Source organism: Euprymna scolopes, chromosome 33 (genome assembly GCF_053919585.1).
Source record: "Euprymna scolopes isolate OS-2025 chromosome 33, ASM5391958v1, whole genome shotgun sequence".
NCBI lineage: Eukaryota > Metazoa > Mollusca > Cephalopoda > Sepiida > Sepiolidae > Euprymna > Euprymna scolopes.
The window spans coordinates 48,623,045-48,683,992 of record NC_136514.1 but is presented as its reverse complement, the minus strand read 5'-3'; the positions used below and the strand labels follow the sequence as shown (position 1 = coordinate 48,683,992).

The 60,948-nt window shown below is 35.8% G+C and overlaps 1 protein-coding gene across 1 annotated transcript; it reads right to left on the bottom strand.

Moving 5' to 3' along the window:
* Positions 1–6,428: 6,428 nt before the first annotated feature.
* LOC145258211 (transmembrane and ubiquitin-like domain-containing protein 1) lies at positions 6,429–37,309 on the bottom strand. Its single transcript, XM_080116149.1, has 3 exons — positions 37,186–37,309; positions 12,362–12,977; positions 6,429–6,987 (listed from the first exon to the last, which is right to left on the bottom strand). The coding sequence occupies exons 2-3, from the start codon at positions 12,958–12,960 to the stop codon at positions 6,576–6,578; spliced, it is 1,011 nt and encodes a 336-aa protein (XP_079972275.1). The 5' UTR covers positions 12,961–12,977; positions 37,186–37,309; the 3' UTR covers positions 6,429–6,575.
* Positions 37,310–60,948: the final 23,639 nt, after the last annotated feature.

Below are 60,948 nucleotides of genomic sequence, written 5' to 3'. Positions count from 1 at the left end.
CTGGCGAGCCGAACATGTGATGCAGCGCATAAAGGTTAAACCTTTTTTCCGTTCCAACTCTCGGACCAACTTCTCCCCTGTGATGCAACAAAACTCATCTGGGCCTTTTTTGGCCCCGGGGGGGGGGGGGACTAAGACGAGAAGACAAAGTGGCTACTATCAAACGATAACTTCAACTACACATACATGAACTCTCCTTCTCCCATGGGACTCTCTAATCTTTTGTCCTTGTCCACACATGGATGCATGCTACTACTATTAATTCCAATATGCATCCATGAACTCTTTCTTTCAACAGGTCTGTCTAATCTTTCATTTACGTCTCTACACAGTAAATCTTCTCAATACTAACAAAGATAATCAAGAAAGTTGTTAAATGTTAAAATGAGACTCGTTTTCATTTCTATGAACACCTGCCGGCTGAGAAGAGAATGCAATGCTTTGCATGTCGGGACTGTCTCTTCGCCAGAGTGAGAGAGCACTTCTCCCTCATAGATGTAAACTTTTATAGTTGCAATTAATCTATAATATAAATCTCACCTGTCTGTTTAAATGTATGTATGTTTGTCTAAAACTTTCAACAGAGCTGACAGATTTTCACAAGATCGGTATCGTTTTGAAGCTCAGCCCTTTGGACGACAAATATCGAAAAATTGGCTAAAACCATTAATTCCTTCACCGTCGACTAGGCACTTTTCTACAAGGACAGGGTCGCTTTTTTTGCCGATATTTTCAAAAGTCATCCCCTCTTTTCGATTGACTAGCCTTAATTTAAACCTTCACCACTTCCAGTTTGGCGATGGACACAACAGCAAAGATGTCGTGTTTTTTTTTGTTTACGTTCTTTTTTTCCTCCTTCATGGGACGGGTTCGAGCCTGCCTGCTACCACTCCCCCCCCCCAAACACACACCTTAAACATTCGGGCAACGCCAGGCATCCATCAAGGCTAGTCTAATATATAAAAGACTATAGGTTTGTCTGTCTGTCTCCATATTTTCAAACTCTCTCTTTCGAAACTAAAAGTTGCAGAGCAGCGCTAGAACTCCCCTTCTCCCATGGACTTGGAATGGAAAAAAAGTTTAACCTTTATGCGCTGCATCACATGTTCGGCTCGCCAGAGAGATGTCGTCTGATTGGGCAAGCTGGAAGAGAAGTTGACTGCTAGCACCAATCAGCATGGAGTTTACAAACCAAAGATATTCAAAATCTTATATATTGAGTATTCACTTTTGTTCAACTTTATTATCACAAGATGAAAAACAACGTATAATGATACTAGACCTTTCATTTGGAATCCTTGTCTCAAACGATTGGATTTTTTTATGGGCCGTTCTTTTATGGGTCTTTAGCCGGTTAAAATAGTTTTTAAGAGATCAAAAGTGGGTCAAAATTGAAAAAAAATCGTCATACGTTCTGTATGTACATATCAGTTTATTTTTTATCAGTTGATATGCGTGTCACATTGGTAGAGTGGTAACGTCACCAGCTTTGAATGTCACAGTTTTGCTTTCGGTTTCGATTCTAGCTGATGGCACCTAAATACTTTTTTTTTTTTTTTTAAATTTTTTTATTATTTTTATTTTTATTTATTTTTTAATTATTTTTTAAAATTATTTTTTTATTACATTTTCACCCCAAACAAGCCAAATTGCCACTTTGGTGTAGGGGGCTACTATCAGGGGCAACAACTACTGGGGTACTACGTAGGGATTTGGGCAGCAAGATGTCGGTTCACGTTACACTTGAACTTCTGCACGTCAGTACTGTTGGGGAAGCAGGAATGGAATTCCAAAGTCTAGCGGTTCTGGGGAAGAAACTATTGGAGTAGAAAGATCTTTTACATCTAGGGATCTCTACAGTGTGGGGTGGGATTTAGCAGCCTGTCGGGTTTGTCAAGGGTGCTCACGTCGTGGGGGCACAAGTGATTGCAGTTCGTCAGAGCATTCACCACTAAAATACTTGTAGAACAGGCAGAGGGATACTTTTGATATCACGACTGTATAATATGTACAAAATCCGGACAAATTAAAATCTCGTATTTAAGCATCTTTAGCATATATGAGGATCAGCTGATGTAAATGAAAAGACTAAAAACAGAAAGCACTAATTGAACTCCGGACGGCTTAGAGAGAACACTAGAGTTGAGAGCTGTTGGTTCTCATTGCGGTGTTGTTGTGAAGAGGAGTTCCTTTAATTTCATTATAGGATTACAAGAGTAAGTTGACATAAATATAGTTCAAAACTGTTCTGTTTGGGAAATTAATTTTACCCGTCCTGGGACGAGTATTCTGCTAGTAGTACTATAAAATACGAGACCATTCCACGACTCGTTAGGTTACAAGCCCGACCATTATTTTGTTCCACTATAATTACATTGTAGAAAAACTCTGAAGACACAAAATTCGTAAAACCAGAAGCACTTACGTTGCACAGATTTCTTGATTCAATTCAACATTTCTAATTTCCTTTTTGTTCTTCAGTCAGAGTTGGACAATTTTTGCTGACACCAACTCCACAGCTCTTAATCTCTCTCTCTCACTCACTCACTCACTCACTCTCTCACACACACACACACACACACACACACACACACACACACACACACACACACAATAATTGGATAATCTATATATCTATAAAAGTGAAAGTGTGTGTGTGTGTGTTTCTCTCTCTCTCTCTCTCTGTCTGTGTGTGTATATTTCCCTATAAATATACACAATATCTGTCAATTTTCAGTCTACAGACTCGAAATTTGATATACAGGGTACTGAGATTCGGGAAAATCTTTGTAATCGGTTTTTGGCCAGAAATTTGGCTGTTAAGGGGTCAAAGTTCAATGATTTGACCTTTGAAAACTCTACCAAACTCCTCTGCCAATTTTGGGTTTAAACACTTGAAATTTTAGATATAGGTTCCTTGGACATGCATCTAACTTAATAACTTGATTTGAGCCCAAAACAAATGTTAAGGGGTCATAATATGGGTCAAAGTTAAAAAAATTGATTCCTTCTCCCCCCCCCCCCCCCCAACATACACCTCCAAACACCCGGGCAACGCCGGGCTGAAATGCTATTAAAATAAAAATCACCAAGTCTTTTTAATGTTTAATCAGACTTTATTAGTCAACAAGAAAAAAAAAGGTATTTAAAACAAAGAATTAAAACAACTTAATATAATGTACAAGGTGAGGAACAAAATTTAACTTGGATATTGTATTTTTTTTTGTTTTCTTTATTTTCAATATTTTTTTTTAATTTTAATGTTCATTTCTTTTTACTGCAAAGTGCTCCATATTTTTATTTAAAAAAAAAGAAGTTTTTAAATAGAATAGAATGATGATAATTATAATAAAAAAAATATAATCATAGATGATATTTATCGTTTCATTCCCCAAAGTGGAAACAAGTGGGTTTGATAGCCTCTGTTATTTATATAATTAAAAAAAAAAAAAATCAATTTTGGACAATTGAAGGGGCATAATGAGATCAAAACGGACACTATATCTTAGATTCTTAGCCTGTAGCATCATTTGATACTGTATTTAGAATACAAACACTCATTTTTTTTTTAAATTTATTTATATATTGGTGGAAATATTGTGCTACTTTGATGATAAAGCGATTTTAATGTTTATTCATTTAAACAATTCATTTAGGGGTAGACATTTTTGTTAGCCAGCCTTGTAATTGGGATCCATTGCAAGGTTGGAGTACTTCAGAAGATTGCCTTGTTGAACTTGGTGAAACGTTTTCGATGTCATATGTCTAACCCTTATCCTCGAGTAGCCCTGGACTTTGATAAGTGATGACTTCTATGTAAAAAAAGAAAAAAAGTCAGACGGATTGATATTTGGTCTGACTGAAAACCTAGCAAAATAATTTTATGGTTTAGAAAAAGTTTGATAACATTTAATGTTTCAAATATTCATGCTTATAAAATATTAGATGATAAATAATCAGTACATATTAAAAGTTTTATTTGCAAAAAACATTCTCTACAAATCTATATCTGTGCCTAAATCAAAACGCGGATTTCATACTGTTCTGTCTGCCTGCTTCCCTCCAGACTACAACTTGGATGTCTTCAAGTCTAATGTTAACAAATTCCTAATGAACCGCCCCCTTAAGTAAACACTTCATCAAATCTCCTCACTAACGTAATGTACTTGCAATAACCCTTATCCCTGAGTGGCTTCCAGGCCTTGATAAGTGGTGATCACTGTGTAAAAAAAAAAAATAAATAAATAAAAAAATAAAACTTTATATATAGCTATAGTTTATATTGAGCACTATTATATAAGCAGTAAATATTTTTCGGATTTTAACCTACATATACAAACCTTACCTGGATTTCTCTCTCTCATATATATTTATTGTGTATATTTTAGGCAGCATCTTCTCATTCAGACAAATTTTATTGAAAAAAAAAACAAAAAGAAAATTATTCGGAGATTGGAAAAGATAATAAAACAGAATGATTCCGTGTTCTTCACTTGTCTGAATATCTCCTTCGTTTATAGTGGTTATTTACCTTCTTTTATGTTGCTGTTATTTTAGTATTTTTTGTTTCTTCTTAATTTATGTCATTTATTTATTTACATCATTCTCTTACCTCTAATGATGCCCTTACTACTAATTCCTCTATTCCTATCCTCCCACCACTTGGCAAACCAAAATTTTCAAACTCATTTCTTCAAATGATAGAAAAAGTTCAAGCATAAAATATTTGGTTTGTGTCTTCCCTATATCTTATGTTGACAATTGGGATTTGCCCTAGCAAGCGGTTCGAAAAATCAATCTAATCTAATGATCATATATGGCATATATGGTTATATATTATAACCCTCTTTTTAAATTCCTTAAACTCTGATAATATGGAAATATATTTGACTATAATTATATATATCCTTTATGCTGCTGCAGCATCTGGGCTGGTACATCTACCATTAATCTCTCAGTCTTAGAAAATGTAAAAAGAAAATCTCAAATCTAATAGGCCTTGCACTATCAGCCAAGCTCCAACCTCTGTCCCATCATCACAATGGTGCCTGTTTTACAAGTACTTTAATGGAGTGTGCCATGATGAATTCATAGCACTTGTGCCCCCCTCGACATACATACTCCTGACTTGATAAACAGCAAAATTCTACTCTTACACTGAGATCACGATTTAATTCCCTCCCTGTTTCCTGACTTGTACTAAGCTGCCGAAGTTTGAATATAATGTGAACAAACATTTCACAGCTCAACTTCCTATAGTCCCCTTTTAGACAATCTCAAATAGTAGTGCCTTATGTTCCAAGTGGCAATATGCCTTGCTTGCGATCAAAAAGTAATATATATATATCATATATATATAAAAAAAAAAAAACCCTCAAAATATACAAGATGATCTTTAACGACATTTCTGAATTTGCATTGATAATTATAGTTACTGAATTCAAGGAGAATTAATATATTTATCAGTTCTGCATAAAAATATTTTGATATTTATATGGGACTATTGGACACATCCATCAGTGTTAAATTAAAATATTTCATATCAAAACGAGATAAAATTTACTTACTTTAGAGACATTTTTATTTTATGAGTTTAACTGTTTTTATTACCAATGTTCGAAAATGCACAAATATTTTATCATTCACACCTAATAAATGTACACATACAAATAAAATATATAAAACTAATTGCTAAGTTTTAGATTAGTATTAATCGTAGCAAAATTCTGTTTAACCATAGCTTAGTTTAATTTCTCCATTGCCCTTAAAAAAAAAAAAATTGTTTTCTGTAGAAACACTTTAAAAAAATTTTTATTTCTGAGATTGAGGGAGTCACTTGTAATCATGTGATGATCCACTATTGGCACACGTGCCATAGGTTGGCCACCCTCTGTAAATAGCATGTTTACATTACATCTAATTAATGATAAAAAAATATATTCTTATTTTTATGTCCACAATGGGAAGTGACGGTGTTGAGGCGAAAGTTAACAACCATCATGTGGTTCATCCTGTGAGATTGATTCCAAAACCGAATCAAGTTTAAATTATGTAAAAGGTCAATAAGTACAAAATGTTCTGCATCAGCGTTAAGTTTAAAAGTAAATTTTTTAAAATTATTAATCAGACATACTGATTCTATATATGTTCGTTAACCGAATTGTATGAACACTTAAAAAGCTATTTGTAATTTTTGCCAGAATATTGTGTAGGTTTGCTTACCCGTCTACCATCGTGGCAAAGTTTGACACAAGGTCAATAATCACGCAAAATCAGGAGCCACTTTGGATGGGTGCAAAATTTGCCATGATCAACCTTGTCAACACTTGGCAATAATCCCCACTGTCAAAGTAGGAGATAATACTTAAAAGCATGACATTTTGAAACTAATTAGAACAGATACTACCTTTTGATCAGGTCAAAAAACATAAAATTCACCTAAGCACAAGTTAATACAGTAAATAACACCTATGATAAGAGTTTCCTTTATATGTTATATAATTCATCATTATAAATAAATATATTTTTTATTATTTGAGCTTTTCTTGCAGAATAAAGATAAAGTTGTGGTACAATTATGCCGTACGACGAGCTGCTCGTATACGCATCGTACGATAAATTGGCAGACACGTTGCAAACAAAAAGAAGCTTACTCCTAGAATAGACATGATACACGGATAGAGGAATGTCTGTTCAAACGCGACTTGCAAATACCAAAGAACAGCAAAAATTATTATAATGGAAGGATAAAGGATCAATTCAAATGAGATATCCAACCGGTTCCGTGCGTCTGCCGAGCGGACAGTTGCGTTTGAGACCATTTCTTCAGTGCGTCTGGCTGCTAGCGATGGTGTCACTAGGCAATGGATAACAGAATTTCGCTTCACGTTACACGATTCAAGGGTGCACCGGTCGTTGCTCAATGACTTGCCGTGGAAAATAAAACGGACCGATTTGTTTTCGGAAAGTTCCTTTTCAAAATGCAACCTGGAAAAGGAAAAAAAATTATATGTTTTTATATATATATATATATATACACACACACACACACACACTAGAAGATGTACCTGGCGTTGCCCGGTATTAAACAATTAATAAATAAATAAATAAATAAAAAAACAACAAAAAAATAAACAAAGACAAGTGCATGCAAGTATTGTTTTTTTTCTAAACAGGTAATTTCTTGAATGTAAAAATAAAAATACTGAAGCTGAGATCAAAACCAAAACCTAAAGACGGAGTCAAGTACGATAACCATTACGCCAACTTGACACAATATTAAAAAGGTGTTTTCAAACCTACTTATTCTTAATGTGATTGATTCCTGTATACGCAGCGAAGAAACAGTTGACAAACAGATAAAAAGCCGATGACCTGCATGTGGCAATTTTTCAATTTTTACCCCTTTGCAGCCTTTTTTTTTTTCCGAATGAAAACTGATTAAAAAGTTTTCTACATGTCTAAATATCCTATATACCAAATTTCAAATCTGTAAATCAAAACTTTGTTGAGGATATAGGTTTAGAAGTGTCCTCACACACATTCTCACTTTTATAGCTTTATAGATTAGTGATGGGACGATTCCAATACCCCCCTCCCCCATTCCGATATGATTACTAATTCTGATTCTTTATAAATTTAAATATTTAACAATAGAGTTGTTATTTATTCCCGATTATCGTAAGCAGCACATATTAAATGTGCGGATATTTTCTAAAACATAAAAATGCACTTGTGGAGAGAGATTTATAGGTTCTACTTTTAGCATTAATTTAAAATCAATAAATATTCTTTTATCATTACTACCAATAGTGGAAGCTTTTGATTCAAACAAAAACAAAGAAAAATAAAAATACTATTAAAAAAGGATCATTTCGGGCATTGGAAAATAGGCACAAATTTTTCTGATTCAATACCTTAAAAAGTTCTGATTTTTTAAAATTCACGATTCCAATTAATTGTCCCAATACTAATATATATATATATAATTATAATATTTTTTCAATAAATAAGTTTTTTATAACCAAAGATACTAGTATTTTATGCTCATACAATTATCAGTGCAGGAAGTGATAATTATTTGCGGGACTCAAACCTAGTAAACAAAGCCAGCCTTGGCTTTGCGGCTTAGTGTTCTTTCCCTAGGCCATCATGAATTAACCTTAAAATGAAATTGAATTAAAATACTTATGGAGCCATGTAAACCAGCTTGTCATAATCAAACGGCCATAAGAGTATTCGACAAACTGAAAGTTTTGAATGATGTATATCTGCTAATTGGCTGCTTTATTCTCAATTCATTAAATATGGAAACTTCAATTTTCTTAAAGAGGCTTATATTTTTTTGGTGCTTCTATATTATTTGAATGAAAAAAATATTGAACTTCAAGTAAAACAAATGGTACCTATGTTATTGTCATGTTGAAAATAGTAACATATCCAAAAATTACAACAAACGGTAAGGTAGAAAAATAATTATTAATGAAGAACTGTTTTTGATAAAGTTTATATGGGAATAAATTTTGTCAGATATTTTGAATTACGTGACGTAAGCAACAGGACTTTATTATCTCCCCTGCCAACCTATTTCGTTTTAGTATGCATAGAGTTATTTCGCTTCCTTTTTTCTACGTTATTGTTTTTTGTAATTTTTGGATATGTTACTACTTGCGACCAGTGGTGGAATTACAATATTTTAAGAACAGGTTCTAAGAAAATGTTAATAAGAATAAAGAATCTACTATAATGTAGTTATGAATAGGGGTTTACATAATTTTAACAACTGGTTTGCCGAACTCATAATATTTTAAGCACCGGTTCGCATGAACCGGCTGAATCCCATCACTGTTTGCGACATGACAATTACGTAGGTACCATTTGTTTCACTTAAAATTCAATATATCTTTTTTTCATTTGTGTAATATAGAAGCATTATTTTTTTCTATAAATAATAATTTTTTTTATACCTACAGACACGAGTGTCTCATTGCAAAAGATTATGCCAGTTTATATAAAGGGGCACTTTAAATCATTGTAATTTACTGTTATTACTTAAAACGCATCATCATGATTAATTTATAACTTCTTTTTTTAGATTATTAAAGCACCATTCATATTTTTCTGTAATATTCTCACTCATGTTGACCTAAAAACGACCTTCTTTAGTCAACAGAAAGGAAGTCATCTTCCATCATGATAATGCTCATCCTCAAACAGCACTACTGACCAAAAATCTAGGAGAATTTGGTTAGGAAAATTTGGCCCCATCCTGCATATTCTCCTGATCTAGCTCCCTCAGATTATCACGTGTTTTGACGATTACAAAACCATTTAGATGACCTTAGGTTAACAACATGAGGAGATTGATCAGAAGTTAGATTCATATTTCACATCAAAACCTAAAGAATTTTACAAACATGGCATTTATAAGCTTGTTGACGGATGGAATCAAGTTAGAGACGGCAAAGGTCTTTATTCATAGCCCTTGGAGCCCTAGAGGGGCATAGGCCATCTACGACTTTGTAGATGCTTTTGTAGCGAGGAGTTCTTTTTACAGGGTGAGAGTGCTGGCCTGACGCCCAACCTTCCCAGAAAGTACATACAGCGCCTCGCCTTCTCAAATTGTAACCCATCTGGTACTGGCCAGGCTCAATGTTGCTTAACTTCGGTGATCTGGTGTGTCAACGTGATTGTGCCGTACACAAAGGTCATTATAATTATGAATACAGATTAAAAGAAAGAAAAAAAAAAAAGTTTTTTATTTTCAAGAAATTTGAAATTGGCAAGAACATCCCTAACCCTAACCCTAACATTTGCACCGACCTAATATACACAACTTTTCACCCCAAACAAGGCATATTGCCGCAGAGAAGTAAAGGGCTACTGCTAGACTTATGACGGGCATCTTAAATAGTGAGTTACATAGCAAGATATTTGTTAACATTACATTTAAATTTCTACATGTTGGTACAGTCGGGGAAACGGGGAGCAGGGAGGGAGCAGAGAAGATTTAATTTCTAATTTATTCTCCTACTTTCTTTGTTCCAGCCTGATTACCCAGTCATCATTTCGCTCGTTATAGTACACATCTTCCGATTCCAGTAGCTTCTTTTCAAGAACTGCATGCTTGCTTGCGAAACTTCCTTCCTGCTTACTGTTTTCCTTCCTGCTTATAACCTTAGTCTTTTCAAGTTAAGGCCAATAGGCATCACCTGTCCTTTCATTCATTTTAGTTCCTTACATTAAGTGGTTTCATGTCTAGAGAGAATTAAAAAAAAGATTTATTTTTATTACAGAGATTAACCCTTTATGACTTGAATCATGTTGTAGATGATTAAAAAAAATATTAATTTTAGATGGCGGCATACTGAATGTAAACAATGGGCAGTTGCAATCTGAAGGCATCTACCCAGATACTGAACTAATATGTACAAGGCGTATTTGAATCAATTCCCAATTAATTATGCCATTATATTCATTTATTTACGATCGAACGAATTAGTTTAACCAGGTCATAAGGGGGTAAATATAATTCTATACAATATTGGTAGTGTGATAAAATTTAAAACAAAGCCCTCTACCAAGATCAAACAATTTTCCTTAAAATGTTACGAGCAATGCAATGGTTGTATTCATTTTGTATTAGGATTTTTTTGCAATAATATTGTGGGTAGTGTTGGGACAATTAATCGGAATCGGAAAAAAAATCTGAACTTTTTGGGGTATCGGAATCCGTATTAGAAAAATATGTGTCTATTTTCTGATGCCAAAACCAATTCCTTTATCTTTCTATTTGATTTTGTTTAAAACAAAATCTTCAACTGCTGGTAATAATAATAAAACAAATATTTATTGATTTTAAACTATCAGTTAAGTAAAATCTATATATCACTGCTACATGTGTTTTTTTACATTTAAGAAAATATATACACATTTAACATGTTTTATAGCAATCAGGAAAAAAATAATTTTATAGTTAAATATTTAGAGATTTATAAAGAATCAGAATTGGTAATTGTATCAGAATCTGGAAATATGTTGGAATCGTCTCATCATTGGGTCAGCCTTCCTTGTTACCTGCTTTCCTGTCTATACCAACATGCAGAAGTTTAAATACAATGTAAACCGACATCTCACTCAACTCCCCTAAACATAACCCCAAATAGAAGCCTGTTATGTCCAAGTGGCGATATACCTTTTTTTTTTTTTTTTTTGGATTCACCTTCACCCCGAACAAAGTATATCGCCACTTAGATGTCAGGGGATACTATTTGGAACCATGCCTAGAAAAGATTAACAAGACGTTGGTTTACATTACATTTAAACTTCTGCATATCAGGGAAGCAAGGAGCAAGAAAGGAATTCCAAAGTCTAGCTGTTCAAGGGAAGAAACTGCAGGGTGGTCGCTAGAAAAGCGGGGAATTTTCAAACAACGATTTTTACAAAGAATAATTTTTACAAAGTTTTTCAAAGACAAATGTTATATTATACTCATAGATACTCAAAATATCGTCCGTGCACTTCATTGCAGTGTCTTAACCTAGAAATCCAAGCTCGTGGTGTTTTGAAGGGTAACTTGTGGGACATTATTCCAAGCTCTTGCCAAGTACGTTTTCAAGTCATCAATAGAGTATATGTCACGTCGACAGTTCTACGTCTCTGTTAATAACAAGCGCCAAGAACAGTAATCCATGACATTTAAGTCTGGACTTTTTGAGACACAGAACTGTCGACGTGACATACACTCTATTGATGACTTGAAAACATGCTTGGCAAGAGCTTGGAATGATATCCCACAAGTTACCCTTCAAAACGCCACACGAGCTTGGATTTCTCAATTAAGACGCTGCAGTGAAATGCACAGGTGACATTTTGAGTATCTATGAGTATAATATAACATTTGTCTTTGAAAAACTTTGTAAAAAATTATTCTTTGTAAAAATAAATCGCTGTTTGCCAAATTTCCCACTTTTTTAGTGCCCATCCTGTATTAGAATTGAAAGCCTTCTAGCATTTAGGGACCTCAACAGTGAAGGGATGAGGTTTTGTTGCTAAGCTGGTTTGTCGGGGATATGCATGTCAAGAGGGCACAAGTGTAATGAGTTCATCAGAGCACATTCCACTAAAATATGTTAAACAGGCACAGAGATGTTTGCGGTTAACATGAATAAAAAAAGTGTCGTATAGAGTTGAAACGCAACATACTGACAATGACACGGAAATAAAATACACGTAACGCAAGGTATGTGATCTGACCAACAGAAAAAAAAAAAATCTACCTAAAAGACAACAGAACCAAATTATTTGCGAGATCTTAACTTCACGCTAAAGAAACAAAAGTCACGACTTAACATGTACTTACCGTCGAAAGTCGCCAATAGTGTCCGAAAGCCGGGCTTGAACGATTCTGTGTGTATTGTTCATATATATAAGTTTTATGTTCACTTTTCTTGCCATGTTCTGCGTTTCTTGGTAAGCCACACTCTCTGCTGTTAAATTCAAACGGCTATTTTCTGAAACGGGTTCAACGGAATCTGGAGTTCCAGAAGAATTGGCGTTACCATTTTGCATCTGTGTTTCGGATGGCTCTTCCGAATTTTCCTTGTCACCATCTTCCTGTCCTTCTCCACCTTCTGCTAGCACGTCTTCACTTTCACGTTTTAACGCTTCCGCTTGAGAATTTGCAGTTTCGGTTGCATTATCACTCTCTTCAGGTGTTTGGGGAACATCATCTCGGGGTGGAGTGGCTTCAGCAGGTATCTCTTGTTCAACAGAGACCACAATTTCACGATGAGCAGCGTTTGTGTCGACAAGATCTTGCATAGACTCCAAGATGAAGACATTAACGAATGGAATGAAACGAAGCTGAGTGGAGAGCCAACAGGCGCTAATTACAATGATGGCAAGAAGCACCATCATCGCATAAGTCACCTCATCTCCAAAACCTTCGATCATCGGCATCTTGAAAGATTTTGTAACTGCAAAGAGATTAAAAAAAAATATTGAGAAAAAAAACAAAAACAATAGAAACCTCTATTAAAAGTCACACTGTGTGTGTGTGTGTGGGTGGGGGGGGGGGAAGGGAGTTCCTTTCTAGTAGGTTCCAAAACGGTTGAGCCTATCTTTTGCAAATTTCAAACAAAACTAATTTATACATCTGGCAGTATTCTTAGATAGGTTTTGTACAGAAATTCATTCAATAAGTATTGAAAAAAAATCTTAAAAATAGCTTTTCTCTCATAAATAAAAGGAATAATTTTTTATAGGGGAATATTTTACGTTACACCGGCAAGGGAGATAAAATTTCAGCAAATCATTTCTTAAAAACATTTTTATAATCTGGAGATATAGCTTAGTTGTTAAACATTTGACTACAGATCGAATTATTGAAGGCACTTTGTCCATCTAATATTTAATTTATAACAGCTAGTTAAATCTATCTATAACTTACTACCTACTCACGCATCGATCACTATTGAAGTAAATACTGAAAATTGATTAGTGATGCTGTATGCTGATAATTTAGCATATGCCTGAGAAACAAAGCATGACCTAGTTGTCAAGTCAAAAACCAAGAGGAATACTATGGAAAGTAAATGTGAAAGTAAAGAGTTAATGACCAAAATGATCAGCAGTTGTAGTGTTGAAAAGAGAACCTTGTAACTAAAACTGCCCCTGTTCTGGAATCATTTGGCAGAGGTTTCAGGGTTCATACAGATTTTTAATGCCCATTTTCAAGAACTTTTCCAGACAAAATTCAAGTTTTAAAAACAAAATTTGATATATAAAGAATGATATAATCAACCAAAAAACCAGCAATATTCTCATCTATATATAAAAGGCAAAATGTGTGTGTATGTATGTTTGCTTTTTGTGTATGTCCAAGAAAGGCTTTTTTTGCCACGATTCTTCGTCGGCTCGCTCATTCTTAAAACTTTTTATATCGCGTCTAAATAATGATAACTAAGACTTAACAATGGGGGTTGTGTGTGTATTTAACTTGCCCAATTTTACGAGCTTGCCACGTCTTCAAAAAGCGAATGATCTGGCTTGCAGCACAAAACTAGGTTAGATATCACGCCACTTCCTCGCACCTGTTTATTTTGCTTTATAAACCTTCACATAACGCCCTTATCAGTTCCTCTCCATCGTGGCTGAGATGGTTAGGTGCCTGGCTTTTTTTCCGTTTCGTTTCCACCTTCGCGTCAAGGCTTTGGGGTTCAATCCCACCTTCCTACTAAACCTTTTTTGTTTTTAACACACACACACACCTCCAAACACCCAGGCAACACCGGGTACCCCCCACTAGTCTACAAATATACTGTCTATTACTATTTGCTCAACTTTGAAAAGCTAAATATTCCACAATTTTGGATCGGCGTGTGTTGATTCGGCTTTTTCATATAAAAGCAAAACTAAGCTTAACACATCGGTCCCGGCGCAATCGCTGGGAACGTCCAAAAGCAATCAGCTTTGGTCAATGCGAGTTTTTCCTTATATCAGACAATTGCTATTCAATTTGGGCAATCCCCTTTTTATGGGGAGCTGGTTTCCCCCCACAACATCTTGGGGAAACCAAAAAAAAAAAAAAAAAAAAAAAACTTCCCCGCAGTAAATAAAAATCTGCCCCGCAGTGAAAGTTGACTTCATTAAGTCGTTAAGTACGGGCACCTGCCAATTCTTAATACTTAAATTAATTTAAACATGTTTCCGATACTATTTCTTGGTGACCTATCGGTTAATGTCGCACGTTTTTTTCACACTTTATTTTCCAACTTCGCCTCAAGGCTTCCGGTTCGATCCTTCCTATTTACCTACCAAAACTTTTTTTACCCCACCCCCCTCACCACCAGGGCAACGATTTTTTATTATTCTTTTTTGATTTATCCAAAACCACACACACCTCTAAACACCCGGGCAATGCCGGGTAGTCCTGCTAGTCTATAATATAAATCTCACCTGTCTGTTTAAAACGTATGTATGTATCTTTGTATGTCTGCCTAAAACTTTTGACAGAGGTGACGGATTTTCACGAGATCAGTATGGTTTTGAATCTAGACCCTTCGGACGACAAATATCGAAAAATTAGCTAAAAACATTGATTCCGTCACCCTCAACTGGGCACTTTTCTATAAGGAGGGGGGGGAGGGTTGCTTTTTTCGCTGATATTTTTCAATTTTCGATTGACTTGCCTTAATTTAAACCTTCACCATTTCCGGTTTGGCGATGGACACAACAGCAAAGACGTCACTTTTTTATTTTTTTTTCACATTCTTTTCTTCCTTAGCAGTGCGGTTTAGAGCCTGCCTGCCTACTACCACTTTCTTTTTTTGTTATTTTTTTGCTCAACACACATCTCCAAACACCCGGGTAACACCAGGCACCCAGGCTAGTTAATATATAAAAACCATTTTAATAGAATTAATTCCAATTCTAACTCTCACTTGGGTTACATCCGTAAAGTATATAGATAACATTGGATAGTTTTGTGATAAAGGGGCATAACTCTTATCAACGATACCGGAAGTAATAATATGTAAATAAAAAAAATATATCCATACGACTTGGGTGCATCAGCTTGAACTGAAACTGAAACCAAAACTTATGAAGCATTCTTGATAAAATTATTTATTACAAGAAATGACCGTAATTAAATGACAGTCACTCGGAAGAAAAATGTAAGTATGATATACAAAATAACACACAAGCTATCGTATTAATATATGGATAATAATCTATACACCTATAAAAATTGAATTTTTTCTTGCTCTGACATTGATATTAAAAGCTTACTTTTTCTATTGAAAAATTATTAAAAACAAACTTAATATATTCAGTCATGGATATACAAGTGACTTCATGAAAGTTAACTAATTTGCATATTTCTTTGAAAAAACAAAAAAAAAAAAAACAAAAAAAAACAAAAACAAAAAACGTTCATTAATTATTTGCTTTTTATGGTTTCTTATTAGAGGATTGGTTACATTTAACTATTCTTTTTATGCATTGTACATAATTGTATAGAATTAAGGATGAAAACGTTATAGCACATGGACATGTTTTTATTAATTGTGTGTGTATATATATATATATATTATATATATAATATATATATTATATATATAATATATATATTATATATATATAATATATTATATATATATTATATATATAATATATATATTATATATATATTATATATATAATATATATATTATATATATATATTATATATATATATTATATATATATATAATATATATATATTATATATATATAATATATATATATTATATATATATATTATATATATTATATATATATAATATATATATTATATATATATAATATATATATTATATATATATAATATATATATTATATATATATAATATATATATTATATATATATAATATATATATTATATATATATAATATATATATTATATATATATAATATATATATTATATATAATATATATATTATATATATATAATATATATATTATATATAATATATATATTATATATATATAATATAACATTTTTAAGTAAGGCAGATGTATCTTTTAATGGTTCGCTTTCTAAAAGTCGTATGTATCATCATCAATGCATTCATTGGGATGGTAAATGTAGTTATATATATATATATATATATATATATATATATATATATATACGCAGATCGTCATATGATTAAATCACTCTCTGACTGACGTTAAAAACATTTAATAAGAATAAATGTTTAATTTCAACTGTATCTCTCGCGGTTGACGGTAGTTGAATGGTTCAGGTCCTTGCTAATGAAGCCAGACATCACTTCTGTTACTGGAGTTCGAATCTCGACTGGCGTTAATTGTGTCACCCTGCACTGATTCCTGAAAGGATGAAATACTAATGTCTGTAGGTATTTAATAATTATTATAGTAAATAATAATAATATAAGTGACTGTATGCAAAATCTCTCTACCAAACTCCTCTCTGGATATTTGGTCTAGTCTTGAAACTTGATATATAGGATATTTGGACCTTAAGAGCATTTCAATTTAGTTTTCTGTAAAAATAGTTGCTAAGGGTCAAAATTAGGGGGAAAACCCCCCCAAAAACCCCAAAAAGCCAAAAAGATGATAAAGACGAAGGCTGAAGTGCTAAATAATAACTAAGGCTGGAACGCTGAATGATTTGATGGCCTGCTAGTAATAGATAAAGTTAAGAAATATATAAATAATCTGTAGATAGTGATGTACAGTAATAAGTAGTTATATTTTTACATTTCAAAACAAAAATAAGTTTTTAAAACTTCCAAAATTCATACTAGAATTGCCTGTGGCATAATGAATAGTCCTTGGTAAAATTCAGCTGTAAGTTATATTCTTCTGGAGGTTAAAGGTTTTATCCTCAGTATGTACGGCACTCAAAATGCAATTGCAAATGGTTGACAGAATAAAAATATGTTACCGTCATGGATTAAATCAATGGTTCTATGCGAAATTCCTGAATTTGATAAGATACACCTGAAGAAGGCTGGAGGTTACATACACTAAAATTTTGTCAAGATGGGAACAGTAGTCTGAATAATAATAACAATGATAATAATAATAATAATAATGTAATAATAATAATAATAATGATAATAATAATGATAATATAATAATAATGTAGTAATAATAATAATAATAATAATGTAGTGATAATAATAATAATAATAATAATGTAGTAATAATGATAATAATAATGTAGTAATAATGATAATAATAATGTAGTAATAATGATAATAATAATGTAGTAATAATGATAATAATAATAATGTAGTAATAATGATAATAATAATGTAGTAATAATGATAATACTGTTGTAATAATGATAATAATGTAGTAATAATGATAATAATAATGTAGTAATAATGATAATAATAATGTAGTAATAATAATAATAAAGTGTAGTATCTGTTCTGATGCTACACTTTGCCTTTTCTGTCCTCGGTCAGTGGAGGAGAAATCCGTCATGAATGAGAATTTTTATTTTTGTTCCTATTCAGAGTGCTCCTTTTTGGGGAGCTGGATTTTCCCCCACATTAAAAAATTGACTCTGCCTTCGTGGGGAGGCAAGTAAATATGAATATTATATTAATTGTCAATGTGGTTCTTGTTACATTCCAAAGATGTGATCGTAGTTAATACCTTAGCAAAGTTTTATTTTCCTTTTCTATAAAAACAAATATTAAATATAAATTTTGAAGTTGCAGGCTTTTTTTTTTTTTTTTTTTTTTAATTTTATTTACTGGAGGGTAAAGGTGCCAGAGGGTGCATGCGTCAATATATAATCTGTTATTTTCGTTTTCTGTGACCCCCCCCCCCAAAAAAAAAGCAAAAGAAAGAAACAAACAAACAAAAAAACAACACATAGCATACTACACCAGTGAGCATATAAAACAATAATGGAAAACAAAAATTTTCACCATTTAAAAGTGTTTATTTTTACGCTTATGGCCGCCATACATTTAAGAAAGTGGGCGTGGCTTATGTTTAAGACGCTATGACGTAAAAGTAAACAAAATTTTAATGACTCAATGAAGGTAAATAAAAAAGTACATTTGTGTAATTTGATGTTTTTAAAAGTATAAATAAACTGGGAAAATGTTGAGATCGTAAGCTTATACAGAATGCAATAACAAATTGTGTCTAAGCGACACAATTTGTTTTGTGTTTTTTTTTTTATTAGTGTTTTTGTATGAGGGACCATTTCTAGTTAAAATCAAGTTAGTATTATTCATGTAATTTGAAGAAAACATGTTTGAATTGTGTAAATATTTTTTTAATTACATTTTCACCCCAAACAAGGCACATTGCCACTTTGATCTAGGGGGCTACTATTAGGGAAACAGGCTACAGGGGTACTAGGTGGGGAGTTGGGCAGCAACATGTCGGTTCACGTTACACTTGAACTTCTGCATGTTAATACAGTTGGGGAAGCAGGAACCTGGCAGGGAGTTCCAAAGTCTAGCAGTTCTGGGGGAAGAAACTACTAGAGTAAAAGGCTCTCTTACATCTAGGGATCTCTACTGTGAAGGGGTGGGATTTAGCTGCTTGTCAGGTTTGATGGGGGTATTTACATAGAGAGGGTACAAGTACTTGCAGCTTGTCAGAACATACACCGTTAAAGTACTTGTAGAACAGGCAGAGGGATGCTACATTGCATTGATGGGACAGAGGCTGAAGCTTGGATGATAGTTCAGGACCTATTAGATTGGCGACTCTCTTTTGAATCTTGTCTAGGAGTGAAAGACTAGTAGCTGATGCACCAGCCCAAATATAACAACAATACTCCATACATGGGCGAATGGTGGCCTTATAGAGGTACAGGATACGGGGTCAGTAGCTTTCTAGTATGGTAGAGAGAACCTACCTTTTTCGCAGCGGTCCTGGCAATGCTCTCAATATAATTGTTAAAATTAATTTTATTATCTCTCATCTGTATAGTTCGTTAATAAAAATATATTTGTTTTACAAAAAGGTAAGTCTTATATTGTTTTTTATCCATAGTAAAAAAAACCCAAAAACAGTTACTTCCGTTAAACATTATAATGCGAATGTCCATTCATAGAAATTGACTCAAACACACGAAAAGATGACGTTGCTGATAATGTGTACAATTGCTGACGTTTTACACAATGCCGTGGAGATACCTGAAGGTCATTAACAATGTTTAAGAATTTTTTTTTTAAGTTAAACCTATTTCAAACTGATATAAATTATTACACAATAAAAATTAAATTAAAATAAAAAAACATTTTACTTATTTCGAATTATTCAAAAATTCCATTTTTTTTACGTGATTACTAAATTTCTAAAGTTATTTGTAAGAATTGAATTTAACTTGAAAATACTCCGCAAAAAAAAAAAAAAAAAAAAAAAATAGCCTTTTAAATTTAGTAATCAACTGAATTACTGGTCTCAAATTCGAAGGGCTCTGATCGGATACATTTAGTAGGACTTTCGACACCTGAAAGACTTCATGAAAAGACTATGTTTTTACTATATTTTTTCTCTTGTTTTCTAGTTTCTTTGTTGTTTTTTTCATTAATATCCTGCTCGGCGGCTAAGTTCTCATAACTGCTGGTGCCACCAGAAGTGGCAGTCCTGTCTTGGGCTACCGAAACTGTGTTATCACGCTGGTTCACAGCTGATGAGAGCAGGGTATTGCACATGTAGGATAAAAACTGTACAATGAAAATAATTGAATTAAAACAAGAATTATTTAATCAAATTCCATTTTTTACTTGATTACTAAGTTTAAAAAGCTATTTTTTTTTTCCAAAAGTATTTTCAAGTTCAATTTAGTTTTTTAACGATATTTTTGTTTATTAAATTGTTAGGCAATTTGCTAAAATAACTATTAAATTTAGTAATCAAGTAAAAAAGAAATTTTTACTTGATTAAATTTGAATTAAGAAAAATGATTTTCGTTTCAATTTAATTAGTTTTATTGTGCAATAATTTATGAGTTTGAAATCGGTTAAACATAAAAGAAAAAAAAGAAAAAAGAAAAGAAAAAAGAAAGAAAAGAAAAAAGAAAGAAAAGAAAAAAAGAAAGAAAAGAAAAAAAGAAAGAAAAGAAAAAAAGAAAGAAAAGAAAAAAAGAAAAGAAAAAAGGAAAAGAAAAAAGGAAAAAAAAAAAAAAAAAAAAAAAAGGAAAAATAAAAAAACATTGTTCCTATTTACAATGCCTCCCCACGGGACAGAGTTAGACACCAGGGTCGTTTTTTAACATGGAGAAAAAGAACACAAATAAAAATTGTCTCAGTCGTGAAGGATTTCTCCTTCACTGACAGAGAACAAGAAATTGAAGTGCAGCATCTGAAGAACAGATACTACACTTTGATCTTGTCCCGAAGGCCAAAATGACAGTTTTAGTACAAAAAAAGTCCATTGATGTCGCCCCCCCCCCTGCTACAAATTCGAAACACTTAACAGGGACATGTGAGCGAGAAAAAGCGAAAGTAAAAGTTAGAGAGACACCAGCTAAATGAGAATCGGATATAATGTTGACCGCAAGGTGGCGGATGAGAACACAAAAGCAAAATTAGCGAGTCGACTGTACAGCCTAGCAAGAAAAAAACAACTCGACTCTAGTTGATAACAACAATTATTAACTAGGAAATTAGTTTTTTTTTTTCAACTATACTGTAGTTTCACATAACATTTTAATATTCAACATGGCAATTAAGTAATATTATTTTTGTTTGAAAGGACAAAAAAAAAAAATCAATCTGTCACCTCCCTTTTTACAAAGACCGCCATTCCTTACATCACTTGGAATTTTATCTTAAATCTTTGTTCTAACCCTTAGCGAAAATGAACACCTCATAATACCCTATTCAACTACTTTTAAAAAATTAGATAAACGCAGTTACAATATCAAAGACTCCCTTGAAGTGCTTTGTACCTGACCTAGTCTACGGACTTGAACAATAAACCACGACAATATGTACCTATAATTCCTCTCAAAACGGTAAAAAATACCGCTGCTAGTATGCTACGTATATCTTATAGATACTTTACCTCCAAGATGACTGACTTTGTCTGTTTTGCATGACAAACTTTTTTTTTTTAAACTCTACCCCAAACTCTATACCCTAACGTGCAAGTATACTGTACCGTTATTTAAATCTTCCCTCCTGATCACTAACTAACCAACTGCTTTATTTGCTAAGTTGCCATTAAATCTAATCCGTTGCACGTAACTTAGAGAGGTCCTAGCTCTCAACCTTTAACCTTAATAGACTAACTTTTCGTAAATCGATACACATTAACACCTAAAGATTTCTAAGGCATGCTTTTGATTATACTCTTATCCCAAAACTAAGCTTCTAAGTAAATACTTCCTAGCCATAGTCTTATACATAGATTTAAAGTGATCTATAATGAACAGCAACTCTTAATATCTTTCTTTTGATAGGAGATAGTATTGCAATAATTTATACACAGATTGAACCGGTACTCATCATAATACAAACTTCCAGATATTAAGAGAAAGCCGAAGCCATCTTCCTTGGTCCTGTAACTAAGTGTACAGACTTGCAGAACAGAATGAATCGAAGATGGGTCTATTACCTTCCCTCTTCCCACCTTGGAAAAGGATCATGGGATATTGTTATTTTTCTCATCTAGATACGGTTAGACTAGCCCCTTACCGTGATAGACACTGAAGTCAAAACAAATTTCAAGTATATAGGATCCTTTATCCTTACTGCTTCCAGTTACCATTCAAGGCAAGATCTTGTCAGTCAACTCTGGAAAAGCAAACTGTCCTGGGGTCAGGTGATTGGAGGCCACTCGAGGATAAGGGTTAATGGGTGTACAGTAGTCAATGGGATAATCGAGTAGTAATCGTAAGTAGTGGAAATTCTGCAAATTGGATTACTAGAGGGATGGTTCATCAAGAACTTGTTTACTTTGGACTTGAAGACAATCAGATTGTAGTCAGCATGAAAGCAGGCAAACAGAAGAGAGTTCTACAGGCGTGCAGTTCTAAGAAAGGAGCTTTGTTCATGGAATCTACGTTTAGGTTTAGGCACAGATAAAGAGTAGGGGAAATTATTGTTAAACAAGTTATGTGATTTTGAGTTCCTCAGATATGTGATGATGGAGGACTCCCCGGCAGAGTTTATATGCTTCTGTGATGCATCTAAACTTGTATACAGGTTTTCTCTTCATGTAAAACAAGGAGCACAATGCTCCCTGTTGTTCGCTAAGGAGGAACGTGGCTCCCATTAAGTGAAAGACCCTTCCGACCTTAGAACTTATGGCTATCTATCTGGCTCTTAAAGTTGTTCCCAATGTGCTAAAGGCTTTGAAACCTCTTAATATTCTTTCATTTTCTTTGTATCCGACGCCTAAGTGGCTCCATCTTTGGTTTTAAATGGAAAAGGGACTAAGAGAAACATTTTTGTGGAGAATCATGTACTGGACATAAAAAGAAAAAAAACAAAAAACAAACAAACATTGGATGATATTAATCTAGAAATCAAAATTCTCCCTCAGTTCAAATATGTTCCTTCGTCTGAAAACTCTGCGGATTTGTTGACTAGAGGCCTCTCCACCTCTCAATTTGAGCAATTATACAATTTTTGGGTACATGGCCCCGATTGGTTAAATCAACTTACCATTGACTGGCCAGTGTCTCTCTTGCCTTGTCTTAATGACACCAACAAGAAAATTATATGCTGTATATTCTTTAATTATCTCTGTACTGACAGCAACCATTGTAAGAAAGTAATAAGGAACGCAAGAGAGTTGTATGCTCAATCTGTTAAGTCCAAAGTAGCTGAGCAGCGGCTTGGTTCCCACCAGTTTTGGCAAATAGCAAACAGAATCCTGAACAGAAGCGTGTGCTCCATCCCAACTATTATCAATGGATCTGAGGTAATCTCGTCAGCATCAGACAAAGCCAAACTCTTTGTCAAGAACTTTGCAGCTAATTCTACCCTTTGCGACCAAGACCGCCAACCCCCAATATTTCCTCTTGTATCAGAAAACACGCTATGTGATATACGTATATCTGTACGTGATGTTGCCAAACTAATCAAAAACCTTGATTCCAGTAAAGCAACTGGCCCTGATGGTATTCCAATTATAGTACTCAAAAAACTTCAACCTGAACTAGCGCCCATACTTACAAAACTGTTTAAACGTTGTCTTAAGGAGAATAGTTTCCCATCTCCCTGGAAAATCTCATCAGTATGCCCTGTATTTAAGAATTCAGGTGATCGCTCATCCCCCTCTCAGTACAGGCCAATAAGTCTCCTGTGCGTCATGAGTAAGTTGCTAGAATCTGTATTAAATACAGAAGTAATCAAACATCTCAACAAAAATAACCTTCTTAGTGACACTCAATATGGTTTCCGTTCTGCTAGATCTACAGCAGATGTCCTTACAGTTATATCGCATAGGATTAGCAAATCTCTCGACGGTGGCAATCTTTCTAGGGCAATTGCTCTTGACATATCTAAAGCCTTTGATAGGGTATGGCATAAAGGTTTACTTCATAAGATCGCTAGCTATGGTATAGCTGGAAAAGTCTTCTCAATTATTAAATCATTTCTTTCTGATAGATTCATAAGAGTAGTAGTTGAGGGGCAAAAATCAGAAGCTCACAATATTAATGCCGGTGTCCCTCAGGGATCCATCCTGGGCCCAACTCTTTTCCTGATCTACATTAATGATCTTCCAAATCATATCCTTACATCATTTGTAGACATTTATGCTGACGACACTACCATTTATGGTACCACATCTAAGACAGTAAACGAGCAAGTTCTCTCCAATTCTCTCTCCTCTGATCTTGAGCACGTAGTACAATGGGGAAAGGAGTGGCTGGTTACTTTTAATGCATCTAAAACCAAGCTTCTCTCTTTACATCATCAACATTCTAATCCACATTTGTCATCAATTGAAATGAATGGCTCTCGTCTTCAGGAGGCCTCAAGTTTTGACAAGCTTCTGGGCTTGACCATTACTCCTGATCTTAAATGGAACACGTATATCAAATCTGTTGCCAAGGCCGCTGGAAAAATGGTCGGATCTTTCTATCGATCCAGTAGATATCTCACTGCTGATGCTATTCTCTATCTATATAAGAGCCAGGTACGTCCAAGGATGGAATACTGTTGCCACATCTGGGCAGGAGCTGCTAGAAAGAACTTGTCCTGCCTTGATAGAGTTCAAAATAGACTTCGTAGCCTCGTAGGAGATGTCCTTTTCTCCTCCTTGCAACCTCTATCTCACAGAAGAGATGTTGCGAGTTTGTCTCTGATGTATCGTTATTTTCATGGAAAGTGTTCAACTGAGCTTCAATCTATGGTCCCCCCTCGCCAAACTTTCACAAGAAACACTCGTCTAGCTGTAAACACTATCAATAATTTCCCCCACTCTTTATCTGTGCCTAAACCTAAACGTAGATTCCATGAACAAAGCTTCTTTCTTAGAACTGCACGCCTGTGGAATTGTCTTCCGTTTTCCTGCTTTCCGGCTGACTACAATATGGTTTTGTTCAAGTCTAAAGTAAATAAGTTCTTGATGAGCCGTTCCATATAAGTTATTAAATTTACCAAATTTTCATTACTAATGATTACTATATTGACCAACTTCTACTGTACACTCTTTAACCCTTATCCTTGAGTGGCCTCTGGGCCTTGATAATGTGGTGATGCCTTTGTAAAAAAAAAAAAAAAAAAAAAAAAAAAAAAAAAAGAACAGTTTACCTATAAATATCAATTAATTTTCATCATTGATTAGGGCAATCAACGTCCTTGAGAAAGTGTTGAGGTTCTGTGATAAGCTGAGACACCGACACAGATACCAACCATAGAGCTAAATTGTTGCTCTTTTCCTGTATGCAAAGGGAAGAATGTCCCTATGAGATGGAATATTTGAACCCACCTTCAAATAAGGCTGTGTCTCCAAGAGTATCAGTTCTTGGTTTGTTTATTGATAAGGATGGTCTGTTGCGGACTAAAGAACATATACAAAATTCCAACATCCATCCCTTTGAAGTTAAATTTCCTATAGTTTTGGGAAAACGTCAGCGTTTAACTGAATTGGTTATTAAAGAGGCACATTTAAATTGTTGCCATCTGGGAACCAATTAAACTTTTTTTTTATTTTTTATTTTTTTTTAAGTTAAGGTTATCTGGTTTCTGGATTCTCCAAGGGAGGCAATCGGTAAAGGAAAATTCTCCGTAATTGTATTACTTGTAAAAAAATCAAAAAAAATCAATTTATTGCCATATAAAGCACCCTCAGATTCTCAACTGCCCACTCACCCATTTCAACAAGTGGATATAGATTTTACTGGTCATTTTTTTCATAAATGACGTGAAAATGTACATCTTATTGTTCACCTGTATGAGTCTATGTGCCGTACATCTGGAGCTATTGCTGGATATGAGTAATAGATCCTTTATATTAGTGTTTATTAGGTTTACCAATCTGTTTGGTGTTCTTTTTGGACAATGCAAAGACCTTCTTAGTGTCTGGCATCATGTTATCTGAAATCTTCGTTTTGGACGAATTCAAAGAAAAATTTAGGTTAACTTCCATTTGTCATCTCATCATTCCTCTTTATTCTTCTTGGTGTGGAGTTACAAGGGAGAGGATGATAAAAACAATCAAACAATGTCTGAAACAATTAATAGGTAGAAAGAAAGTCTGTTATTTTGTCTTCTTCACTATCCTTTCTGATGTAGAAAAAGCGATTAATGATCGACTGCTTACTTATATTACTGCTCCTGAAGGAGGTCTCGAAATTTTAACTCCTAATCATTTTTTACAAACTGGTTATAATCCATGTTTGTTGGTCAATAATTATGGATCAGATAATTTGTGTCCTGATACACCCAGTAGAGCAAAACTTTTGCAGTCTCTGGACATGAGACACAGGTATATTGCAAAATTCAGAAGAGATATGGTACTTGTTGTCCTTGAGAGAGGTTGATGCTAATATAGCAGGCGATTGGTTGCAGAAGGTGGGAGAAATCATGTTAATTACATTAAAAAATAAAACTCGACCCTTTTGGAGTCTAAGTAAGGTACTTAAACTAACTAATGGGAATGCTCGGCCTGTGTATTAAGGGACGGTTGTGAACAGGTTCATTCCTTAAAACATTTATTTCCCCTGAATTTAAAGGCTGTTTCTGCGTTGTCTTCAGCAGAATTTATGGAGGAAGGTGGTCTCTTCTTCTGTCCAACTTGTTCCGTCACAAATGTTGGCTCATCTCCTATAGCGTGCTGCAACATCTGTGACAGTTGATGTCATTTTGACTGTGTTGGGGTGAAACAACAGGATATTCAAATTGTTCAGAAAAAGTATCACACTAAGCTCTTAAGAATTTATTAAGTTGTCATTTACTTCTGTTGAAGTTATCATTCTTGTTGTTAATATATTGGTAACCTAGATAAAACTAAATTTATTGGTTATAAATTCATCCATTATATAAAATCTAACTTGTCTGTTAGTGCGTGTGTGTATGTATGCATGTTTGTCTGCCTAAAACTTTCGACAGAGGCGATGGATTTTCACGAGATCGGTATCGTTTTGAAGCTTGACCCTTCAGATGACAAATATAAAAAATTGGCTAAAAACATTAATTCCTTCACCCTCAACTGGACACTTTTCTACAAGGAGGGGTTGCTTTTTTCGCTGATATTTTCAAAAGTCATCCCCTCTTTTCGATTGTCTAGTCTTAATTTAAACCTACGTCACTTCTGGTTTGGCGATGGGCGCAACAGCAAACACGTCACATTTTTTTTCTTTCACATTTTCTTTCTCCTTCATTGTACGGGTTTGAGCCTGCCTGCCTGGCCACTACCACTTTTTTTTTTCTTTTTTTTTTGCGCTCAACACACACCTCCAAACACCTGGGCAACAAAAAACAAAAAAAAAAAACTACAACAGTTAGTCAAGTCCTTGCAAGCACCAGAATTATTTACTTGTCATTTAATCAACAGTCTAATACATATTTACTTTGTATTCAATATTTCGAAAAGTAATGGATATCTATTATTTTTTTCTTTGCTTGTTTGGCAGCGTGTAAGAAATTACATGACTTGAATCACGTCGCTTCATTGGTTGATTGAATTAATGCATTGTTTTGATTACAACTTTTCTCATGGGTTGATTTGAATTTAAACCATGTGAGTGCGAACAAGTTTAAACTGAAATTCTTCTGTCCGAACAAATCTTTCATGCACAACGGACTCATTTTTATCTCCTTATTAATTTAAGGGCCTTTTGGTGTCCAATTATCATGGTATCTTTAAGACAATTTAACTTACTATGGTAGGAGTTCCTTCCTTGATGTAACAGCGTTTTTCTAATCAGCAAAGAATGTTGATTTGGGATTTACTTCTTCGATGGAATTATCCAACCTTTTTCTATCGGAATGTTGATTAAATGGATCCAAACGAAGAACCATTGAAAATTTCCACAGAAGATTTTTTTACCTACCATTTTTAAGTACTAGCCTGGCTATTTGGGAGGTGTGTGTTGAGCAAAACAAAAACCAAAAGTGGTAGGAAGCTGGCAGGTTCGAACCCATACAGCGAAGGAGGAAAAGAATGTGAAAACTCCCGTCCATTGCCAAACCGGAAGTGGTAAAGGTTTAAATTAAGAATAGTCAATCGAAAAGAGAGGATGACTTTCGAAAATATCGGACAAAAAGCGACCTCTCCCTGTATATAAGTGCCCAGCTGAGGGTGAAGGAATTAATGTTTTTAACCAATCCTTTGATATTTGTTGTCCGAAGGGTTGAGCTTCAAAAGGATACCGATCTCGTGAAAATCCGTCACCTTTGTTGAAAGTTTTAGGCAGACATACAAACATACATTTAAACAGACAGGTGAGATTTATGTAATAGACTAGCGAGGGATACCCGGCGTTGCCCGGGTGTTGGGGGGGGGGAGGGGGAGTAAAAAAAAAAAGTAAGTATGAGGATCGAACCCGAACCCTAGTTGTAAATTAAAGTGTGAAAAAAAAAAAAAAGAAACGTGCGATGTTAACCATTGCCCCACCGCGAGATGCTAACGGAAACACGTTTGAATTTATCTAATTAGTTGGATTTAGCAGGTGCCCATTTTAATGAGTTAATGAGGTCAACTGCGGGATAGTATTCATTTACTGCTGAATGCTTTTTTTTTCCCACCCCCAAGATGTTATAGGAAAAAGACTAACCCAAATGCGGCGAGCGACAAATATTGAATATCTATCTTCCCGAAATCAAGCAAATTAAATAGACAGGCGAGCTTCGTTGTTAACTGTGAGATATTACGATTTGTATGTGATATAAAAAGTTTTAAAAAGTTGTTAAGCGAGCGACCACTTCTCTGAAAAAAGCCTTTTGTTGACATACAGAAAAAGCGAACACACATACATACATACACACATTTTCGCTTTTATATATATAGATTAACTACCAGACTCGGATGAGCGGCAAAATGACGCAGCATAATTTTGCAATCGAGAAGAAACGACCAGCTTTAATCAACCAGTTAAGTATGTTTTTCGTAGTTGTGTCTATTTTCCGCTCTGCCAGAGTTCTAAACTATGTTAGAATAAATTCTCAAATTCTCAGTTTTTAATTATAACTAGACTGGGTGCCCAGCGTTGCCTGGGTGTTTGGAGGTGTGTGTTGAGCAAAAAAGGTGGTAGTAGGTAGGCAGGCTCGAACGCTTACCATAAAGGAGGGAAAAAAATGTTGTTGTTGTTGTGTCCATCGCCAAACCGAAAGTGACGTAGATTTAAATTAAGGCTAAACAATCGAATACAGAGGATGACTTTCAAAACTATCGACGAAAAAAGCAACTCCTCCCTGTAGAAAAGTGCCAAGCTGAGGGTGAATGAATAAATGTTTTTGGCCAATTTTTCGATATTTGTCGTCCAAAGCGTCGAGCTTCAAAACAATACCAATCTTGTGAAAATCCGTCACGTCTGTTGAAAGTTTTAGGCAGACATACAAACATACATTTAAACAGACAGGTGAGATTTATATTATAGACTAGTGGGGGGTACCCAGCGATGCCCGGGTGTCTGGAGGTAAATCAAAACTCCGGGGAAGGGGGTGTTAAATAATAAAAAAAAAGTTTTAGTAGGTGAGTACGAGAATCGAACCCGTACCCTTGAGTTGGAAATTAATGTGTAAAAAAACCCCCAAAAAAACGGGCGACGTTAACCATTAGGCCACCGTGACATACAACATACACAGGTTTGAATTTATTTAACTATAAAAACAGGCGAGCGCAATAAAAGTTAACTCTGCTGCTTCCATTTGACCTAATTACGAAGGTCAAATAGAAGTCACGCAGTTGTTTACCCAAATTTGACTTTTTTTCCCCCAACAGATGTTGGGGAGAGGGAAACCAGCTCCCAATTGTCCAGATTGAATAGCAATTGTCTGATGTACAACATTTATCAAAACTGATTGCTTCTGGACATTTCCCGGCGCAATGCCGAGGATTTGTTAACTTTGAATTAGTTTCGCTTTTTATACGAAAAAGCCTCATCAACACGCGAGAAGCCAAAATAGCAATAATTTTGTAAAAATCGACGTAAATAAATCTAGATGCGACACGCTTTTCCAAATCGTACATATTATTATTTAGGACCCATATAAACAGTTGTAAGCGATCGTAACGACCCCGGAACCGTGTGCGAGAAAAGCCTTTTGAAGACATACACGAAATGGTCACACACATTTTTCCCTTTTATATATATATAGATTATTTTTCTACTGAACAAGTTTTGAAATTTATGCTAATTTCGACAGGACACGTAATAATGTTTTTCTATCATCGACATAAGCAAACCAACATGTGCACATGCTTTTGCAATTTAAACGTTCAATTTGACTTTTTTGTTTGTGAATACATATTTGACTACAATTACCAATTTAGTCTTTTTTCTGAAAGATTTGGCTTCAAATATTTTTTATGGTCTGCCAACCCTGATGACGATGCGCTATTGTAAAGAAGCACCTTGTTAGAAACCCACCCAATAAATGTTATGGGGACATTTATTGGGTGGGTTATTTAGCTAGGTAGAAGAGTAACTTATCTTGCATATGATAACATTTATTTGCTATATTTGTCTTTTGCCACTTTTTCGTGCCAATGTGAATTGTAAAACAAACCAGATTTTGATGTTTGTACAAATAAAAATGACAGACTTTTCCGGGTAAACGCTGATGTCGTGATACTCTAACCAAATCACTGATAAAAAAATCGTCCGCGCCTATCAAACTTAAAAATCGAATCGGAAACAAAAAATGAAATTTCTTGGTCAGGTAACATGACAAATAAGTAATTTATTTGTTTATTTCATTTTCAGTGAAAAAGAATTAATTTTATTTGGTAAATATGAAGAATCACTCCACCCTCGAAAATTTCCACCTTTAACGGTTTTCGGGGCGCTGAAAACGGCAAACGAGTAGTTTCCAAGATATGAGGAAATGTTAGTGGCCAAAAAGTGTGTGTGTGTGCGTGTGTGTGGGAGGGTCACTTTTCTATAATAATTTAATGCAAATTGAGCACCCACTTTATGGCCAGATTTTTTTTGCGGGGGCAGGGCAATGTACAATGAACATAATTTAATGTAAAATACCATAGAACTTGTATAGTCTTTTAACAGGTGCTTCTGCAGTTTAATTAACAGTTTTAACATAAATAACGCGCCGACATGAGAAGAAAGAAGAACCGTTTAATATTTCACAAAAATGTTTAAGTTTGATGGATGTGGACAATTTTTTTTTTAGCGGTGATTTGGCCAGGGTATTCCGACATTGACGTTTTTTTTTTTTTTTACCTAGGCGTCACCACTTATCAAGGCCGATAGGCCACTCAAGGATAAGGGTTAAAGAGTGTAGAGTAGTCAAAAGGACAATATAGTAATCGATAGTAATGGAAGTTCGGTAAATTTGTTAACTTATATGGAACGGCTCATCAGAAACTTGTTCACGTTGGACTTGAAGACAACCATATTATAGACAGCTGGAAAGCAGGAAAACGGAAGACAATTCCACAGCCGTGCAGTTCTAAGAAAGAAGCTTTGATCATGGAATCTATGTTTAGGTTTAGGCACAGATAAAGAGTGGGGAAAATTATTGATAATGTTTTCAGCTAGTCTAGTGCTTCTTGTGAAAGTTTGGCGAGGGGGGACCATAGATTGAAGCTCAGTTGAACACTTTCCATGAAAATAATGATAAAGCAGAGACAAACTCGCAACATCTCTTCTGTGAGATAGAGGTTGCAGCGAAGAGAAAAAGACATCTCCCACCAGGCCACGAAGTCTATTTTGAACCCTATCAAGGCAGGATAAGTCTTTTCTAGCAGCTCCTGCCCATATGTGGCAACAGTATTCCATCCTTGGACATATCTGGCTCTTATATAGATAGAGAATTGCATCAGCAGTGAGATATCTACTGGATCGATAGAAGGATCCGACCATTTTTCCAGCGGCCTTGGCAACAGATTTGATGTACGTATTCCATTTAAGATCAGGAGTAAAGGTCAAGCTCAGAAGCCTGTCAAAACTTGAGGCCTCCCCAAGACGAGAGCCATTCATTTTAATTGATGCCAGATGGGGATCAGAACATTGATGATGTAAAGATAGAAGCTTGGTTTTAGATGCATTAAAAGTAACCAGCCACTCCTTTCCCCATTGTACAACGTGATCAAGATCAGAGGAGAGAGAATTGGAGAGAACTTGGTCGTTTACGGTCTTAGATGTGCTACCATAGATGGTAGTGTTGTCAGCAAAAATGTCTACGAATGATGTAAGAATGTGATTTGGAACATCATTAATGTAGATCAGGAAAAGAGTTGGGCCCAGGATGGGCCCCTGAGGGACTCCAGCATTTATACTGTGAGCTTCTGATTTTTGCCCATCAACTATTACTCTTATGAACCTATCAGAGAGAAATGATTTAATAATTGAGAAGATATTTCCAGCTATACCATAGTTGGAGATCTTGTGAAGTAAACCTTTATGCCATACCCTATCAAAGGCCTTTGATATGTCAAGAGCAATTGCCCTAGAAAGGTTGCCTCTGTCGAGAGATTCGCTAATCCTATGAGATATAACTGTAAGCACATCTGCTGTAGATCTAGCAGAACGGAAACCATATTGTGTGTCACTAAGAAGGTTATTTTTGCTGAGATGGTTGATTACTTCTGTATTTAACACAGATTCCAGTAACTTACTCATGACGCACAGGAGACTTATTGGCCTGTACTGAGAGGGGGATGAACGATCACCTGAATTCTTAAATACAGGGCATACTGATGAGATTTTCCAGGGTGATGGGAAGCAATTCTCCTTAAGACAACGTTTAAACAGTTTTGTAAGTATGGGTGCTAGTTCTATAATTGGAATACCGTCAGGGCCGTTTGCTTTACTGGAATCAAGGTTTTTGATTAGCTTGGCAACATCACATACAGATATTTGTATATCACATAGTGTGTTTTCTGATACAGGAGGAAATATTGGGGGTTGGCGGCCTTGGTCACAAAGGGTAGAATTGGCTGCAAAGTTCTTGGCAAAGAGTTTGGCTTTGTCTGATGCTGATGAGATTAACTCAGATCCATTGATGATAGTTGGGATAGAGCACACGCTTCTGTTCAGGATTCTGTTAACAATTTGCCAAAACTGGTGGGAACCAAGCCGCTGCTCAGCTACTTTGGACTTGACGGACTGAGCATACAACTCTCTTGCATTCTTTATTACTTTCTTACAATGGTTGCTGGCAGTCCTGAAAGCGGCTTTAGTTTCCATACATCTATTATGTTGGAAGCAGTGGAAAAAGTGATTTCTGTGCGCAATAGCAGCAGCACATTCTGGAGAAAACCATGGCTGGCTGTTAGGTTTTTGCTGGAACTTTTTCAAGGGTATGAAATGGTCTATACCTACAATTAACCATTCTGTCAGATCTGATACTATAGATGACACATCCTTTTTAAACATAGAACGCAGAGGAAGATCCAATATAAAAGTACGGAAACTATCCCAGTCAGCCATAGTGTATCGATATACTGAACGATGGAGAGGTACGTCTGAGGACTTATTACATTTCATTTTTATCTTAATTGATACAACTGAGTGGTTGGAAAATCCAAGAGGAGACAGAACGGAAACTGAACATAGTTCAGGGCAAGTTGTGAGAAAAAGGTCATTGTCGGGCACACGGGTGGGTTCGTGAACAATCTGAGTGAGGTCATAAGCAATGGAGAAATCATGACAGAATCTCCCCTCATCATCGGTCTTGTTTGAGTGGGTCAACCATTCCACATTGTGAACATTGAAGTCTCCACATACGTGAATGTTAGCTGAAGGATATGCTGATAGAACTTGGTCAATTTTCTCAGATATGCTTTTAAAGATAGTAACTCCGCTGTTATGGGGGCGATAGAGAGTAAATATAAATGCCGTAGTGTGAGCTAGTGCTACTCAGAAGCACATATAGGGTAAATTGGGACTTTCTCTGGAGATGTCCCTACCACATGGAAAGCCATCTTTTATATAGGCACATATTCCATGCCCATGGCGATCTTGGGGGTCAGATTTGGAAGTTAGGTTAGAGTATCCTTTAATTACGAACTCATTTAGGGAAATAGTCTGTCCAATTCCAGTTTCGCTTAAAAATAAAAGGTCTGGTTTAGTCTCCTGTAATTGGGCTTCAACCTCTGGAAGGTTAGAACGTAGACCCCTGATGTTGGAGAAGGAGACATGGTAGTGGGGGTCTACGTTGGAAGTTTCAGATCCGGGTTTAATCGTGTATTTTTTATTGAAACTTGTCATGATGGAATTTTGAAGTTTGTGGACTAGGTCGTCAGACTTGCTTAGAGCAGGACAGAGAGAAAAGTAACAAAGAATTTTTTTTTTTTTTGTAGCACATGATAAGGTAAAACCGTAACAATTACCCACTAGTATGGCATCGAGAGGCCCCACCAGAGACTACTGTATGGTCCAGAATCCATTCCCCAAATAGCAATACAGCAGCCCCAGTACTTTGCGCCTGCTGATAGGACAGCCTCCTTAGTGGTTAATCCAAGGTTCGGGTCCCTGACTATCAGGCGGATAACGTCAGCCAAGATAAAACGTTTACCTCCAGCACCCTTACTAGTGACATGGCTACAAGGATAGACATAGAACAGAAAATTTCCGCCATCTCTGTCGACTTTTCACGCAAAATACTGCCAACTTAGAATACAGCTTTTTCTTCTCCCTTTGTCAGAAAAATCACTCATTAAAAAAATGAGGACTAAGTGACAAATAAAGAGAAGCGAGAGTAACGGGAGCTGCTGACAATGCTTCCACAAAACGTTCTCTACTCTCCATTAAAAAAAAAAAAAAAAAAAAAAAAAATCTATTAAGTATTGTACTTAATAAAAGTTCAACTGGCGAGTTTTTTTAAAGGGAACGTATGGTGATAGATTCACCTCTCACAAATTAACAATGAATACAATTTCCTAATCTGTTCATGCAATCAACAATGGTAGATATAATAAACATTTATGACGAGAAACCGCTATCATTAAATAAAACAATCAGGAGATAAAAATATAAATTAAGTACTCAAATAGAATGTAGTTATTAATATTAGAAATTAAACATAAAAATTAAAATACACTTATCTCGAACACGCATTCGTCTCCAGAGTGCAAACTGATTTGAGAAGACTCTTAGCTTTAATATCAGCGTCCCAAAAGACTTTTTTTTTTTTTTTTTTTAATTAACCGTTAAAACAAAAATGTGATCGCTTTCTAAATTTTTGCGAGTGACGTTTAAGAAATTGCGATATAAGAGAACAGCCAGGGGGGGGGGGGGCTCCTGAAATTCAACTGGTGCCGTTATAAGTAAATTCAACATAAAATGAAAAAAAAAAAAAACAAACAACAGAAATTGAGGGGGGGGGTCTGAAAGAAATATAAAATGGTTACCCTTTTTTGTATTTTCTTTACTTTTAATTGCCGCCATAAGTGCCAATCTGAATAAGCACCCAAATTTTAATTACCTTATTTAATGTACTGCCTTTTTTTTATGTTGTTTACCTAAATTGGTACTTATGCAGTATGCACCTATTGTACCGCACTGAAATAATAACGTTATTATTTAGAAGGCCATTCTTAACATGGGAAGGGAAGAGTGTTGTGTAACTATTCTGTACTTTCACCTATCAATTTAATAAAAAAAAAAAAAATCGATACTTAATCAAGACATTAAAAATGAAAATATCGAAAAAAGGTTATATTGTACGTATTCGTTCTCAACTGACGATCTCCGAAAAAAAAAAAAAAAAAAAAAAATTTCACTTAATTTGATCGAGTAGTTTTTTTTTTTTTTTTTTTTTTTACAGCGGAAAAACACGTTTTTATGACAGCACGTTGAAGGCAGATATCTTAGATTTTTTCTTAATTTTTGTTTGGAGTTTACAACGCCACGGGGAGATAACTCCATGTAAAGCGCCGATACTCCCTCCCCATCTTTAATACTAGCTTTTCTTCCTAAAGATCGAACCTTTTGCTCGATATCATAAATTTTTTTTCTTGCTGTAATACAAAAACTACTTGATGAAATTAAGTGAATTTTTTTTTCGATATTTTCATTCCATAACGGATACGTACAACTGAAACTTTTTTTTCGATATTTTCATTTTTTAATGTCTTGATTAAACTGTACAAGTACCGAAAAAAAATCGGTAAATTTATACAAATACCGTGACAGCGAATTAGTAGAAAAAAATGTACCCTAACCCTAACCCAGTTTTCAGATTCGTGTTCAGCACACCGAAACGTAACAGAATACTACGTAAAAGATTTTACTAATTCGCTGTCACGGTGTTTGTATAATAATACCAAAAAATCTCCCTTGATCCACAATTTATCTCCCTTATTTGATCTGTCGCATTTCTTTGTACAAGCATTCAGATTTTATTTTATTTTATTTTATTTTTTTGCGTCCTTCCTAAGAAGTTATAAGCTGAAGTCAAGTATTTTGGTTAAATTGTGCTGCTAAATGAAAGATTAACAATAACATTCTATGGGGTATCCACTAATTTCGAAAATAAAAGAAATCCTTTTTCTTTCTCTTTTTTTAAATAAAAGAATTATTATTTTTGTATTTAAGAAGCTTAGTTTCGTAAAAATATATCAGTTTCAATTTAAAATAAAATTTGGTACATGTGCACTTATTGAACCGTGTTGAAATAATAACGTTATTATTTAGAAAACCATTCTTAACATGGGGAGAAGAGGGTGTTTTTGTAACTATTCTGTACTTTCACCTAACAATTCAATAATAATAATAATAATAATAATAAAGATACCGTAAGTGTTAATTCAACTTAAAAATATCATTAAAAATAACGTGGTTGGTTCACTAAGTGCACAAGCACCTAAAATTTTAGTGGATAAAATCAAAATAGATAAAAACCAGGAAAATAATGCCAAAAATAAATAATAATGACAACATCAACTTAAAACGCTTTTTTTTTTTTTTTTTTTAATCTATGTTATTATAAATACGGACTTGTCTGCAATTATATGGCGTAAAAATGAAAACAATGTACGTAGATAAGTTGAGATTATCAATTTAGATTATATTATAAATAAATGAATGACCAAAGTATCGATACCTACATCTTTGTTTTACATCAGCAGAAATGTTGAAGCAGACAACATATGTATTCAGGTTTTGCCATCAACTTTCGCCAAAAATACCCGGCCAATGTCATGTGACCTAGAGTCTATTTGTGGTGGAATTAAAAAAAAAAAAAAAAAGTACGGAAGGAGAAAAGTGATAAAATAATTTCGTTTTTAAAAAAAAAAAATGATTATTTATATTTTTCTTTGCATTTATTAATTATTTCGTTTTCTTTTCGCTTTTTTCATCTTCTAAAGAAAACAGACAGAAAATCTTTGTGTGTAAATGTGAACGTTGACTTTTAGACGTTTTTACCGAATGTGTAAAATTTTTTTTTTTCTGGAAGAAAATAAAAACAGAAATAATAACCGCCTCCATTAGTAAAAAGAACGCTAACACAGAATACAAGGAGTCGCTAACAGAATATAATAGAAGCCGCATCGTTTTTTTTTTCAGGGTGGGTGGATGGGGAGAAGATCGATTAAATAAAGGGTGAGAATCAACAGATCGATTTTTAAAAATACGTTGTTTTTGCTTTAAACAACAGTACTTACTTGTCACGTCGAAAATAGTAATATATTCAAAACTTACGAAAATTTATCGAATAGAACATTATTTATAGCTAAAAGTAATTTGTTCGAACTTTTCCTTCACATATACACACCCACATGTACATACACATATGCACATACGCACACATACGCACGCATATACACATCCTCATAAACACACCCACATGTACGCACGCACATACGCACAGACACGTACATATATTCACGTTCACGTATATACACTCACATTCATGTGCATACACACACATGCTAACGTACACACATGTACACACACATGGGAAACGTCACTTCCCCTGAAAGGAATTCTAGACATGCGCAGTCAGAACACTCACCCCGATATAAAAGTCAACAACACCATTCAAATTGCCTCTTTCTTCCCTTTTTGCTTGGGTTCGTCAACCAGGCAAGTTCGGTGTCCATAGCTCTTGGCTTGAAGACTTTTCCACGTGGACGACTGCTATCATGAACGCACGGTTTTGCTGAGGCCAACACTCCCTTTCTATTTCCCTTTCTACATGTGGAAGGCCATTTCTCGTCCTCAACATCATTCCTTTCTTTTCCACGCATGTAGTCGTCAACACCTGAATGAACACGTGTTACACCTAAACCATTTTATTTTTGACAGAAAATAAACGACATGTTTATTTTATCCAGCAATTGAGTTTTTGTTTCCTTCATTCTATTCGTTTCATTATTTTCTTTTGTAGCGAGTTAGGGTATTTATATCCTGGTCTGCAACAAACGATGGTTACCCCGTTATTTTAAAATGAAATGAATGAGTTTGAACGAAACACACGATGTAAAGTAAACTCACCCACACAAATCCACGGCACACACGAAAGATAATTTTTCTCTAAAAATAAAAAAAACAGACAAACTTGTCGACCACGAGGAGAAACATTTTCAAACCGCACACAAGAAATTGAAATATAAAAGTTTAAAAAAGAAAAAACAACAAAACAAAATGGAACTTCAACAGACAAACTTCTACAACGAAACCATGGCATTAAACATTCGGCAACTAGACCAAAACCGAGACGAGGAATTAGCAGAATTAAAGTCTGCGGTTGAAAAGCTTTCGAAACAGCTAGCCGACGCACTTCAAATGCATCAACATTATCCCAGAAACTACAACGACACGCAGCGAAGTTACAGGTGGAGAAGTTTAAGCAGGAACTGGCCCACATCACGAGATAAACAAAATGTTTGTTTCTACCACAGGAGTGTCACGCTGTGTTTGCTCGTGTTGTGTGGTTGGTTAATAGAGAGAAACGAAAAGACGCGTGTTGTTAGTTTTAAATATAAAACATGGAGGCCTTTATTTCCAGTGCGCATGCGTGGTTGTTACAAAACAAGGATTGTCATGAAACGAAATGATAACGTTGTTACAAAACTAGGATTGTAACGAAACGAAACGATAACATCGTTACATCCCCCCTTTACCAATATGAAGGTTATGATATTGAGCATATTCAATATATGATAAAAGGTAAGGGCTAATTCAGGGTAGACTGCCTGAATAGCTACAGCGAAGCAGGGGATTATTCTACCCCATGAATTGCTTGCTATACTTCTCTAGAAAATGTTCACAAGTTCATTTTTGATGGTGGTCGTACCATCTTGCCACTGCGAGTGTATTGTTGGGAGTCTCTTTGTGGAGACTGAGTTGTACATGCAGGTGGTTCTGCAAATGTTACATGCTTTGGCGTTTGTGGTGGTGTTGGCCTTATTGGAGCACTCCTAATATGCTGCCGGTTTCTCCGTATCATATATCCGTTTGCAGTTTGTAGGAGATATGATCGGGGACCATCTGCTTGAGAAGCTACGGTTGCTAAGTCCCAGTTTCCGTGTGTAGGGTTTTGTGCTCTTACCCTCTGGCCAGGATATAAAAGTGGTAGGTCTTCCTTAAGTGCATGCTGGTCAAAATATTTCTTTTGCTTCTGTTGCCTTTGTTTAAAAGCATCATATATTTGATCCTGATCTTGGTGGTTGTTTTCTATTTTTGTTGCAATTGGAGATTGGATTTGTCTACCCATGAGTAGCTGTGCAGGGCTGGGTATGGCGTTTGAGATAGGTGTGCAGTGCCAGTGCAATAATGCAATTTCGGGTGTTGTCCTAGATTGCTTGGCCTTTTTGAGGATGGTCTTGATGGTCCTTATCTGGCGCTCTATGAAACCATTTCCCTGTGGTCTTCGAGGTGAGGTGGTCTGATGGTTGAAACCCCATTCTGTGGCAAATTCGTGGTAAAGGGCGCTTGAGAAGTGCGGTCCGTTGTCACTAACCACTTTTGACGGTATGCCAAACTCCGCGAAGGTTTGTTGCGTTATTTTTATGACAACACTGCTTGGTGAGTGGGCAGGTAACTGCTTGATAACAGGGTACTTGGAGTAGTAGTCTGCTATGATCAGCCATTGATGTCCATGGAGCTCGAAAAGGTCTGTTTCAACTACGTCCCATGGCTTTGTCGGAATGTCGTGCTGCAGAAGAGGCTCTGACATTTGTGATGGCTGATGTTGTTGACAGATGCTACATGAGCTTGTGAATTGTTCGATGTCTCTGTTTATATTTTTCCAATAGACAGTGTCTTTGGCTAGGAGTTTGATTTTCTCCTGTCCTAAGTGAGCGGTGTGGAGTTGCTTTAGGATATCTTCTTGGAGGGTCTGAGGAATGACAATTTGTTGTCCTTTAAGGATAAGGCCGTCATCAATTGATAGCTGATCTCTTAGGCTCCAGAATTCTCTGATATCGGTAGGCAGTTGCTTGATTGTCTCAGGCCATCCCATGACAATGGTATCTCTTAGCTGGTTAAGCAGAGGGTCAGCTGTTGTGCAGTCTCTCAGTTTTTCAATGCGGTCAGCAGAGAAACGAATGGTGTCAACTCGAACATCCAGATCGATAGGGTCCGAATTACCAGGTGATGGCAGGCGTGATAATCCATCAGCCAATATGTATTCGGATCCCTTGTTGTAGGATAATCTGAAATTATATCCCTGTAGCTGGATGAGCATTTGTTGTAGGCGAGCTGGAGCTGAGGTGAGAGGTTTGTCAATGATCATGACAAGAGGTTTGTGGTCAGTGACAATTTGGAAACCATGACCGTATAAATATGTGTGGAATCTATGTGTGCCAAACACGATTGCCAGTAGTTCCCGCTTGATACATGCGTATTGTTGTTCTGTTTGTGTCAGACTCTTGCTTGCGTATAAGACAGGCATTAAATTGCCAGCTGAGTCTGGTTGTAGAAGCGCTGCTCCTATTCCATGAAGACTTGCGTCACAGTGTAAGTAGATTAGGCGCTTGGGGTCAAAGTAGTGAAGCAGGGACGTTTCAGACACTTCACTCTTCAGGTTTTTGAAAACCGTCTGGTGGTGTGGCTCCCATTGGAATTCTGACTCTTTGTGAAGTAAGTCACGTAATACAGTGGTTTTTGAGCTGAAATCCTTAATAAAGCGGGATAGGTATGTCATTACACCTAGAAACTGTTGCAGTTCTGCTTTATTGCGTGGTTCTGGCATTTCCTGTAGGTCTCGTACCTTTGCTGGGTCAGGTTTCATTCCAGAATGGGTGTATATATTTCCAAAGAAGGACATTTCCTGGCGTTTTATCTCGCATTTCTTGGAATTCATTGTGAGGCCCTCTTGTGTGGCGACTTCCATGAGGTGCCTTAAGTTGTTGTCATGTTCACGTTCTGTTGAGCCATATACAACAATATCATCCGCTATACCGCATGCTCCTGTGCACTTCTCAAGTATTCTGTCCATCTCGAGCTGGTAGATGTCTTGGCTCACGTTTAAACCAAATGGAAGTTGTTGGAAGCAGTACCTTCCAAATGGTGTTTGAAAAGTGGTCAGGATCTGGGTTTCCTGGTCAAGCTTTATAGACCAGTATCCTGCCTTAGCATTCAGTTTTGAGAAGTATTTTGCACCTGCAAACCGGTGATTGAGTTCCTCAACTGTTGGGATTTGATGATACGGCCGCATTAGGGCTTTGTTTAGTGCCCTTGGGTCTAAGCAGACCCTTATTGTGTTGTCGCGTTTGGTTACATATGTAAGGGAGCTTACCCAGTCAGTTGGCTCCTCAATACGACGAATGACATTCTGTGACTCCATCTTGTCTAGTTCAGCCTTGATCTTCTCCCGCATGGCTATTGGCGTTCTTCTTGGTGCGTCTATGTGGCATGAAGTGTTAGGGTTGACAGTGAGCTTGTGTGTTTTCTTGAACTCGCCAATGCGGTCGAATCTGTCGGGGTATAAACGCATCAGATCATCTATGCTGTTGATAGGTTGTTGCTGAACAGATATGGCACAGTTCATTGTCACAACGTTGAAAGCTACAGATGTTGGCAGGCCCAGTATAGCTGGTCCTGGAGTGTTGACCACATAAAATTGAGTGTTGAGCCATGAAGAGTCCTTGTATTTGCACCTGATGTTTGTGGTGCCATGGCATTTTATTTCAGTGTTGTTGTATGCTGTCAGTACGCATTTCGTTGGGTTTAGTGATCCAGATATTGGGTTTCCGTTTTCGTTTATGGCGGAGGGGCACATACTGCAGAATATGCGTAAAGGTAGTATATTTGCCTGTGCACCCGTGTCTACCTTCAGTTTGAGGCTGTGCGTACCTGGGTGGTCTGTCAATATAACGTTGATATTGACAAACGCTTCATTTTGTGTTGTTTTTTGTTTGTGCAGTGGATGTTCACTGTTAATAGTGCTGAATGTGAGGTGCTCCATCGCCGCATGTAGTTTTGTTGTGGCTCGGTCATCATGTTCAGCAACGCTGTCGACTTTTCGGCCTGTTCCATGTTGTCTGTGCCTTGGCTGGCAGCGGCTTTTGTGCCAGGGTTTTGCTTGTTTCCTGGGTCTGAGTCTCGCTGAGAAGCACAATTTGGCCCAATGGCCCATTTTCTCACAGGAGCTGCATATGTCGTTCTTGGCAGGGCAATGCTCCTTGCCAAAACGGTGGTCCCGTCTACAATTTTTACACAAGTTCCTGGTATTTCTGTTGCCTTCCTGGTGTTCGCGACCACCGCGATTTATGGTGTCTATCTGTGACAGGCCATGTAGTTGGTGTATTTTGTTTATATACATGGCTGAAGCCTCATATGTGCGTGCTAATTTCACAGCCTCTTCTATTGTGTAGCCCTTCGGCTTGTTCAACAGTTCTTTTTGTAAGTCCGGTATGGGCGTGTTGGCTATCAGTATTTCTACTAAACGTTCGTTCATTTCATGGGCTGGGAAATCGCATTTCTTCGCCTGTAAGCGACACCTGTTTAGAAATATGTCTGTCGTCTCGGTAGGTTTTTGTTGGTATCTACTGAGTTCGAGCCTACATATACGGTGGTTGGTTGCCGGTTCCAGCTGCTCCAAAAATGCGTTGAAAATTTTGTTGGTGTCTCTCCGGTCTTCGTTTGACATAGACCAACTGTTGTATCTACGAATTCCTTCCTCGCCAGTTGCGAGTAGAATGATAGGCACTTTCTCTTCTTCTTTAGTTCCCTTCGCTGTGAAATAAAGTTCCCAACGTTGTTGGAATATCTTGAATGACTCTGCAGTGTTAGGCGAGTCCCAGTCGAGAATGGGAACTGGTATCGATATATTAGCCATAGTAGTAGTAGTGTTGTTGCGAGCTTCAACGAGCGTGTGTGTGTGTGTTTTACGAAGTTTTGGTTCGAAAAGAAAAGAGAAAAAAAAAGTAAAAAATATAATGTTTTACTTTTATCGTTGTTTTATTTTATTTTTCCCTTTATCTCGCTGCTGTCACCATGTCACGCTGTGTTTGCTCGTGTTGTGTGGTTGGTTAATAGAGAGAAACGAAAAGACGCGTGTTGTTAGTTTTAAATATAAAACATGGAGGCCTTTATTTCCAGTGTGCATGCGTGGTTGTTACAAAACAAGGATTGTCATGAAACGAAATGATAACGTTGTTACAAAACTAGGATTGTAACGAAACGAAACGATAACATTGTTACACGGTCCACGTCACGAGAGATTCGGCGTCAACATGAGAAGATGCACTACACCCTGCGCGTTCAAAAAACCAGCACAGGGAAACGAACCTTCCAGCCAGTAACAACGACGACTGTAGCTGGAGCACAAAAAAAAGGTCGTCTGTTTTATATCCATGACAAAATTCACGGATATAACTTTTTAATAGACACCGGAGCGGAAAACAGCGTCATACCGACACCACATGGCCACCCAACAGGGACCCAATTTTTCAGCTTACAAGCCGCCAACGGTACAAAAATACCCACTTTTGGCGAGAAAACTTGGAATTTAAACCTTGGAATGCAAAGGAATTGTATCTGGAATTTCACCATAGCCAGCGTGACCACTCCAATTTTGGGGGCAGACTTTTTAGCCCATTTCAACCTGTCTGTCGACATGACTCATCACACATTGACAGACAATGAGACAAAGATTTCGTTGAGAGGAACTACCTCGAAATTTTTAACCACCAGAATCAGCACTGCCTTACCCAAAGATTTACATGTCCGCTGGTTACTCCAAAAATTTCCTCAACTTTCCCAGCCATTTAAAAACACGGGCTCCATCAATCATACTGCTAAGCACTATATTAAGACCACAGGACTGCCCGTCTATTCAACCCCCAGACGTTTGAAACCGGATAAATACAAATTGGCAAAATCCGAGTTTCAAAACCTACTCCACATGGGAATAATACGGCCCTCGAAAAGTGCTTGGTCATCACCACTCCACATGGTACAGAAAGCTGACAACACCATATGGCGCCCGTGTGGAGATTTTAGATGCTTAAACGCGAAAACAGTTCCAGATAGATATCCTATTCCCCATATACATGACTTCGCCAATGGACTCCAAGGCGCCACAATTTTCTCCAAACTGGACCTCGTTAAGGCATATTTTCAAATTCCAGTCGTGGAAGAAGACATTCATAAAACCGCACTAACCACACCATTTGGCCTTTATGAGTTCCTAAGGATGCCTTTCAGGCTGAGAAACGCCTGTCAAACTTTCCAGCGTTTGATTGACAAAGTTTTCAGAGGTCTGCCGTTCATATACGCATATGTGGACGACGTTTTAATTGCCAGCAGAAACCTCGAAGAACACCGGCTACACCTGGAACAAACTTTCGAAAGACTGTCACATTTTGGTCTTAAACTAAACACCGATAAATGTGTTTTTGGCCACCAGGAAGTTCAATTTCTTGGTCATTTAATTGACAAAGATGGAATCTCCCCTTTGCCTGAAAAAGTAAGTGCCATTTCAAATTTCCCTCTACCGACATCTGTCAGACAAGTACACTGTTTTGTAGGCATAATTAACTATTACCGACGCTTTTTGCCTAACTGTTCCATGTTACTCGCATCTTTAACGGACTTGTTAAAAAAACGAACCAAAAACCAACAGTTAGTTTTGGAAGGACCTGCACTACAGGCCTTTGAACAATCGAAAACTGCTTTGGCACACTTCATCAAACTTACGTATATTCAAGATAGCGATACAACGGAACTTACACTTACGGACGCATCGGAAATAGCAGTAGGAGCTGTCATTCACCAAATTTCTGACAAAAAATGACCCCTATTTTATTCTTCTCTGCTAAGTTAAACAAAGCGCAGACTAAATATAGCACTTTCTCGAGAGAGTTACTTCCAATTTACCTTGCAATTAAGCACTTTAAACATCTCCTCGAAGGCAGAAAATTTTCCATTTATACGGATCATAAACCTCTAACATTTGCTGTAAACACACATGTCGACAAATATGGTCCATGAGAAATTCGACACCTGGACTTTATAGCCTAATATTCTACAGATATACGCTACGTAAAAGGACAAGAAAACGATGTAGTTGATGCTTTATCTCGTGCAGCAATTGCTTCTTTAAACTGCACTCCACTAAGTATGGAATTAATAGCACAAGAGCAATTAACTGATACCACGCTCCCAGCTATAATGGACAAAACTTCACTGAAGCTAAAAGAAATGCCGATACCATTTGGAACAACTTTCTATTGCGATGTTTCACAAAAACATCCTCGCCCTTATATTTCACCCAGCCTCAGACGACAAGTTTTCCAGCACTTCCACAATTTGTCCCAGCCAGGAAAACGTGCCACCGTGAAATTAATAGCGGAACGTTTTGTTTCGCCAAATATGAATACAGACATCCGTAGTTGGACCAAAACTTGCATTCCTTGCAAAAAAAAAACAAAGTTCACAGGCACACAAAATCACCTTCAGGAACTTTCAGTGTACCAGACGCTAGGTTTACTCATGTTCATATCGACTTGGTTGGACCCTTTCCCAATTCAAAAGGACATACCCACATCCTTACTATAGTCGATAGATTCAGCAGATGGCCAATAGCAATACCAGTGAAAGACATATCAGCCGCAACAATAGCCAGAGCGATTTTACAAGATTAGATAGCGATTTTCGGAGTGTCCTCCGTAATCACAACGGACAGGGGCTCACAGTTTCAATCAACTCTTTTCGCTGAATTTAACCATTTGTTGGGAACAAAGCACATTAAGACTACTGCCTACCATCCTTGCACAAATGGTATGGTGGAATTATTTCATAGACAATTAAAAGCATCTTTGGCTATGAACGAAAGCAAATCGGACTGGTCAGACAATTTGCCACTCATTCTCTTAGCAATTCGCAACACTGTGAAGGAAGATTTGCAGAGCACACCTGCAGAATTAGTTTTCGGATCAGCACTGATTTTACCAGGACAATTCTGCGAAAACAATACAGACATCTCCCCAACGACAACTTTTGTGACGGACTTAAAACACAAAATGTCACAATTAAAATTTACTCCAATCAAAAAGCCAGACACGAACATTTTCATTCCAAGCAATATTCACACCTGTAAATACGTTTTTATCAGGAACGACGCAGTAAAAAAACACTATGTCCCAATTATTCCGGACCTTATCTAGTTCTCGACAGGAGTAAAAAGTATTTTACCATATTAAAAAGAGAAAAAAAACACACTATTGCAATAGACAGACTTAAACCTGCATTCATAGACGAACAATTACACGTTTCTCCTACTCCAATACAAGAACATACACACTCAGAAACGGACAAAGAAATTACAAAAAACAACACAACACAAACAACAACAAAAACTGGTCGAAAAGTTCATTGGCCAAAAGATTTCAAACAATACATAACTTATTAAAAAAAAAAGAAAATAAAAAAATAAAAAAAACAAAAACGAAATAGGTTTCTCTTGTATAGATATATATTTTTTTTTCTCCCCAGGAGGGGGAGTCTTGTTCGAACATGTTTTCCCTCACATATACACACCCACATGTATGCACGTAAATACGCGCAGACACGTACATATATTCACATATATACACTCACATTCATGTGCATACACACACACTAACATACACACATGTACACATACATGGGAAACGTCACTTCCCCTGAAAGGAATTCTAGACATGCGCAGTCAGAATACTCACCCCGATATGAAAGTCAACAACATCATTCAAATTGCCTCTTTCTTCTCTCTTTGCCTGGGTTCGGCAACCAGGCAAGTTCGGTGTCCATAGCTCTTGGCTTGAAGACTTTTCCATGTGGACAACTGCTATCATGAACGCATGGTTTTGCTGAGGCCAACACTCCTTTTCTATTTCCCTTTCTACATGCGGATGGCCATTTCTCGTCCTCAACTTCATTCCTTTCTTTTCCACGCATGTAGTCGTCAACGCCTGAATGAACACGTGTTACACCTAAACCATTTTATTTTTGACAGAAAATAAACGACATGTTTATTTTATCCAGCAATTGAGTTTTTGTTTCCTTCATTCCATCTGTTTCATTATTTTCTTTTGTAGCGAGTTAGGGTATTTATATCCTGGTCCGCAACAAATTTTTACGGAAAATTGGAGGAAATGGCATTTTACCTAGATGTGAACACCTTGAAGATTGCGAATATAAAGGAATACTTATCTCTCGTTTTGCTATTTTAATGGCGACGTTTTGTTTTAGCCGCTAGTGATATACTTTTTTTTTTTTTTACTAGCAACACAATAGCAGTTATTCTAACTATTTTGGCTGTCTGTTTCCTCATTTTAAAGGAATTTCCAACTTCACATTAGCTTATTGCTTTCACATATAGGTGTTACTTTTTTGGGGTTTAGGGTACTTCTGCAGTTTAAAGCCCGTTTTCCTGTGAGTCTCGCTCGGTAACACCCAGCGAATGACAGAAATTGACAGATTATACCAAGTGAGCAAAAAGAGACGTTAGCAAGCAGACGGTAAAAATTGGGAGAAAAAAAAAAAAAAGAAAGGAAAGGAAAGAGTTTAAAAGGAAAAGAAAGGGCGGCTCCAACGTAGTATAGACACCCCAACCGCCCCATGTTAAGAACGGCTTTCGGAATAACACCCCCCAGCCTCCCCATGTTAAGAACGGCTTTTGAAATATACACCCCAGCCTCAAAAGCCGTTCTTTATATGGAGGGGGGGGGCGTATTTTAAACTATGGTGCAGCAGGTCGTAAAAAAATACCAAAATAACTTTCCATATACAAACAAAACAAAAATATATTTGTTCACTAATTCAAAAAAGCAAAACTTTTATTACCCCCAAAAATTACAAAATAAAACAAAACAAAACACACAGTTGCCATAAAAATAAATAAACCAGTAAAATTTATGAAATTATTATGGTAGATTGTTGGTTTATTTTCTTTCTTTTTTGCTTGTTTTTTTTTTTTTATTGACTTCCTTTCGCTTTCTGGCGATTTCCGTTGTCCAGCAGGCGTTGCTGAGCAAGATTCACGGTAAAACGGACTTTAAACTGCAAAAGTACCGGGGTTTGGAAATATTTCCATTAATTGAAAATTATTTAATTGAACACTCTCATGTTAAAAGTTGTTAACGTTGAGAAGTGAGGAGGAAAGCGAATTCCAATGAAGCAGAGAAGAAAAGGATGTAAGCAATTATAGACATTTACATTTTTAATATTTGTAGGAATCACTTTGCAATTCAATCACTATGGACTCACCAATTTTGTGGGCTGGCGGCCAATTGCACAACAAGACTCGGCAAGTGTTATTTGACAACTAGGTCCATCTTTTACAAAAGTGTAGCCTTGCATAAGATTTTTGCCTTATAATGACTCAGCCTTTTGTAGTCAGCAAATAAGACAGATTTTGTGTGAATGGGGAGTTCACCTGCGGCTGCTACATGCATACATACTATCAAGCAACAATAAATTAATCAATTAATTAATTAATGACATTGTAAGCAGTATAGTGCAAGAGGAAAAATTTGGAATCGGAAGTCTAAATCAGGGATCTCCAAAGTTTTTGAGCAGGGGTCGGGTGCATAGTGCTGACATTTTAAAACTATGTAGACAAAAATAAAAAAAGTAATAATGACCTGACTTGTTATTGTTTTGCCAAATAGCTTTGTTTTTTTGAGTGAAACTGGTTCTCCAAAACCTCATTCTTTTAATCATTTTCTGAACAAAAAAAAAAAAAAGACAGCCACACTATTTTCAAACATTTCCATTTTAAACATTTTTCCTGGTTATAGTTGGAGACCTCTGGTCTAAATGGATTATATTGAATTCCAAAACGAACACACACACACAGATATATATATATATATATATATATATATATATATATATATATTACACCATGGTCACCACTTATCAAGGCCCGGAAGCCACTCAGGGATAAGGGTTATTGCAAGTACAGTACGTTAGTGTGGAGATTTAATGAAGTGTTTACTTAAGAGGGCGGTTCATTAGGAATTTGTTAACGTTGGACTTAAAGACATCCAAGTTGTAGTCAGGTGGGAAGCAGGCAGACGGAACAGAGTTCCACAGGCATATATATATATATATATATATATATATATATATATATATATGTATATATATATATATATATATATATATATATATATATAAAATTGTGTAAAACGATTCATACTTGTGAATTAAAAATCAGTTTCAAAAGGAAAAAACAAACAAAATCAATTCGATTGTACGTTCGTTTTGGAAACAATGTTCATTTTATTGAAATTGACAATAAATATTGACAATAATTTGACAAAAGTTTTGTTTTTTAAAACATAGTCTCCTCATCAGCAAAAAGAAAGGAGGAGAATAAGTTAAAGACACCAAAATAAAACTAGCATTTTAGTCGTGAGTAAGGCAGATGTTCCTTTTTTTATCTTCATTATGCCAAAATAGACTAACTAAACTTAAAACAAATTTTATAATGGAGATAAAAAAGGAATATATGCCTTACTCATGACTAAAATGCTAGTTTTATTTTGGTGTCTTTAACCCCTCCCCCTGAAACGATCGTACAATCGAGTTGGTTTTGTTTGTTTTTTCCTTTTGAAACAGATTTTTAATTCCAAATTATGAATAGTTTTACTCAATATCAATATAACTCTATGATATCTATACCTATTGAGCTAATTATATATCTACAGTACAATGGATACTGTTTTCTTTTAAAAGTATTAATACATTTACTAATACATTAAAATAAACTCTGCTCTTTAGACTTCATGTCTAATTCCCTCTATAAAATATAATATAATATATATATATATATATATATATATATATATATATATATATATATATATATATATATATATATATATATATATAAGAACAAACAGTTAATAAAACATGTTAAAAAACACTTTAAAAAAGAGTTAAAAACATATTTAATCTGAAAAGGAAACACTTGATAAGTGGATAGTCCTTAATCCGCAGAGTTTCGAAGAAGTACTTTCCTTCTCATCAGAAGGTTGGAATTAGCAAAATGTGGGATCGGATTTTGCATACAAAAGTATTTGATGAAACTACAAGTAAGTCAAAAATCTTACTTAATAACAGAAAGTGAAGCAGCGGGAATATGGTAAAGAAAAAGGTGATTACACGTGAATGGATAGTCTGGTGAAAGGTAAATAATCCAATGACGGTAAAATCCAAAAATATAACTCCAAGAAAGTTAATTGAGTTTCCATTTGCACAAGTAAAATCCAAGGAAGTCACGTAATTGGAATATGGTCCAAGATAATCCAAAAGGCCGAAAGGCCGAAATCCACACACACATATATATATATATATATATATATATATTTATATATATAGATATATATATATATATGAGACGTTCCAAAAAGTTGATCTATAACTAAAAAAAAACAAAACATTTTAGAGCTACGGAGACGGGAATGTTACCATTAAAACGAGCGACCTATCGTCCTCCAGAACTTACTTTCTACGTAGTCACCACCATTCTCACTGCACGTTTTCCAGCCTCTTTTGATGCCTTGGTCATAAAAGTCAAGAGCATGCTTTGCCACTCACATCTCTACCACCACTATGAAATCGACAAGCCTATCTTCTAACTGTACTGATATCAATTGTATCAACTTCATAAACGTCCAACAGGCGCAGGTGAATGCTGACCAGTTCAATTTTTTTTCTGCATGGAGGAATTCAATGCTGCATCTCTGCTTTTGATGAAGGGATTGCTTTCTTAGACTCTTATATTGTCAATATCTGCAACAGAAAGATGACTTTCAGGTCATGAATGCATAAGTTCAGAAATCATAACAATGTAATTTGCAATCCACTCTGAGCCATTTTGGCCGAATAAAAAATAGGAGATATTACTTTTGGAGTGTCCTGTCCCTTATACTCTTGGGAATTAACTGGCCAACAACAACTCTCCCACAGAAGAGACGTTGTGAGCCTATCCTTGTTTTATCGTTATTTTCATGGCAGGTGCTCGTCTGAACTCCAATCCCTGGTCCCCTCTCGCCAATCTTTCACGAAAAACACCCGTCTAGCTGAATCCACTGTGAAAAATTTCCCCCACTCTATATCTGTGCCTAAATCAAAACGTGGATTCCATGAACAAAGCTTCTTTCTTAGAACTGCACACCTGTGGAACTCTGTTCCGTCTGCCTGCTTCCCTCCGGACTACAATTTGGATGTCTTCAAGTCCAATGTTAACAAATTCCTAATGAACCGCCCCCCCCTAATTAAACACTTCATCAAATCTCCACACTAACGTAATGTACTTGCAATAACCCTTATCCCTGAGTGGCTTCCGGGCCTTGATAAGTGGTGATTACTGTGTAAAAAAAAAAAAAAAAAAATAGATAGTCTGCAAAAAACAAACAAACAAACAAAAAAAAAACAAACAAACAAACAAACAAAAAAAACTGACGTCATACGAGCATGTCTTTTATTTTAGATGATTTGTTTAGTTACCTCCTTTCCGGCCAAAGGCAAAGTTAGACACAAGGTCAGTTTGTAGTGGAATTTCATTGTCCCAACAAAAAAGATATTTTGAAATAATGGTACAAAAATAGCCATCATCTCGTTGTATTACTTGCAGAGATACTTTAAAAAAAAAAAACAAAAACAAGGAGATAATGCCTGAGAAGATTGCCGCTTGAGACCTTAAAGAATTGGTACTACATTTGGATCCAAACCCGAAGGTCAAGTAGGACTGGGCTTGTTTTTTTTCTCTCAAATTGAGAATTGAGAAAATCAATTTTTAATTCTTTCGAGTTACCTCCCTTGGGTTGCAATTAGCATTGATAGCGACGATGACATAACTGTGAATTTTTTCTATGTATTTCTGTATGTAAGTTTTCTTTATGCCTTTTCTTCGTGTAAAAACAAGAAGCAAACAATACATAAATATTTAAAAAAAAAAAAAAAAAAAAAATCAAGGTGAATCAGAAGAACAGGCAACTCGAAGTCGGCAGCAAACAGTGTCAACTAAGAATTCACATTATACTTAATTTTTTTACATAAAATAATAAATAAAATGTTACTGTTTAACTGTTTGGAATTTGTTTTTAGTATTACAAAAATATATTAGTTTATAAAATATTTATTGACTTATTTTATTTTTTTTAGAAGAAGAATAGTATATTTTTTTTTATATGACACAGTTTGCTGCAGACTTTGAGTCACCTGTTCTTCTGATTAACCTAAGTCAAGGTAATATTGAATTTTATTGCTCCTACATCCCTATAATGGATTCATGGTGGTGTCTCTACTAATCCAAACGATCGTAATTAAAATAAAAAAAAAAATCACACAAAATCTTTTTTACTGAAAATTTTATAATTGAACTTTATTAAAATTGGCTAGAATATTTAAAAAAAAAATAATGGTAGAGTAAAAATGGAATTTTTACTTGATTTCTGAAAACTGTTAAATAATTTGAATAAAAAAATAAAAAATAAAAATTAATTTAATAACAAAAAAAAAAAAATTGATATAAATCCAGAATTCAACCTAATTAAAACTAAAAATGCAGAATTTTTTTTAAATATATACAGGGTAGAATGATAAAGTTGTTGCCCTAAAAAAAAACAACAACACTACAGCTTTATTTTAAAATTTTTATTGAAAATAAATCAATTCAGGTAACTTGATTATGTAGTAGAGCTGACATCTGTTTAATGTAATCACCTTTAGCCTCAATCACCGCCTCAATATGGGTCTGGAACTGGGAGCATGTTTTTTCCACAAGCATCAGTGGAACATCAGCGAATACTCGAAGATCAGGCTGGCTTTGGTGTTGTGGGAGGTCATGTTGGTGATGTTATCAATGTATGAGCAAACGAAGTAGTGCAGTAGGTTCAGATTAGGGGAGGCCAGTGAGAGAAGGGTACAAAGTCGTAGCACTCCTTCTGAAACCAAGCCTGGGGCTCTTTGGACTTGTGGGTCGGCACTGAGTCTGCCAGTGGCCATCTAATTGCATAAAATGTGGCATAATGTGGCTCTCACTTGAAACCACACCAAAGACCATAACCATGGCCGGAAACATTGTTTTCATCATCCTGGGCACGTCCCTGTTATTCATGACAATCCAGCCAAGCATTTTGAGGGTGCTTGCAATGGTCCTGTTGTCATAACTTGAATTGAGTTATACAGTGACACATCTCCGATCTTGCTTGTTGAACATTGTCTCACTTTCAGACATGGTGGAAGGCTCCTATCGCTCTTGGGAGTTGTACACAACTGGCCAATTAGTAGATGGTTTGTAACCAAAAAAAAAAAAAATAAAAATAAAATAATGATTTTCATCGAAGGGAAATGGAATCATGTCATCTTTTCTAAGGCAACAATTTTATCGTTCCACCCTATACGTACGCATCTGGACCGAAGATGTCATATTCCAAAAATTACGGAAATTGATCATGTAGATTTTCTTTTAAGCAAAGAAAACCAAATTTTTTGAGAATTCTTGATCCACCATAGTTTATAAATAAAGGGTGACAACTCAATTCGAATTACTGATATTTCAAAATCAGGCCTATAATGGCTACGATATACTATTAATTGCTAAAAACGTGATTTTCTACATAAAAAACTACTTGATCAATTTACGTCATTTTTGGAATATTTAGGAAATGTCCATAACCAATTTTAGGGGTTATTTAATGGGGCGATATACTGTTGGAATGAGCCAGTTTCAGAGAAATATTTTTAGTGAAAAAGGTTTGCCGGTTTTATAATCAAATATGAGAAAAACAAGAGACACGTTATATAGTAAACAAACAAAATGAGTTAAAAAGGCATATATTCACAAAAGAGATATTTTATATATGTTTAAAATTGGAAAAACATAAGATGTTTGTGAATATTTTTAGAGTTCTTGTAAAAACAAGAGGATTCATTAGTTGAAACATTGAAGAAGTGTTATGCTGTATTGTTGGGTTTTATGTATGTTCATGTTTAAAAAAATTTTTTTTTTATTACATTTTCACCCCAAACAAAGCACATTGCCCCTTTGGTGTAGGGGGCTACTATCAGGGGCAGCAACTACTGGGACACTATGTTGGGATTTGGGCAGCAAGATGTCAGTTCACGTTGCGCTTGAACTTCTGCATGTCAGTACAGTTAGGGAAGCAGGAACCTGGAATGGAATTCCAGAGTCTAGCAGTTCTGGGAAAGAAACTACTGGAGTAGAAAGATCTTTTACATCTAGGGATCTCTACTGTGTGGGGGTGGGATTTAGCTGCCTGTCGGGTTTGTCGAGGGTGTCTGCGTCGTGGGGGCACAAGTGTCTGCAGTTCGTCAGAACATTCACCATTAAAATACTTGTAGAACAGGCAGAAGGATGCAACGTTTTGTCGATGGGACAGAGGCTGAAGCTTAGATGCCAGTTCAGGGCCTATCTGATTGGCGACTCTCTTTTGAACCTTGTCTAGGAGTGAGAGACTAGTAGCAGATGCACCAGCCCAAATGTGACAACAGTACTCCATACATGGGCGAATGGTGGCCTTATAGAGGTACACTATACTTTCAGGTGTCAGTAGTTTTCTAGCACGGTAGAGAGAGCCTACCTTTTTCACAGCGGCCCTGGCAATGTTTTCAATATAATTGTTCCAACTCATGTTTCCTGTGAACGTTAGGCCAAGCAGTTTGAAAGATGTACTCTCAGACAGGGAGTCACTGGCCATTGCTATTGGTGGCAGAGAAGGTTTCTTGTAATTATTGAAGGAAACCAGTTTAGTCTTGGCAGCATTGAATGTGACCATCCATGTATCATTGTTACTAATGTCTATGGTGGCTCTTCACTATTTGAACCCAAGTTATATTTGTGACCTATTTGAGTTCTTTCCAATATTATGATCGTCTAAATGTTCATATGTGTGTGTGTGTGTGTGATACATGTATTTGAAATACCTTATTCAACTGTGTCATTGATAGTGGTCCATCCTGAGTCCACCTGGAAATTTCATCTGTTCTTGGAGGGGAAGCTGGAACCTGTTTGAACGAATGTATTTCACTCCAAAAATGATGATTGGTTTTATATTAATTCTTATTCCACTTTGCCGGTGTCGAATGCAGATGAATGGAAAGTGAGTTCTTTGCTTGTGGTTAATTTTAATAGTCTCCATTTTTTAGACATGTCATCAAGGGGGGGGGGTGAGACACAGCCATTAACCCGTCCGCTTTTCTGTACATCCAAATTTCAACTCACTCTAATGTCCAGCTAACCTGGTCATGTGAGAACCATATCCTTCTAGGTCAACCATTTTTAGAGCTTCTAGTGAAACTTGTCCATTTTATAGCTCAATAATGTTTTGACAACTTTTATCAAAACGTCTTCATATCTCATCTCTTGTTTATCTTGCCAGTTAGATAGATGTACAGATCGAGATGGATAAATAGCTAGATCGAGATAGATAGACAAATAGATATATCGATAAATAGATAGATAAACAAGAAATAATTTCTTCTGTTCCACCTGCTATGTAACAGAAGTTCGAGTCAATTAAGAGCTGTGCGTTACAGGGTTCAGGAAATCGTAATCAAAACTTCTCTGCTCATTTATATAAATTATAATTCATTAAAAGTTCTTTACAAGAATCAATGTTCATTTGATTTCATATTAGGAAGAGAGTTCAGTGAAGAAGTTTGGAATATTTCGTTGAATAGGTTTGATTTTGATTGAGCAGACGAGAATGGAGGGATTCAAACAGTCAGTTTATGTGTGTATGTGTGTTGTGCTTTGTAAGTATGAGTATGCGTAAGTTAACATGCCAGCAGGTTTGAAGCCCAACAGAGGGGTGCTGGGGATGCCAGTCTGTGGATTTTTGCTCAACTGGTTCATTTAAGAAAAATCTAGCCTTTTTTAAGGGATCAAAGTGGCTCTCAGAAATCCCATTTTAAATAAATTCAGAAAGTTCTCCAATTGTTTCAAGATATAATTATTTGTTTTTATTCAGGATAGTGTGTGCACAGACGTTCATACAAACGAGTTTACACATTTTGATTTTGGACGCTAACGTGTAAACATTGGCTGTTACAAATATGACATTTTCGTTCTGTAATGGTTATGTACATAAAAAAAATTCTGTATTTCTTTTAAAAATTAGGCGGAGTTCTGGATAAAAACCAAAAATGTAATTATTTGTAGTAGGCAATCATTTATAATCGGTTAAAATTCAACTTAAAATGTTATTTATGACAATTTTGTAGAAGAGAAACAATCCACTGATGGCGGCCCACGGTCACAAATTTAGAATAGGGGCATATGAGTTAGAAAATTCAACATTGTTTAAGTCAATTCGTTCAGACTGAGAACATTTTTATACGTAAGCATTATTGGCCATGATCCATAATATGACATTTAAGCATGGTTACACTCCATAATAAGTTTAACCTTGTGTCACATTCTGCTATTCATCGACTCGTGAGAAGGTAGGTAAATAGCGAATTGACATAAGATGGAATTCTTTGATATTACATGAACATGTAAAAGAAATTGGTGCTTGTCTAATATTACCTCTATATTAAAAACAGAAATAAAGAAAAATCTGCATGTTATATTAAGACATTCTGTACCGATGGGAGTTGCCTCCCTTGAAATGTAACTGCTTGCACGAACGGGAATAAAACAAGACAGGCTTCATCTTGCCTTATTTTCCGGATAGAAACCTAACAAAACATTATGTTAAAGATAAAGGATTTACAAACGGTTATATGCATTAGGAGTAAAACGAAGTGTCGAGCCCAAAAGTCAAAGAATGAAAGAAATAAAACTCCACAAATAAAATAAACAATGAAAGAAATAAAACTCCACAAATAAAACCCCAATATGACCAGGCTTGTGAGCCTTTTTTTTTTTTTACATAGGCATCACCACTTATCAAGGCCCAGAGGCTACTCGAGGATAAGGGTTAAAGAATGTACAGTAGTCAATTGGACAATATAGTAATTGTTAGTAATAGAAATTCGGTAAATTTGTTAACTTAAGTGGAACAGTAGGTGTGTCAGAAATTTCGTGAAAATAGTGAATAATTCCACCCCATCTTTCCAAGCTTATAACTCCTCGAAAAATGTAATTCAAGCCCTAATTTTTTTTTCAATTAAAGGAGCAAGAACCAAGGTTTCATTAAAAAAAAAAACAAAAAAAAAACAACATTTTTTTTTTTTTAAAAGTTTTAAACTTCGGACTTTACAGGTAAATTTCTAAAAAACAGTACTTTTTTTTTTGTTTTAAATTTGAATATATTATTTATTGGCCTTTTCTCTTCAATTTGTGATCTATAAGACTTTGGTACATAAATTAATTATTTACTTTTTAAGAGACATTTCAAAATGGGAGGCGTGAATTATTCGACCCTCTGTCTTTCCAAGCTTATAACTCCTCGAAAAATGTAATTCAAGCCCTAATTTTTTTTTCAATTAAAGGAGCAAGGACCAAGGTTCCATTAAAAAAAAAAGAAAAAACAAATAACGTGGTTTAAAAAAGGTTTTAAACTTCAAACTTTACAGGTAAATTTCTAAAAAACACTACATTTTTTTTGTTTTAAATTTGAATATATTATTTATTGACCTTTTCTCTTCAATTTGTGAGTAAATTAATTATTTACTTTTCGGTGAGTAAATTAATTATTTACTTTTTAATAGACACTTGAAAATGGGGGGGGCGTGAATAAAAAAAAAACGTTTGTCTAAAATATTATATTCGGTTTATTGGAAAGAACATAAAATTTCACATTGACCCTGAAAATATCGTAAAAATAGAATCAATAGAAAGATTTTGATAGATTTTTAAAGTTTAAAAATTGAAAAATATTGAGTTCGTAAAATTCATTACTGTTTAAAAAAAGATTTATATTACTGTTAAAACAACTCTATTAGTTTATTTTGGAAGTATAATCCATACAGAAAATAAACAACCCACTTTTAAAAGAGAAATTACGAGATTTTTATATTTTATTCGCAGTTTCGTGTTAGGGGTGTCAAAAATTCCTACAAAAATTCTGATACACCTAGTGGAACAGCTCATCAAGAACTTGTTTACATTGGACTTGAAGATATCCATCTTGTAATCAGCTGGAAAGCAGGAAAACGGAAGACAGTTCCACAGGCGTGCAGTTCTCAGAAAGAAGCTTTGTTCATGGAATCTACGTTTAGGTTTAGGCACAGATAAAGTGGGGGGAATTATTAATAGCGTTTTCAGATCTTTTACATTCGATCAGCTCAAATTTTTTTTTTTTTTAATTTTTTTTACATGGTGATCACCTCTTAACAAGGCACGGAAGCCACTCGGGGATAAGGGTTATTGTGTGTACAGTTATCAAGGGGATAATATCGTAGTAATAGTTGGTATTGGTGATTGATAAAGTGTCTCACTTAAGGGGACGATTAATCAGGAATTTGTTGATGTTGGACTTGAAGACATCCAAGTTGTAGTCAGGTGGGAAACAGGCAAACAGAAGAGAATTTCACAAGCGTGCACTTCTAAGAAAGAAGCTTTGTTCATGGAATCTACACTTTGATTTGGGCACAGATAAAGAGTAGGGGAAATTGTTGACAGTGGTTTTAGCTAGATGGGTGTTTATCGTGAAAGATTGGCGAGGGGGGACCAGAGATTGGAGCTCGGACGAGCACTTGCCATGGAAATAATGATAAAACAAAGACAGGCTCACAATGTCTCTTCTGTGGCAGAGAGGTTGCAGGGAAGAGAAAAGGGCATCCCCCACTAATCCACGAAGTCTATTTTGTACTCTGTCAAGGCAAGATAGGCTGTTTTTAGAAGTTCCTGCCCAGATGTGGCAGCAGTACTCCATCTTTAGACGTACTTAGCTTTTATACAGATAGAGAATTGCATCAGTAGTGAGATATCTTCTGGAGCGGTAGAAGGATCCCACCATATTTCCAGCGGCCCGGGCAAGAGACTTGATATATGTGTTCCATTTAAGATCAGGAGTAAAGATCAAACCCAGGAGCTTGTCAAAACATGAAGCCTCCCGAAGACGAGATCCATCCATTTCAATTGATGCTAGATGGGGATCAGAGCGTTGATGATGTAAAGATAGGACCTTGGTTTTAGATGCATTAAAAGTAACCAGCCACCTCTTTCCCCATTGTACAGCACGCTCAAGATCAGAGGAGAGGGAATCAGAGAGAGCTTTGTCATTTATGACCTTTGATGTGTTGCCATAGATGGTCGTGTCATCAGCATAGATGTCAATGAATGATTTAAGTATGTGTTTTGGGAGATCATTGATGTATATCAGGAAGAGAGTTGGGCCCAGGATGGACCCCTGAGGGACTCCAGCATTAATACTGTGGGCCTCTGATTGCTGCCCACCAACCACTACTCTTATGAGCCTATCAGAGAGAAATGATTTAATTATTTAGAAAACATTTCCAGTTATACTGTAGCTGGAAATCTTGGCCCTTATGCCATACCTTATCGAAGGCCTTTAATATGTCAAGAGCAATTGCCCTAGAAAAGAAGCCTTTGTTGAGAGATTCACTAATCCTATGGGATATAACCTTTAGCACATCAGCTGTAGATCTAGCAGAACTGAAACTATATTGCATGTCACTAAGGAGGTTATTTCTGCTGAGGTGGTTGACTACTTCTTTATTTAATATGGATTCCAGCAACTTACTCATGACACACAAGAGACTTATTGGTCTGTACTGAGAGGGAGATGACTTATCATCTGAGTTCTTAAATACAGGGCATACTGATGAGATTTTCCAGGGTGTTGGAAAGCACTTCTCTTTAAGGCAACGCTTAAACAGTTTTGTAAGTATGGGGACAAGTTCTGGTTTAAGCTTTTTCAACACTATAATTGGAATGCCGTTTGGGCCAGTTGCTTTACTGGAATCAAGGTTCTTGATTAGTTTGGCGACCTCATGCATAGATATTTGTATGTTGCATAGTGTGTTGACTGTTGTAGGAGGAAACACGGGGAGTTGATGGCCTTCGTCGCAGAGGGTAGAGTTAGCTGCAAACTTGGCAAATAGTTTGGCCTTGTCTGCTACTGACAAGATGACCTCAGGTCTGTTGATGATGGTTGGGATAGAACACATGCTTCTGTTCAGGATCCTGTTTGCTCTTTGCCAAAACTGGCGGGAACCAAACCGCTGCTCAGCTACTTTGGATTTAACGGACTGAGCATATAACTCTCTTGCATTTTTTATTACTCTTTTACAATGGGTGCTGGCAGTCCTGAAAGCAGCTTTAGTCTCAGTATATCTGTTATGTTGGTGTTGGTAGTTATGGAAAAAGTGATTTCTGTGTGCAATGGCAGCAGCACATTGTGGGAAAACCATGGCTGGCTGTTAGGTTTTGTTGGAATTTTTTGGATGGTATGAATCGGTCTATGCCTACAATTAACCATTCGGTCAGG

Coding starts and splice junctions, on each gene's coding strand:
- LOC145258211 (XM_080116149.1), bottom strand. CDS start 12,960: ATGCCGATGATCGAAGGTTTTGGAGATGAGGTGACTTATGCGATGATG. Junction 6,988..12,361: donor ACTATTGGCGACTTTCGACG/GTAAGTACATGT, acceptor TTCCTTTTCCAG/GTTGCATTTTGAAAAGGAAC.